We start from the raw sequence: 67,264 nt of genomic DNA on the forward strand, positions 1-67,264 counted from the left end.
TGTACTACTCCCTTCACAGAACAGCACAAACTGGACCTAACCAGAATAGAAAGAGGAGTGGGGGCCCCCGCTGCACAACTGAGCAAGAGGACAAGCACATTAGAGTGTCTAGTTTGAGAAACAGACACTTCAAAAGTCCTCAACTGGCAGATTCATTAAATAGTACCCGCAAAACACCAGTCTCAACGTTAACAGTGAAGAGGCTACTCCGGAATGTTGGCCTTCCAGACAGAGTTGCAAAGAAAAAGTCATATCTCAGACTGGCCAATAAAAAGAAAAGATTAAGATGGGCAAAAGAACACAGACACTGGACAGAGGAACTCTGAATTTTAGAGGACACAACGAGAGGGAAAATTCTGCTAACAAGGGCAACTACAAGGAGCTTGCAGAGTTAATAACACGTTAGGATGCATTACTTGCTGAACGTATGGATCTTTTTACTGTCTTTTCTGGTATGTCGAAATCAATTCAGAATGATTTTTATAGCCTCCATCGCATCATCCATTAAAAGTGAGATTAAAAGAGAAGTGGAAGCAGCACCGTTTTTCGCATGGCAAATGAAGGAAACCACAGACATCGGCTGTCCCACCCGGTTCCTGAATAAAGTTATTTGTTATGTGGATGATCAGGGCTTTATTCAGGAACATTTCTTAGGCTACTTTGATGTGTCAAGTGGACGAGATGCACAGTCTGTTTGACTTTGTGAATTCTGAGATGTCTGAGTTTAAGTTAACTTCTTATGGTCCCACCTGGCCAACATCTGGTGAAATTGCAGAGCACGAAATTCAAACGACAGTATTATAAATATTTAACTTTCATAAAATCACAAGTGTAATTGTTAATCCAGCCGCTGTCAGATTTCAAAAAGACTTTACGGCGAAAGCAAACCATGCGATTATCTGATTATCTGAGGATAATCAGCGCCCCGCATACAAACACATGAAAAACATATTTCAACCAGGCAGGTGCGACACAAAAGTCAGAAATAGCAATATAAAAAATGCCTTACCTTTGATGATCTTCTTCTGTTGGCACTCCAAAACGTCCCAGTTACATCACAAATGGTCCCTTTGTTCGATAATGTCCTTCTTTATATCCATAAAAACTCAGTTTATATGGCGCGCTTCAGTCAATAATCCACCCAGTTTCCCTCCATCAAAATGGATGATGAATCCCAAATTTTACTAATAAACTTTTCCAAACAAGTCAAACAAAGTTTCTAATTAAACCTTAGGTACCCTAATACGTAAATAAACTATAAAATGTAAGACGGAGCATCGTTATTGTCTTTACCAGAGAAAAATACCAAAGAATGCGCTCTCTTCCATGCGCTTGGAAACACTACAGCCAAAATGGGAGCCACTTAGAAAAACTACAATTTCTGGCTCATTTTTTCAAAAACCAGCCTGAAACTTTCCAAAGACTGTTGACATCTAGTGGAAGCCCTAGGAACTGCAATCTGGGAGGACTTGGCCTTATAATAAAAGTGATAGCCATTGAAAATAGGGGTAGGCTGATTTTTTAGGGGGGGGGGGGGGGGGATTTGTCCTTGGGGCTTCGCCTGCCATATCAGTTCTGTTATACTCACAGACATAATTTTAACAGTTTTAGAAACTTTAGAGTGTTTTCTATCCAAATCTACCAATTATATGCATAGCTTCTGGGCCTTAGTAACAGGCAGTTTACTTTGGGCACGCTTTTCATCTGGATGTCAAAATACTGCCCCCTACCCAAGAGAGGTTAACTTCATGGAGAAAGTTGCCCAAACCTATGAACGTGCTGTTGTAATGGCTTTTGAAGTAGCTCCAAGTGCCACTTTTGTTCATTGCTATGCACACCGGTTCAATTTAGTTCTGAGTCAGAGCGTGAAGATCATTTCCAAAGTTTTCTTTTCGACACTTGGCTGCTTCACCACTTTTTTTTGCAAGTCGACCAAGAGGGTGATGTTGCTTGAACAGGCTGGATGTGCACGCTTGCCGAAAAACACATCAACACGTTGGAATTTCACTTCTAGAATTGTCAACACTGTGTTGAAAAACTATGAGCAACTGAGGGACCCATTCACCTATCATAGAGCACCCTACCATGGACGATGATACTGTGTCATGTGCAGATGGGTTCAAGGCAAAGCTGGAATATTTTTTTTATTTTTTTTTATACTTCTAACATCTGAGGAGATATTTGCTCACACAGATGTTTTGTTTGGCATAGTGCAGCAGAAAGCCATGGATGTAGCCTACTGTAAGAGAAGCATAGAGAATCTGACAAGCAGGATGGAGGAGCACAAGTCTGATGTAGCATTTAGTGCCATAAATGAGAAGGCAGCAAGCATGACAGAGGATCCAGAGATCATGCACAGGAGGAAGTGTCGGTAGGGCACACAGGATGTAACGCACACCTACAAGGCACTGTATGACTCAATTCATTATAATATCAAGTCTCAGATAGCACAGAGGTACAAAAGCCTGGACAGCATGCGATTCTCAGAGTTGTTTGATGGTAGAAAATTCCCAGATGATGCTCTGACAAACCTATTGCAGACATATGGCCATTTTTTTTATCACGAAACACTGAAAACAGCGCTGCAAGTAGTTCACTGTGACGAGGAGATTCAAGGGAACATTGCAAAGCTGTGTGACACAATCCTGTACTATAAGAGCAGTGGACTTGAAGCGATGCCTGAGCTGTACAGGCTAGTTGCTACTATAGGGCAACATCAGCTGTGGTGGAGCTAAGCTTCTCCTGCCTCAAGAGGCTGAAGAGCTACTCTGGGAACACTATGGGACAAGAGAGTCTGAGGAACCTTGCAATCCTATCCATAGAGGAGAATTCTTAAATCACTGCAGAAAAATTCTCAATGGTGTGAGAAGGCCATTGACCAGTTTGCCAAGCAGACTATGAGAAGAATAGACTTAATCTTTCTCCATTATCATAACGTTTACATTAGTTAAACCAATTTTGTATTGCATTGATATTTATTTTTTATTTTGTTTTTTTTTAACAGTAATTCCCCCCATGGTCCCCAGAGAGAATACAGTATTCGGCATGTGTCAAAAAGTGATTGATGACGTATGTTATGTGTCACGTGGTTATGCCCATATATGTACATCCTTTCCGGATGTTCTCACACTATCGAGTGAGTGTTTATGTAACCTGATAGTGCAGCTGTTCCTTTGAAGTAAAGCATGTGTTTGAAATAAAGCTGTCATGGTGATTGATGTGTAGTGACCTTGTTGAACTGTGGAATGTGTTTGAACATTTGAAAGAGTAGGGCAATGTTGTAGTGAATTTATGGCTCTGCTGTTTCGGGATCTTGTATATGAAACAGTAATTTCCGGGGTAGGTCAGCCGGAGTATAAGTAAGATCTGTGAACACAACGAGCGCCAAAAAACCTCGAGAGCTAAACCACGGAAGACTCTAAAGAAGAAAGACATTTTATTACTGACACGCCCGTAACGACCTTAATATTGGAAGCAGGACCCCAGGTTTAAACAGAGAAAGGGATGCAGACAGCATCAATATACAATGCGCCAAAAAAGCGTTTTCTAAATTTGTATAGAACCCAAATACCGCCCGCAACTGTGCTGAGGGATCAAGTGTTAATGTCTAATGGACAACTATGCGGGTATATGTTTGATTACCCGGCCTGTAGAGTGAAAATCTATACCATAGTCGAAGGAGAAGAATATACAGACCAGACCATAGGAGTGGACTACAGGCTTGAAGACTGGCATGTGTTTCGCAAGGTGGTTCGTCCTGAACTGAAAGTTTTCACAAGGGGTATAGCTTGTTCACGGGCTACGAGGCCCATTGGGAAGGTGCCCCTGATTCCTCAAGAATAATATTTCATAGGGTGAAAATACAAAAAAAGAACGGACTTCCATGTGGGTGCGTGGAGTTCTATATCAGCAATGAGAAAATCCACAACGGTAACATCCGTGATGGTGGACTGACTTGGGATTTTAGGCTGCGTATGCTTATTCCTTTTAAATAGTTGGGATATATTGGAATTGAAAATGTTAGAGTTAGTGGATGCTCTCTTGGAGGACAAGTTGGCCCAGCCAATGCCGGCAGTGTATTGTTAAACAAAGGAGGTGCATTATACGTATGAATCCTAAGGATGTTGATTCAAAGGAACCCCCAGAAGGGTCATCCCCTGAAGAAAACTAAGTACGGGGCTGTTATGTTAACCACGCCCCGATACCAAAGGAATGGTTCAACAATATACCTAGGAAATTCATATACCATATGACGACTCCAATACGTCATGGGTACCAGACCCTAAGGACTCTATGCCTCACAGCCCTCCTTTCTACTCCCCACAGGCATGCCCCCGACACCCTCTACATGTACACATCATGAGGATGTGTTTGATGGGATGGTCAGTACTATTTTTGTGAACACCATCAAGGCCTCTGTAGCCACACTTTTAGATGTGGTGATTGGAAAGTATTTAAGAGAAAAACTCCCTGGTTGTGAGATCAATCACCCCAGCCAGTGACAACATCCTTGTTTATATGACCCACCCAAGTACTTCTTCTTCAACCACTTTGGACTGGTGTTCTTTGAACTGGTGTTCCTCAAAGAGACAATAAAATGCAAATGAATTACTTAAAAATCATACAATGTGATTATCTGGATTTTTGTTTTAGATTCCGTCTCTCACAGTTGAAGTGTACCTATGATAAAAAATTACAGACCTCTACATGCTTTGTAAGTAGGAAAACCTGCAAAATCGGCAGTGTATCAAATACTTGTTCTCCCCACTGTAGGTCTGTAACAGTTTGGGTCTAGGGTGTCACCCCCTTTGAAGAGAGGGATGACCGCGGCAGCTTTCCAATCTTTACGGATCTCGGACGATACGAAAGAGTGGTTGAACAGGCTGATAATAGGGGTTACAACAATGGCGGCGGATAGTTTTAGAAAGACAGAGTGCAGATTGTCTAGCCCAGCTGATTTGTACGGGTCCAGGTTTTGCAGCTCTTTCAGAACATCTGCTGTCTGGATTTGGGTAAAGGAGAAGCTGGGGAGGCTTGGGCAAGTAGCTGCAGGGGGGTGGGGGGGCGGAGCTGTTGGTCGGGGTTGGAGTAGCCAGGGGGAAGGCATGGCCAGCCATTGAGAAATGCTTATTAAAATGTTCGATTATCATGGATTTATCAGTGGTGACCGTGTTACCTAGCCTCAGTGCAGTGGGCAGCTGGGAGGAGGTGCTCTTGTTCTCCATGGACTTTACAGTGTCCCAAAACTTTTTAGAGTTAGAGCTACAGGATGTGAATTTCTGCTTGTAAAAGCTAGCCTTTGCTCTCCTGACTGACTGTATTGGTTCCTGACTTCTATGAACAGTTACATATCGCGGGGACTATTCGATGCTATTGCTGTCTGCCACAGGATGTTTTTGTGCTGGTCAAGGGCAGTCAGGTCTGGAGTGAACCAAGGGCTATATCTGTTCTTAGTTCTGCATTTTTTGAAATGGGCATGCTTATCTAAGATGGTGAGGAAATTACTTTTAAAGAATGACCAGGCGTCCTCGACTGACAGGATGAGGTCAATATCCTTCCAAGATACCGGGGCCAGGTCGATTAGAATGGCCTGCTCGCAGAATTTTTTTAGGGAGCGTTTGACAGTGATGAGGGGTGGTTGTTTGACCGCGGACCCATAGCCGATACAGGCAATGAGGCAGTGATCGCTGAGATCCTGATTGAAAACAGCAGAGGTGTATTTGGAGGGCAAGTTGGTCAGGATAATGTCTATGAGGGTGCCCATGTTTACGGATTTAGGGTTGTACCTGGTGGGCTCCTTGATGATTTGTGTGAGATTGAGGACATCTAGCTTAAATTTTAGGACTGCCTGAGTGTTAAGCATATCCCAGTTTAGGTCACCTAACAGAACGAACTCTGAAGCTAGATGGGGGGACGATCAATTCACAAATGGTGTCCAGGGCACAGATGGGTGCGGAGGGAGGTCGATAGCAGGCGGCAACAGTTAGAGACTTATTTCTGGAGAGGTACGTTTTTTAAATTAGAAGTTCAAACTGTTTCTGTATAGACCTGGAAAGTATGAAGGAACTTTGCAGGCTATCTCTGCAGTAGATTGCAACTCCTCCCCCTTTGGCAGTTCTATCTTGACGGAAAATGTTGTAGTTGGGTATGGAAATCTCAGAATTGTTGGTGGCCTTCCTAAGCCAGGATTCAGACATGGCAAGGACATCAGGGTTGGCGGAGTGTGCTAAAGCAGTGAGTAAAACAAACTTAGGGAGGAGGCTTCTGTTGTATGTTGATGTTGACATGCATGAAACCAAGGCTTTTTCGATCACAGAAGTCAACAAATGAGGGTGCCTGGGTTTACCTCCACATCACCCGAGGAACAGAGGAGGAGTAGGATGAGGGTACGGCTAAAGGCTATCAAAACTGGTTGCCTAGAGCGTTGGGGACAAAGAATAAAAGGAGCAGATTTCTGGGCATCGTTGTCACGTTCGTCTTCCTCCTCGTCTGAGGAGGAGCAAGGATAGAACCAAAGCGCAGCGTGGTTTGAATACATACTATCGTTTATTAAACGAAGACGAAAAACACTTGAACAAACTACAAAACAATAAACGGCATGAACAGACCTGAACTTGAGAACATATAAAACATGCACAGGAACAAACAAACGAAACAGTACCGTGTGGCGAACAAACACAGACACAGCAACAATCACCCACAAACAACCAGTGAAAACAGCCTACCTTAACATGGCTCCCAATCAGAGACAATGACAAACACCTGTCTCTGATTGAGAACCATATTAGGCCAAACGAACAAACCTAAACATAGAAACAAATAACAGACTGCCCACCCCAACTCACTCCCTGACCATACTAAATAAATACAAAACAAGGGAAATAAGGTCAGGAATGTGACAGTCGTAGAATAGATTCAGGGCATAAAGTGCAGACAGGGGTATGGTGGGGTGCGGTTACAGCGGAGGTAAGCCCAGGCACTGAGTGATGATAAGAGAGGTGTGTGACATTAGAAGATGAAGGAGGTAGACAAATCTCAACTTTTGGATTCCTACGGCTTTCCCCCGGATTTTCACATTTCCCCCATCTATTAAACAGTTTTTGAACAAAAATGGATCAAAGAACTACTACAGCATCAAACAAGTACAATATAACCTTTCTACTACATGTGGTCAACACTGTGTATTCTGCCTATGCCAAAGAGCCTGTGGAGTTTCTTTTGAAGATGTTATGTCTCTTTATAATGATGATTTAAGAAGTAATGAGAGCACCGTAGATTGTTTTGTTCGAAAATATCAAAAGGTGTTTAAGTATGTGTCCTGTAATACTCTCTAATCAAGGTGTATGTTCACATTAAATGTTTAAATGTCACAAATGTTAAATTGTATCATTAAAACATTTTTTTAAAATTGAATTGAATCAAAAGTCATTCAAAAGGCTAACCCCCCTGAGAGATCAGGATTAGGAAAAGGTCCAGAGGCATTCAGGGGTGAGGACTCATCCATAAATGAGTTATTATTGGCCCTTTCAAAAGGGGGAGGGGTTCCAAGAACATTTTTAGGAGTGCTGTAGCTCTTTGAAGTGTTTTGTTTTAAAGTTTAAATCTGTTGGCGAAGCTTATAGTTTGGTACACCTGAGTGTGGAATGTTGAGGACTGCCAGGGCTTTAAGAAACTGACGCCACCGAGGAGGTCTTCTGTCATACATGGCTCTCTCTATGCTCTTCATCCTTTAAGGGTTCCGGTAGGGAAAGCGATAAATGGTTGGTCTCTCTCTCATCTTGTTTAACGAAGTGCCAAATACCTTTGCAAGAGGTTTGTGTATTTTTGGACCTTATCATAGGGATTCAAATATTTTCTGTTCAAAATTTCCTTCATGGCCATATCCAAATAATTTCCCACTGTTTATCTGATATTTTCAGGATCTTGGAATTGCTGTTTAAGTCTATCCAACTCTTGTTGAGGCACTAAGTACATTTTATTGGCCATCACACTCTGTGTTCAACCCCCACGTTAGCAGCAATAAGGCTGGTGATGAAGGGCACGGCTATACTTAGTAAAGGTAGAAGAAAACCCCCAGACTGTCTTTTCTTTTGAAGACTAACTCTTTTATTGGAAAAGAGTTTGATCACAGTCTTTTGTCTCTTTCATTTTTTAAATTGGGTCACGGTGAGTGGAATGCGGCCTTTGAGATGATTCAAAGTAATCTCACATAGTGATAATATGAGATCTGAAGAACAAAGACCCAAGATGGCCTTGCGTTCTTTAGGGGTAGCCCCAACTAGGGATCTCAAGAGCAGTAGGTTTCTTTTTAAACACCGAGACGTATTAAACTTTTTTCGGAATGTAAACTCGGCCAATCCCACGGAAACAATCCTGCTCGGAGCCTCAGGTGTTCTGGAGTATTTGATTTTAAATCCACAATTAAATAAGGAAATGGTGCTTTGGTAGCGTCCTCATACCTTTCCATAAAGTAGGATTTCCTTCCAGGGCACATCTGCTGAGCTAGAATGTTTATTTGTAGTTTGTCTCTAGGGTTTTTGAACAAAACCAAGTAATTGGCGTTCAAACTAATGTTACTGTAACGGCTGTCGTCTTCCTCTTCCTCGGATGAGGAGAGGAGAGAAGGATCGGTGGACCAATACGCAGCAAGGTATGTTGACATAATGAATTTATTGAAAAAAACGAAGACTGACACGAACTATACTTGACTTATACAAAATAACAAACAAACAACGTAGACAGACCTGATCATGGAACTTACATAAAACACGCAGAACTCACGAACAGGCAAAACGAACGAGACAGTACCGTGTGGTGCAATAAACACAGACACAGCGACAATCACCCACAAACAAACAGTGAGAAACAACCTCCCTATGTATGTCTCTCAATCAGAGGAAAACGAAAACACCTGTCTCTGATTGAGAGCCATACAAGGTCAATTAACCCTGACACTTAACAAGGAACAAACACAGAGAATGCCCACCCAGCTCACGTCCTGACCAACAAAACAAAGCTATACAAAAGGAAAACAAGGTCAGGAACGTGACAGTTACGGTTATTATTATTTTTACCTTGGTGAAACACATTTTGTACCAAGTAAAACACGGACATGTTTTGATGATGAGTATATTGAGTAAAAGCTCGTGCTATTTCAGGATGTTCACTCTGGCAAAAAGCATATCATCCAAAACCAGCAGATTGTTTTTATAAGGAGGTAAAAGTTCATCATCAGACAGGGATGCGGGTATTCCTTCAACAAACTTGATTTTTATTTTCTTCAACAACTCATCAAACAAAGGTTGATAACATGAATAACACCACACAATATTGTCAGGTTTCTGAGATAATACATGTTCAGAATTCTCTAAAATACTTTTTACAAAACAAGTTTTACCGCTATTGGATGGGCCTGCGATTAAGGCCGGAAATGGTAGTTGCAACCTGGGATCAAAACCTTCTACAGCAGCCATTATATCTTAAGGGTTAAGACACACAGGACTTGTAACATAAGTCAGTAACCAAAGTGCAAGGTGGTCCCGTCAGGTACAAGCAATCTCTTGTCATAGACTACCAGGAATATTTTAGTAAGTGGGGCATTACATAGATGGAACCCCTTTTTATCCCTAACAATCTTTTTGTAGGAGTTAAACATTTCTAATTCACTATTCTGGTCATTTATGAACCCCTCGACTAAGTGTCTGATTGATTCCAAGTTTACACGGGAGGCATTTTCACAATTTTGAGTCCCACCTTTGGCTTTCAACACCACATGATTGTCTTTAGTACTAAAAGCATAGATTTGGGGGCCACAGGATAACCACTCTATGATATGGTCACCATCTTCGAGTTCACTCGTTAAACCACCCAGATAGTTGCTAAGAGGGGGGTTCCAATCACCAGGTTTTCTTACATAGACCACAGTGTCTGTGTCATGGTAAAGAACCCTCCTCTGCAGCTGCTCCACGAGGGTGTATAGTTCAAGTCGACCATAGGCCTTGGTAAATGCTGCAAGAAACACGTTTACATTACCCGGGGGTAGAACCCACTTCTTGTTACGTCTCCATTGCACCAGAGCAATGTTTTGACTCAAGAATGAAAAATGTGAAATTTCATATTGGTCTGAAAAAACGAATTCCATAAATTCTTCGGGATCTTTAATAATCGACATTGTTAACATATTACTTCTCTGGGATAATTTCCCCAAAGCGAATTTAAATACATTTTCAACAGATTTCTTTTGGTTTTGTTGACCTCTATTCTGTCAGGGTCAAGACGTATGCCTTCTTTTTCATGATGGTCCTGAAATGAACTGTCTTTGCTCTCTTGATCTGTGACTGGGGCAGGATACCCTGAAGCCATTTGCTTGCATCTCAAGAAGGTCTTGATGTACTCTTTAAAAAGAGTGTCTGATTTCCTGGAAAAGTTCCACACTTCAAAGATTTTGGCCACACGGTACCCCTTCTCTATAGCCTTAGAGAATTCAACAGTGGCGCATACACCGGTCAGGGCTCGGACCAGTTTATGGGTGTATGGGTCTGAATGATCACAAGGTTTTTCCTGGTTGTTGTTTTCACTGCAGGTGCGACAAAGGGGAAAGAAACGTTTTCCTTGAGGTCCCTTGTAAGGCAACAGTGGCAGAAACAAGCCCTGGGGAGGGTAAACAGTTGCTTTTATCAGACCAAAATAGTTTTGTGGGAAGTCAAAGTCATGGTGAATAATTTCAGGATGACCCATGGGATAACAAGAGGAACTCACTACATGAGGATAAAGGGATGTAAAATCTACATATCCAATTTTCTCATCAGGTTGCGCTATATACCGTAATGTCAAAGCATTGGTATGACCTCCATACAAGGCCTGGTGGGGTTCCAGGGGTTCGGGTATGTCAAAGGTGGAAAGGAAAGCTCAAACATGAGGATCAGACTTTTTGAGTTCTGTCCACTCAGGTTCCCAGATAACCATAACGCTCACCCCATCAGCAGCCTGTAAAGATTCCAATTTGTCTTGGAACTCCTGGTACATATCCCCAAAATTATTTTGGGTTAAGACACACATGGCCTGGGGCACAAAGCAAGATTTACAACCGTGGAAGAAACAACCGTTGTACTCATACACTGTCTCAACAGCGTCAAAATGTGTGTAACCATCTACATGGTAGGGTCCAATCTTTTTGACCCTTTTTTTTATGTTGAATAAAAATGTTTTTAGCCTGGGATAAGTACTCCAACCATTGAATTGGAGCCGCTCGAGTATGACTTGAATTGTCGGCGGTAGTTGTCAGGCGATGGAATAGCTACAGATACTGGAGGTAAAAAGTGTGTGCAATAGGTTTTCATGCATGCCGATGCAATAGTTGTACTACTCCAGGGGTCATGGAGTAAGAAACTTAAACTGTCAATGTATCTCTGGTTGAAGGCGGGGTCTACAAAACACCATATTTTACTACCTTGGACTATGACCCTGGGTGCAACGCCTTGTTGTATCAGGGGGTTCAAAAGAAGATAGGAATCATAGAAAGAGTAGTGAAAGAGTAGTGCACAATTGGGTCCCTCTGCCCCGACCACTTTTCACCCTTGAAAGTCATGGTAGATACAAAAATAGGCAAATTAATCCCTGATTCCTGATTACTCTCAAAGTTATAAAACATATTTCTCTTAATGTTCATCTTCAGCCGAAGGCTGAAAATAGAACTCATGTTCCACTTCTTGAATCACTTCAGTGTCTCTGCTTTTCGAAGCCCTTTACAGATTGGGCAGCGTATGATACCACATACATGAGTTTAGGGCTGTCTATTTAAAGGATGTAATTGCAATGGCATTTTGGACATTTCTTGTTAATGTCACAACTGTTTACAGATTTACATGCCTTGCCATGTTTCAATGTTGTGTTTTTCGTAACAGTAGGCAGAACGACATGTATGATGACAATCCTCACAGGGTGTTGGGTGTAAGGGCTGCATCGGACATTTTTCATCTTGACACACTGAACAGTTATAACGACAAGAGTGCCCCCCTGTTGGCTGTAGCCTGAATGACATGATGGACACATATTGTGCTCCTAAGAAAGCTCTGATGTTGGTAATACCATAAAAATAGTTGTTTTTCACATAAAAGTACAGAATATGAGGATGAGATTGAGGGTTGTTCTGGAATTTCATGAGAGCTGAATTAGCTCTAATATGGTACAAAACCACAATCTCGATGTTCAGCAAATGTTCTAATTTTACTATGTCAGAGAAAGCCACATCCTCCTGTATACCTAGACCTACAGCCTTTTGGAGCTCACTAGCCTTTTGTAAAGCTTCTAGATCAGTACATGCAAGGTTGAGTAAATGTGATAGGCCTATTGCAAAGCATAACTGATTACCAGGATTGTTAACGTTTATGAGATCGGCCTGCTTTTTAAAAATGATTTCGGATTGCATGAGACTATCAATTTTCCTTCTTTGACCCCCTCCGCCTAGGGGGTTGGCAGACTATTTGTACAACAAGTTCTAAGGTCCTATCAGCTATGATGGATAAATTAGATTGAACAAGACAGCAGGGCTATAAATTGTTCAAGATCTGCTTCGCCGTTGGGTAAAACAAGAGATACTGTGTTTTGCATACTATCGCCACATATTTCAAGCTGTTAGACATCACGAGGTTCGGCAAAATCTGTAGCCATATCTAAAAGTTCTCCTAGAGTATCCAAAATCATCACATGAAAAACTGCATAATCATGGCTCTGATTGATACATGTGAATTTAAAAAACTGACGAATCGCTGTATTGTTACATTTATTGAGGTACACAACACGGACACTTCTATCAATACCGTCCCCCCTCTGATTTATTACACCATTTTCAAATTCCTCAAAATCATCCTGTGGTTGCTCATCATCATCATGTATAGGAGTTATCGGAGGTGTGTGTGTGTTGGGGGCTGAAGACGGTGTGCTCTCATCCACTTGGTTAATTAAGGATATAAGTTCACCTGTGATAATGGGTGTTCATGTGTAATGATTATAGGAGATGAGGGCTGATGTGGGGGGGTTGGACCTCTCTCGTTAATTTGGTTAATTACGGAGATCAGTTCTGGTGGTATTCTAGAAGTATCCATGTTACATATGGCTTTTATAGTTTGTTTGGGCGGTTTTTAATCAGATCGATGCTTAACAAGCGTGGCATGGTTTTATGCCAGAAGGATAGATCTTGGCTGTACTGACGTCTTAGTAAAGCAACCATACGTGTGTGTAGCTGGACCTCTCTGGCTTTTAGAGCCCTGTAAAAGGCTGTGAGAAACCTATCTTGAAGTTCTATTTCAGGATCAGTGTCCTCATTGATGCTATCTTCAATGAGTATTGGCGCCACCTCAGAATTGATTGTATCAAGCTGTTTAGCCGCATCATACATCAACACGCCATCCTCATCATAGCTCAACCCTTCATCAGCAACATCAATCATCCTTGACATTAACAGAATTGAATGTATCAACCGGTTTAGATGTTTTACTCTGTATGTCATCAGCATCCTCTTCCTCCTCTTCCTCTTGGTGTATTGGGTCTTCTATGTTTGTATAGGCCTGGGAGGAGTCAAAGAAAAATACATACAAAATAGTGTATTAGAAATAAAATATACATTATATTAGATAACCAATAAAAGTACTAAAAGAGAAAATGTTTTTTTAAACCGTACATTTCAAATATATTAACACATCACCGAACTCCCTGTTTCTGTTTCTCACTGTTAGGCCTTGGGTTTTAGTTCAATTACCTTTGGTTGTTTGATGCCTGTTTTTCTGAAGAATTCTTGATGATGCGTTTGATGTCCTCTTGATGTATAGACTCTGCAAGATTCGTATAGGTATCGTTGGAGTCTGAAAAAAATTACATTATTTGAAATAGTTTTAACATATTCTTTCAAAAAATGTCTAACTAATAAAAACTGTTCATACCATATCCATAGAGAGCATGCTCTTGAATCCAATCGATTCAGACCAGTCGGCCTTCCCGGGCAGAGGTGATGCAGTTCTGTGTATTTGAACTGCTGTTCTGTGGAACCGTGCAGGACTAGGATATGGTGTAGGCGCAGGATTATATACTGAAGGGCTGGAGCTTCTTGGAGGTGTGTATATGTGTGCTAAATCTTTGATTCTTGGGCTGTTTTGAGTTTGGCAAAGCCGGCCGTACAGAACAGTAGAATATTGTCGTTTTCATTACCCTCAAAGTCATTCAATGGTAGAGCCCATAATGCCTCTGGTATTCTTGTCTGGGGTCTGTCAGCTGTAAACACAAGATTAGGGTTTTAAAATAGTGTACACAATTTGTTTAATGCTTAATGTATAAAGCTTATTACGCATTTTATTTTTTGACTCACACCTAAATCATCTTCAGGGCGTAGGACCGAGTAAAGATACACTGTTGGTCGGTTGTTCCTCAAAATCATCGTCTTCTATAACTATAACTTCTGATGGTTGATGACCCAAATCAATTATTGCAGGTAACAGCTGGGTAAATGTAGGGTATCCTATAGACGTTTAATTAATATAGAAATACATTTATACAAAATATATACATGTTTACTTAAAAAAATACATACAATTGACATAAAAACAACATTTAGTAATAATATGAATTACCTGAAAATTGGATGTCATCCACTTTTAAAATATCTGCAAAACCATATATATAACTACTGTTAAAACCTGTTGGGGATGGGGGCGCTGTTTAGACTATTTATGCTAATTGGGTAATTTTTGAAACGGCTTCCCACAAAATCCTTGATCGTACAATATGCATATTATTATTATTATTGGATAGAAAACAGTCTATAGTTTCTATAGGAGTTGAAATTTTGTCTCTAAGTGGAACAGAGCCCATTCTACAGCAATTTCCCTGACATGGAGTCAGATTTGAGAAATGTTGGCCACTCTTCTGAAGTCATTTAAAAGGGCACTGTCGTTGCTATGACTATACGGACACTTCTTACGTCTTCCCCTGGATGCCTTTACGTGATGACGATTCCAACGGGGTCGATTGCTCGTTCACAGGCCCTACAAATGAAAAAACCCTGAAGCTAGTCATTCTTTGGGAGCTGCGTCATGAGCCTAGAGGACACCGGCGCGCACCTGTTCCAAGCGTTAGTTTAGCCTGTTATATTTCTCCGGTCATCTTTTCACTCGTTTTAGGAGTTAAAAACATCATAAGGTAGTTAATTTAAGGCGTTTTATAGCAATTTATATCCGTTTAGTGCGATTTTGGGACATTTATTTTTGCAACGATGTGAAAAGTTGGGCACGCTTTTCAGTTCATCCCGAACGCAGTTGACATTTCCACATGGCAAGAGGACAGCTTTCCACCAAAAGACGATTTCTCCCAAGAAAGGATCCTTTGCCCAAGATACTGATGGAAGAACAGCTCAAGGTAGGACATTTTTATTATGATAAATCGTGTTTCTGTCGAAACATTTTAGTGGCTTAGGACGCCATGTTTTTTGACGTAGCTTCGCTTGGCGCAAACTGTATTGAAAAGTAAGGATAAATTAAAAAATGTAATAACGCAATTGTATTAAGAATTAAATTGTCTATCAATCCCTGTCCACCCTATATTTTTTAGTCACGTTTATGAGTATTTATGTATAAGAGTAGATCACTGTCTAAGTGGCGCAAGGACATTTTCTGACCAGCTGAGCTACATTTCACATTGTCTAACCATGATTTTGGTGGCTAAATATAAACATTTTCGATCAAACTCTATATGGATTGTGTAATATGATGTTACAGGAGTGTCATCTGAAGAATTCTGAGAAGGTTAGTGAAAAAATTAATATATTTTTGGCGATGTTGACGTTATCGCCCACTTTGGCTAGAATCAATGCTGGGCTGCTATGTGCTATGTGCTATGCTAATATAACGATTTATTGTGTTTTCGCTGTAAGACACTTAGAAAATCTGAAATATTGTCTGTATTCACAGGATCTGTGTCTTTCGATTCGTGTATGCTGTGTATTTTTACGAAATGTTTGATGATTAGTAGTTAGGTAAACACGTTGCTCATTGTAATTATTCTAGTCCATTTGTGATGGTGGGTGCAATTGTAAACTATGCCATCTACCTGAAATATGCACTTTTTTCTAACAAAACCTATCCCATACCATAAATATGTTATCAGACTGTCATCTAATGAGTTTTTTTGTTGGTTAGGGGCTATAAATATCTTAGTTTAGCCGAATTGGTGATGGCTACTGGTGTTGGTGGACAAATAAAAGATGGTGGATTATGCTAATGTGTTTTTAGGTAATAGATGTACATCTTTACATATTGTGTCTTCCCTGTAAAACATTTTAAAAATCGGAAATGTTGACTGGATTCACAAGATCTGTGTCTTTCATTAGCTGTATTGGACTTTAATGTGTGAAAGTTAAATATTTAAAAAAAATATTTTTTTTGAATTTCGCGGCACTGGTTTTTCAGTGGGGGGGGGGGGGGTGTGCCGCTAGCGCCACGCTGATCCTAGACAGGTTAAATATTTGAAGAAACCTTATTAGAGAGAGAGAGAGAGGCTATGGTTTGCAAGTTTTTCATTTTTCAGAACAATTCTAATCTTGTTTTATTTGTCACATACAGAGTTAGCAGATGTTAATGCATATGTAGCGAAATGCTTGTGCTTCTAGTTTCAACAGTGCAGTAATATCTAACATGTAATATCTAACAATTCCCGACAAATACCTACTACACACACATCTAACAACTAATCTAACAAGCCCCCACCAACCACCTAATACACACACAAATCGAAAAAAAGGGTGAATGACAATATGTACATATAAATATATGGATGAACGACGGCATCGCTGCAAAGGCATGATCCAGTAGAGGGTATAAAATGCGATATACATGTGATATGCTTAATGTAAGATATGTAACCATTATTAAAGTGACATTATTTAAAGGGGCATTGTTTAAAGTGACTAGTGATCCATTCATTACAGTGTCCAGACATGCACCGTGATTGGGTCTCAATGTATACAGCAGCCTCTCTGAGTTAGTGATTGCTGTTTAGCAGTCAGATATTTGTGATTTTATCCACAACATTTTGGGGTAAATACCTGTGTAGGCCCCTAGTCCATTCTCTTTTAACAAATAAATACATAAATAAATAAAGCATTTAACAATAACCCCTCTCATTCAATATATAAATATAATATATATATGTACCTTGTTAAAAAACATAACTTTTATAATATACAATATATACATATTAACATGCATAGTTAGATATATAAAAAAGGCATTCTTTAGATTGTAATTTCAACTCACCTTCAAAATTCTCCATATGTTTAAAGGATTGCAGGAGCCTCTTACCGTCTATGTCTTTTCAGAGCAGCCACGCTACTGTGTCCTAACTGAGACATTGTAGGAATTAACTTTTATAGGTCGGGGTGGATAGGTATCTTCTATGTTTAAGAGGACGGCGTGATTGACTGCGACAGCCACCCCATGGAGAGCACCTCACAACTGTTTTTCAAACATGTGTGAGGTGCTCTCTTGGGGTGTAAAACTTTTTGTTGATCTCCACCCAGAGAAAAAACACATGTTGTTTGGGTATCCTTATATACAGTACATATAGCCCCCTACTGCTGAATTGATGAGAAAAAAACATTGGTTCAAACACACACACGCCCATCTTTCCCAGAATCCTTTCTCTTGTGTTGAGAAACCGAGAAACCGAGAGAGAGAGAGAGAGAGAGAGATTCCATTCATTAAAGGTTAAACATTAAACAATTTTACTATGCAATATTTAAATATGGCAGAAAGTTTCTTTACCCCCCCAAAATGTATACAACATATATTATTACCACACAGTAATACACTTTAAAACCCATTAAATGTTTATATTTATAATTGTCTGTTGTAGGAAAGACTGTATTCATATAAAATAAGGCTTTTTGATTATTTTCAAGATTCTCTCTGTGTGTGTAAACCCAGCTCGTAACCTGACACCGGGACACACAGTGACATAGAGAGCCAGATATTTCAGCCTCTTGAAGGTAAATGAGATCCTCAGGGAAAAAACAACTGTTGTGTGGGTATCCTCATGTACATATAGCCCCCTACTCCTGAATTGATGAAAAAAAAAACATTGGCTGGTTGGCTGGCTGTCTGGCTGGCTGGCTGGCAGACAGACAGACAGAACATATATGGGCATAACCACGTGACACATAAAATACGTCATCAATCACTTTTTAGAACAGGACAGCCCTGTGCCACCTCTGAAGAACAGGACAGCCCTGTGCCACCTCTGAAGAACAGGACAGCCCTGTGCCACCTCTGAAGAACAGGACAGCCCTGTGCCACCTCTGAAGAACAGGACAGCCCTGTGCCACCTCTGAAGAACAGGACAGCCCTGTGCCACCTCTGAAGAACAGGACAGCCCTGTGCCACCTCTGAAGAACAGGACAGCCCTGTGCCACCTCTGAAGAACAGGACAGCCCTGTGCCACCTCTGAAGAACAGGACAGCCCTGTGCCACCTCTGAAGAACAGGACAGCCCTGTGCCACCTCTGAAGAACAGGACAGCCCTGTGCCACCTCTGAAGAACAGGACAGCCCTGTGCCACCTCTGAAGAACAGGACAGCCCTGTGCCACCTCTGAAGAACAGGACAGCCCTGTGCCACCTCTGAAGAACAGGACAGCCCTGTGCCACCTCTGAAGAACAGGACAGCCCTGTGCCACCTCTGAAGAACAGGACAGCCCTGTGCCACCTCTGAAGAACAGGACAGCCCTGTGCCACCTCTGAAGAACAGGACAGCCCTGTGCCACCTCTGAAGAACAGGACAGCCCTGTGCCACCTCTGAAGAACAGGACAGCCCTGTGCCACCTCTGAAGAACAGGACAGCCCTGTGCCACCTCTGAAGAACAGGACAGCCCTGTGCCACCTCTGAAGAACAGGACAGCCCTGTGCCACCTCTGAAGAACAGGACAGCCCTGTGCCACCTCTGAAGAACAGGACAGCCCTGTGCCACCTCTGAAGAACAGGACAGCCCTGTGCCACCTCTGAAGAACAGGACAGCCCTGTGCCACCTCTGAAGAACAGGACAGCCCTGTGCCACCTCTGAAGAACAGGACAGCCCTGTGCCACCTCTGAAGAACAGGACAGCCCTGTGCCACCTCTGAAGAACAGGACAGCCCTGTGCCACCTCTGAAGAACAGGACAGCCCTGTGCCACCTCTGAAGAACAGGACAGCCCTGTGCCACCTCTGAAGAACAGGACAGCCCTGTGCCACCTCTGAAGAACAGGACAGCCCTGTGCCACCTCTGAAGAACAGGACAGCCCTGTGCCACCTCTGAAGAACAGGACAGCCCTGTGCCACCTCTGAAGAACAGGACAGCCCTGTGCCACCTCTGAAGAACAGGACAGCCCTGTGCCACCTCTGAAGAACAGGACAGCCCTGTGCCACCTCTGAAGAACAGGACAGCCCTGTGCCACCTCTGAAGAACAGGACAGCCCTGTGCCACCTCTGAAGAACAGGACAGCCCTGTGCCACCTCTGAAGAACAGGACAGCCCTGTGCCACCTCTGAAGAACAGGACAGCCCTGTGCCACCTCTGAAGAACAGGACAGCCCTGTGCCACCTCTGAAGAACAGGACAGCCCTGTGCCACCTCTGAAGAACAGGACAGCCCTGTGCCACCTCTGAAGAACAGGACAGCCCTGTGCCACCTCTGAAGAACAGGACAGCCCTGTGCCACCTCTGAAGAACAGGACAGCCCTGTGCCACCTCTGAAGAACAGGACAGCCCTGTGCCACCTCTGAAGAACAGGACAGCCCTGTGCCACCTCTGAAGAACAGGACAGCCCTGTGCCACCTCTGAAGAACAGGACAGCCCTGTGCCACCTCTGAAGAACAGGACAGCCCTGTGCCACCTCTGAAGAACAGGACAGCCCTGTGCCACCTCTGAAGAACAGGACAGCCCTGTGCCACCTCTGAAGAACAGGACAGCCCTGTGCCCCACTGAAGAACAGGACAGCTCTGTGCCCCTCTGAAGAACAGGACAGCTCTGTGCCCCTCTGAAGAACAGGACAGCTCTGTGCCCCTCTGAAGAACAGGACAGCTCTGTGCACCTCTTGAGTACTAAACAGCTCTGTGCACCTCTGAAGAGCTCGGACCACTACAAGGTAATTCAGCGTGTGCTCGTATTGCACTACCTCAAAAGAAACTTATACAATATTGGTTATTGAGATTAAATTACTTTTCTTTTGGGGCTAGTTTCCCGGACACAGATTGAGCCTAATCCAGGACTGCATTTACGTACATTAGAATGTTGGTGATTAACAGGAGAAAAAAAACACATTGTATAGTTAGTATTGCATGCTGTTTAGTACTGGTCTTCGCCTGCTTCACACCATCCATATGGCTCTGACCACATTTTCGGTCTAGCATAAATTGGCTTTTAGGAGATTATACATTTCCTGAGGTCAGTTAACATGACCATTATAACATTTGCTTTTAATTTAATTACAAAGTCTTAAATTCTGTGAAAAACAAGGTTTAAGCCTGTGTTTACCACAGACCTTGTTTTCAGTGTTGATCTAAAAAGACAATTTCCCCATTGGATTTGTCCAACGAACCATGGCGGAGTTTGTGCCATTACTAATGCTCTCTATAGCAGCTGGGTCTGGCCTACCTAGTTAATTGAATACAACATATTTTCCAGGGAGTGGTAGTCTCACTTCCCTTCCTTCTCAAACCTCATTGTGGCTGCTTTGTGTGATGTATTGTCTCTACCCTTTTGCCCTTTGTGCTGTTGTCTGTGCCAAATAATGTTTGTACCATGTTTTGTGCTGCTACCATGTTGTGTTGCCATGTGTTGCTGCCTTGCTAGGTTGTCTTAGGTATCTCTTTATGTAGTGTTGTCTCTCTTGTTGTGATGTGTGTTTTGTCCTATATTTATATTGTTTTTATTGTTTTATTTTAATCACTGGCCTTTTGCCTTTTTGTAGGCCGTCATTGTAAATACGAATTTGTTCTTAACTAGGGTAGGGGGCAGCATTCGGAATTTTGGATGAAAAGCATGCCCAAATTAAACTGCCTGCTACTCGGGCCCAGAAGATATGATATGCACATAACTGGTAGATCTGGATAGAAAACACTCTAAAGTTTCCAAAACTGTTAAAATAGTGTCTGTGAGTATAACAGAACTGATTTGGCAGGCGAAAACCTGAGAAAAATCCATTCAGGAAGTAGTTTCTTTTTTGGTTTTGTAGTTTTCTATTCAATGCCATTACAGTATCCATTGACTTAGGACTCAAATTACAGTTCCTATGCCTTCCACTAGATGTCAACAATCTTTAGAAATAGTTTCAGGCTTGTATTCTGAAAAATTAGGAAGTAAGATATGTCGGAATGAGTGGACCCTAAAGTGTCACAGAGCTTTTTCATGCGCACGACCGAGAGAGTACCTTTCTTGTTTACCTTTTATATTGACGACGTTATTGTCCGGTTTAAATATTAGCGATTATTTAGGCTAAAAACAACCTGAGGATGGAATATAAACATCGTTTGACATGTTTCTATGAACTTTACGGATACAATTTGGATTTTTTTCTGCCTGTTTTGACTGTTTGAGCCTGTGGATTACTGAAGGAAACGCACAAACAAAACAGAGGTTTTTGGATATAAAGAGACTTTATCGAACAAAAGGAACATTTATTGAGTAAATGAATGTCTGCTGAGTGCAACCATATGAAGATCAAAGGTAAGGGATTAATTTTATCTCTATTTCTGACTTGTGTAACTCTTCTACTTGGCTGGTTACTGTTTGTAATGATTTGTCTGCTGGGCTATGTTCTCAAATAATCGTAAGGTATGCTTTCGCCGTAAAGCATTTTTAAAATCTGACACCGTGGTTGGATTCACAAGAAGTTAATCTTTAAACCTATGTAAAATGTTTTGTTTTCTGAATTATTATAATGAGCATTTCTGTATTTGAATTTGGCGCCCTGCAGTTTCACTGGCTGTTGAAGAGGTGGGACGCTAACGTCTCACGTACCCTAGAGAAGTTGTTCTTAATGGACTTTCCTAGTTAAATAAAAACACAGGACAGCCCTGTGCCCCTCTGAAGAACCATTTTATCCACTGGCACAATGAATGTTTCCTCCCCAAGTACTGTGAGTACCCCTATACATTTTCTTTCATTACTATGAAGAGTCAATCACATACACGATCACATTATTACACATCAATGTGATTTTACTCCTTGCTTGGACTAACTCATTCTTTGTTCTTTTGTCTAACTGTGTGTTTTTGTTTGTCTTCCCAGTCAAATCCTGTCCTGCCCTTAGTGGAGGAGTTGGGCTCTTCTCCAACATCATCCATCCATTATTAACTTTTTTCTGCACTGAAGCCTCTGAACACTTCAAGCCTGTCCTGCACTGAAGTCAAGCCTCCAAACACCTACTCATGCCTCATACAATCACTTCTGCCCTTCCCAACAGTGTAAGTAGCTCTCTCATTCCCATTCCCCATAATATTTCTACTATAAAATGTCTTTAATAAACATTTCCGGTTAAAATAATTTGTCTTTGATGATTTTTCAAATGCGCTTTGTTGTTCGGTTAGAGCCTATACCGTGGTTCTTCCATCCTTCCTCACTCTTTCAAGTCACCAGCCTCCACTGGTTTCTATACATGGTAAGGAAAAACTCGGGGCCTGTTATCTTTCATTATATCAGATGGGAATTCAGCCTGACCTGTCTTTATTCTGTTTCTCTGATCCACCCGGTGGTCTTTTCCACAGGAGGTCATCTTGATCTCGATGTCCAACCTGAGGAAGACAATCGCAGCCACATTTCCAGACAAGGCCAACGGTTCGTAACAGGAAGTGGCCACTGACAAACCATCACTGAAAGGAAGTCAAAATGACTAATAATTCACACCTTTTATATACTTCTGGGATCAAATGAATGGACATTCTGTGCCATCAGCATTTTTTATTCAAGGATAGAAGATCACAGCACAAGTGAAGAATCATGAGATATTCTTGGTGGTACTCCTTGTCTTTTGTATCTGGTCAGTAGGTGTGTTCCATCTATATCCACTGTTACCCTTTTGTCTTATGTTTCTACTATCCCGTGTATAGGATTCCATGCAAATGTAAACGTCATGTACATGCATCTTTTTTCAAATGTTATTTGTTCTCAAGACACACATTACAGAACATTCATGAAGAATAACAAGTCAATCTGCACAATGCTAACAAACAACGCAATACATTCTTTTGGATCGTTCAAACTCTAACAGCTGCATGCCTCGGGATGTCACAGAGGTAAAGGGTCAAAGATGACGAGACAATGTTTGTCTGTGTCATGGTTTGACAGGATAAAATGAACTCTGCATCCAGGACAGCACAGTTGTGTGAATGCCTGAACCTCACACACCCCTACATTCAACAGGCATGTTATGATTCCATTGGGTTGGCACGAGCCAACCTATAGTGCTATAAATGTAAGCTTAAAGTGTTCTGATGTTGGCATTTTTACTGTGTTAAGTGAAAGCCACACAAGGTTTGATTGGATAACGTAATGCAACAAACATGTCACCTAATTTGAGCCATACTGTCTATAAGCATACGTCTCTGAAATGAATTCCTTTAACGTCTTGGATAATACAATCTCCCCTCAGTATGAGAAAGTTCATATTATATTGTATTATAACATTTGCTTTTGAGGACTTTTTTTAAACAAACATTAAAAACATGTAAAAATATTTTTGTTGTCGTTTCTATTTACAATAAACATCAGTTGCCCTATAATTAGAAATGTGTTTTTTATTTTATAAAGCTAGCTATAAAAAAAAAGCATAAAATCAAATGTTTCCAGGAGTTATAGTTGTTTTCTGTGTACAGCAAGAGTGTGGAATTTCATTTTTCTACTGTACACAGAAAAACAGCATTAACTCCTGTAAAACTTAGATTTGACACTTTTTTGTAGCTAGCTTTGTAAAATAAAAAACACATTTCTAATTTATATTACTGGTTACAAACCAAGCTCACAGCTTCATATGTGAAAGAAATACTTAGTCATCACAGGGCTACAGTAATTCCCAAGAACAATTACTACCATTCAGAGAAGGGGGCATACCTTGTGAGAGGAACCAGTCATCTCACCATGTGGGGTGAGTGAAGGTGATATTATACTGCTTGGCCCAGTGTGCAAACACCTGTTTCTCCGTGATGAACCGATGGTGGGGCCCCTTTCGGCCCTTCTCGTTCTGCAGGTAGGTGACACACTCTTCTGGGCCCCTGGGCTTGTAGTAGTGGTAGGGCATCTTCTTGGGCTGGGGCTTTTTTCTAGGAGAAGGGGCGTTACAAATGATTGCATTGACAATGTGCTCCAAGACAATCAGCATACATAATGGGTAGCAATAACTCTATGGCTCCTTTGTAGACAAGAAAGATAGATACCCGCACACAGTCGAATGCTCCCCTCGCTGTTTTACAGTGCAACGTTTCGACCCAAAAGTCTTCGTCATGCTTCTTTCATAGAAACACAATCATAATACATAATATTACATTGTTTATATGAAAGCAATCCTGTCAATTGCAGACAATGGTTTCATAATAACCAGTATTATAGATGAACCATTTGCTCACTGAACACATTTAGGATTACACAATGTAATAGTTTGATTTAGGTGATTGATAGATTGCTGTGAGTGATTTATCGTTATGTTTCGCCTTGTTCATACTCACCCACAGTGACTGGGTGGAACCATCCCGTACACTTTAATATTGTCACACATCTCTATGGCGATCACCATGGTGAACCAGCCAGTGCTCAACCAGGACTGAGACTTCGCTCTTTGGAAGGAAACCGTAGGATAAAATGTTAGTGAGAAAAAAATAATTAAGAAAAAAAGCTTTTGTATTTCTTGATAGGGGCATTTCTATCATTAGATGCCAGGAAAATCCTCATGTTGTGATCATCATCATTAAGAAATGTAATTAGAATTCAATTCTAATTTGTATTCATGAATTGAAGCTGAATTCCATATTGAATTGAAATTTCATGAAACTGAATTAATTTTGCATTATCCCCATTGTTCTATCCTCATTCCCACCTTCATCCCTTTTACCCACCTGTCTCGCCCAGTCTCTTTCTGAAAGAGTGTATCAAACTTATGCATCTTGCTGGGCGTGATTGTGAAGCTGGACAGGTTACTGTAGGTCATGCTCACTCTCTGGATCAGACGGTACAGCGTTCCTTTAGCTTCTCTACCAATCTTGGTGGGCGGTCCCCAGAATATGACCGCGGAGTTTGCTTTATGATCCGTGTGGTTGAGAAACTCGGTGGGCCGCCTGACCACCCTGAACACGCTGGAGTGGGCCACCACTCTGAGAGTGGTTCGGTTGCCCACGTCACGCTCGAACCCTGTCGTGGGGGCGTCATTCATACGGATCACACACTGGGTGCGGTCGATTTCCGGTCCGGCCCCGCTGCCCAGTACGTGGCTGGAGCTGGTCACCAGAGCACAGTGGTGGCAGTGCAGGGTCATATTCTGGAGAGGGGAATGGAGAAATGTCAGAAAATATATACAGTATATAATTCTCTTTCATGCGGGTCGTTCCATGAAATGAGTCCCCGTTTATCCATTTGATATTTAAGTAGAAATTGTGCACCAATATTGGATTTTAAAAGCCTGCTATATTAAATGAAGTGCCCTTTAATATAGACCACATGCAACATGCAATACATCTGATTTTTATGTGAATAATGACTTGCCAAAATGTATGTCCCTCTGTGCACTCTGATTTCTCGGGAAGATTTTAACCCACGTAACCCCAAAACTCTCATTTGAATATATGTTTTTTAAAAGATTTTCAAATTAAACATTTAACATCTAATAGTCAAATCATAGTTCAAAAGCAGGTGAGCTGTTTCTACTGGTGTTTTGTGGTGTAAAATTAAGTGGGTCGAGCATAACACGTCAACCCTTTTACCCATAGACAGACAGTTGCCATGACAAAGTAAAAAACAGGTTTAGATTTTTTTTCAAATTTATAAAATAAAAAACACATACCTTACTTACAGAAGTATTCAGACCTTTTGCTATGAGACACGAAATTTGGGCTCAGGTGTATCCTGTTTCCATTGATCATCCTTGAGATGTTTCTACAACTTGGAGTCCACCTGTGGTAAATTCAGTTAATTGAACATGATTTGTAAAGACACACACCTGTCTATATAAAAAGGACCCACAGTTGACAGTGCATGTCATAGCAAAAACCAAGCCATGAGGTTCAAGGAATTGTCTGTAGCTCTGAGACAGGATTGTGTGTAGGCACAGCTCTGGGGAAGGATACCAAAAAATGTCTGGAGCATTGAAAGTCCAAGAACACGGTGGCCTCCATCATTCTTAAATGGAAGAAATTTGGAACCACCAAGACTCTTCCAAGAGCTGGCCACCCAGCCAAACTGAGCAATCAGTGGAGAAGGTCCTTGGTCAGGGAGGTGACCAAGAACTTGATGGTCACTGACAGAGCTCCAGAGTACCTTTGTGGAGATGGGAGAATCTTCCAGAAGGACAACCATCTCTGCAGCACTCCACCAATCAGGCCTTTATGGTAGACTGGCAAGATGGAAGCCACTCTTAAAAACGCACATGACAGCCCTCTTGGAGTTTGCCAAAAGGCAGCTAAAGGACTATCAGACCATGAGAAACAAGATTCTTTGGTCTGATGAAACCAAGATTGAACTCTTTGGCCTGAATGCCAAGCGTCACGTCTGGAGGAAATCTGGCACCATCCCTACGGTGAAGCATGTTGGTGGCAGCATCATGCTGTGGGGATGTTTTTCAGCGATAGGGACTGGGAGATTAGTCAGGATCAAGAGAAAGGTGAACGGCGCAAAGTACAGAGAAATCCTTGATGAAACCTTCTCCAGAGCGCTCAGGACCTCAGACTTGAGCGAAGGCTCACCTTCCAACAGGACAACAACCCTAAGCACACAGCCAAGACAACGGAGGAGTGGCTTTGGGACAAGTCTCAATGAACCCGATTGAACATCTCTGGAGAGACCTGAAAATAGCTGTGTAGTGATGCTCCCCATCCAACCTGACAGAGCTTGAGAGGATTTGCAGAGAATGGGAGAAACTCCCCAAATACAGGTGACAAGCTTGTAGCATCATACCCAAGAAGCCTTGAGGTTGTAATCGCTGCCAAAAGGTGCTTCAACAAAGTACTGTAGTCCCGTGTGGCTCAGTTGGTAGGGCATGGCGCTTGCAACGCCAGGGTTGTGGGTTCGATTCCCACGGTGGGCCAGTACAAAAAAGTATGAATGTATGTACTTGTAAGTCGCTCTGGATAAGAGCGTCTGCTAAATGACTTAAATGTAAAATGTAAATGTACTGAGTAAAGGGTCTGAACACTTAAGTAAAGTAGATGCTTCCATTTTTTGGGTACTTTGTCGATTGATGAGAAAAAAATGATGTAATACAATTTAGAATAGGGCTGTAACGTAACAAAATATTGAAAATGTTAAGGGGCCTGAATACTTCCCGAACAAAACTCAATCTATCTTTTTTTATTTTTTAAATAACTTTCCCAAGGTAAACGGACTATTTCTCAGGTCCAGATCGTAGAATATGCATATAATTTACAGATTAGGATAGAAAACTCCAAAGTTTCCAAAACTGTCAAAATATTGTCTGTGAGTATAACAAAAGGCAAAAACCTGAGAAAATCTAACCCGGAAGTGATATTCTTTTTTAAAAATCTGTGTTTCCTGGCCAGTCTTTCTTCCATTTAAAGGGGTATCAACCAGATTCCTTTTCCAATGGCTTCCTCAGGCTGTGACCAGGCTTTAGACATAGTTTCAGGCTTTTATTTTGAAAAATTTACGAGATTTTTCAAAAGTAGTCAGGTGTCCTCTGAATAGTTCCTGTGCGTGAGAGGGAAGCTCTCCATTTTCATTTTCTCTTTTATTGAATAGGTTACGGTCCGGTTGAAATATTATCGATTATGTTTGTTAAAAACAACCTGAGGATTATAAAAATTATTTGATATGTTTCTACTACCATTACGGATACTTTTGGGAATTTTTGTCGAACGGAATGAGGCTTTGGTTTTCTGAGCATAACGCGCAACCTAAATGCCGTTTTTTTGTTATAAAAGTAATATTTATCGAACAAAAAGAACATTTATTGTGTAACTGGGAGTCTCGTGAGTGCAAACATCCGAAGATTATCAAAGGTAAGCGATTAATTTTATTGCTTTTCTGACTTTCGTGACCATGCTAATTTGGGGCTAGCTGTTGTAGCATTGATTGATACACTCACAAAAGCTTGGAATTCTTTCTCTGATGAGCATATTTTCAAAATCTGACACGATAGGTGGATTAAAAACAAGCTAAGCTGTGTTTTGGTATATTTAACTTTTGATCGCATGATTATAAATATTTTTTGTAATATTTTTGAATTTGGCGCCCTGCAATTCAGCGGTTGTTTAGGGAAATGATCCCGCTAAAGGGATCTGTGCGCAGAGAGGTTAAAAGTCTTATTGAAACATGTTCTCAATACATTAATTCCCTTCAAAACAACCAGTAATTTCCATTCTCAAACGTTAACCTGTCTAGGATGAGGGTGCCGCTAGCGGCACACCCCCCCCACATTCCACTGAAAAGGCAGAGCGCGAAATTCAAAAAAAATATTTTTTTAAAATATTTAACTTTCACACATTAAAGTCCAATACAGCTAATGAAAGACACAGATCTTGTGAATCCAGCCAACATGTCCGATTTTTAAAATGTTTTACAGGGAAGACACAATATGTAAAGATGTAAATCTATTACCTAAAAACACATTAGCATAATCCACCATCTTTTATTTGTCCACCAACACCAGTAGCTATCACCAATTCGGCTAAACTAAGATATTTATAGCCCCTAACCAAGAAAAAAACTCATCAGATGACAGTCTGATAACATATTTATGGTATGGGATAGGTTTTGTTAGAAACATGTGCATATTTCAGGTAGCTGGCATAGTTTACAATTGCACCCACCGTCACAAATGGACTAGAATAATTACAATGAGCAACGTGTTTACCTAACTACTAATCATCAAACATTTCGTAAAAATACACAGCATACACTAATCGAAAGACACAGATCCTGTGAATACAGACAATATTTCAGATTTTCTAAGTGTCTTACAGCGAAAACACAATAAATCGTTATATTAGCATAGCACATGTGCAAACATTACCCCAGCATTGATTCTAGCCAAAGAGAGCGATAACGTAAACATCGCCAAAATATATTATTTTTTTCACTAACCTTCTCAGAATTCTTCAGATGACACCCCTGTAACATCACATTACAACATACATATACAGTTTGTTCGAAAATGTGCATATTTAGCCACCAAAATCATGGTTAGACAATGAGAAATGTAGCCCAGCTGGTGAGAAAATGTCCGTGCGCCATATTAGACAGTGATCTACTCGTATACATAAATACTCATAAACGTGACTAAAAAATATAGGGTGGACAGCGATTGATAGACAATTTAATTCTTAATACAATCGCAGAATTACATTTTTTAAATTATCCTTACTTTTCAATACAGTTTGCGCCAAGCGAAGCTACGTCAAAAAACATGGCGTCCTAAGCCACTAACATTTTTCGACAGAAACACGATTTATCATAATAAAAATGTCCTACTTTGAGCTGTTCTTCCATCAGTATCTTGGGCAAAGGATCCTTTCTTGGGTCTAATCGTCTTTTGGTGGAAAGCTGTCCTCTTGCCATGTGGAAATGCCAACTGCGTTCGGGATGAACTGGAAGCGTGCCCAGAGATTCACAGCGTCTCAGAAATAAATGTCCCAAAATCGCACTAAACGGATATAAATTGCTATAAAACGCTTTAAATTAACTACCTTATGATGTTTTTAACTCCTATAACGAGTCTTAACATGACCGGAGAAAGATTACTCCCAACACTAATGCTTGGAACAGGTGCGGGTCGGTGTCCTCCACGCGCATGACGCAGCTGCAAAAGAGTGACTAGCTACAGGGTTTTTTAATTTATAGTGCCTGTGATTGCGCAATCGACCCCATTCAAATCGTCATCACGTAAAGGCATCCAGGGGAAGACGTAAGCAGTGTCCGTATACTCATAGGAATAACATTGGCTTTAAAACTGACTCCAGAACAGTGGCCAAAATTTCTGAAATCTGACTCCATGTCAGGGAAATTGCTGTAGAATGGGTTCTGTTCCACTTAGAGACAAAATTTCAACTCCTATAGAAACTATAGACTGTTTTCTATCCAATAATAATAATAATATGCATATTGTACGATCAAGAATTTTGTAGGAAGCCGTTTCAAAAATTACACGATTACCATAAATAGTGACAACAGCGCCCCCAGCTTTAACAGGTTAATGAAACCTCCCTGCAACCTAAAAATGTACATTCCCAGAACAGCTGAAATTGACCTTGCGTTCTCAGAACGTGTAAAAAACTTTTTGTTTTACCGGTCAGGAAGCGTATGGCTTTGTTCCCAGAACCAACCGGAAACCAAAAACGTTCCCACAACTTCCAAGGAACCAAATGTGCTAGCTGGGAAGCTTCCATTCCCTTGTCACAAAGGGATTTACAGCTGATTTTAAGTCAACCCTGCTACTTTATTTGGCACATTATAGGCACTTACTAGTCTTTTTTTTTATTGTATCTCTTGAGATGGGAAAACATTTTAATTATTAAGTTGAACATGTGTGTTGAGTTGAACGTTTTTCCCCCCCCACCAAGTTACACTACACAAAAGGGACACATTTAATGAAAGACCCATGCACAAATATGAACATACACTGCACATGTACTGTAAACAAGCACACCACAATTATACACAGCTATATGAACACAGTTGTATGGACTGTGCAACAATTGTACTTCATTTAGGACTTGATGTTCCTGCATTTTTTGTTTTTGGGCTGTGCATGATTGTGTCTATGAATCATGCAGTACGTAGCTACATTTAACCAGTGTTAATTTTTTTCCCACCGATACAACTTGATGCCGCAAGTGTGAGCGGGAACATGGTTCAAATTACACCTAGACTTTTGGAGGTGGCCTAAAAATAGTTGACCCTTTGGGGGAAGCAAATAGTAAAGTTTAGGCTTGTGGGTGGGTGTACTTTTATATGTTATACTGATTGTTACAAGGGTGCCCTGCACATTAATATGATTATTACCACCATATTATTATGGTGGGTAAGTTGAGCTAAAGGGATATATTGAGCCACTCGTTAATAGGAAACCATACATAAAATTAATAATTTGACCAAATATTTAGGAAGAGGTCATCATTCCATAGAGTCTGTGAAGGATAAAATCACATGGAAAAAGTGAAAGTTAGGTCCAAAGAATTTGTTAGAGGTTTTATGATGCTTGAATAAAAACTAAAGTAGATCATTTTAAGATTGTTCTGTACATCTGTTGGGGTCTCTATAAGCTTCAATATGAGGTCCTAAACCTAGCATGAAAGTGCATCCTTGCAGTGGTGTAAAGTACTTAAGTAGAAATACTTTAGTCATTTTTGGGGATATTGATATTTTACTACTTTTTACATCACTACATTCCTAAAGAAAATAATGTACTTTTTACTCCTTACACTTTCCTAGACACCCAAAAGTACTCGTTACATTTTGAATGCTTAGCAGGACAGGAAAATGGTCAAAAATCACACACTTATCAAGAGAACGTTCATGGTCATCCTTACTTACTTCCTCTGATCTGGCGGACTCAATAAACACAAATACTTGATTTGTAAATTATGTCTGAGCATTGGAGTGTGCCTCTGGCTATCAATAAATACATAAAACATCTTAGTATAAGCAATTTTAAATGATTTATACTTTTACACTTATCCTTAAGATATTTTAGCAATTACATTTACTTTTGATACTTAAGTATATTTAAAAACAAATACTTTTAGACTTTTACTCTAGTAGTATTTTACTGGGTGACTTTCAATTGAGTCATTTTCTATTAAGGTATCTTTACTTTTACTCAAGTATGCCTTGTAACTGTGGGCTAATATAGTAAATGTTTGCCATAGGGTAAGTTGAGCCAATGGCCTTAGGGTAAGTTGAGCCAATGGCCATAGGGTAAGTTAAGCAAATTGAAGTGTTTTCTACCCAGGCGTAATGCAAGGCATTATCACGGAGATATGAGGTAACAACAGTGCCTATGTTAAGAACTTCTTCAGGCTGCAGGGTGAATATTGAAAAAACTGGAAAATATGTGCACATTTTCAAACGGCCTCTTAAGAAATTTTTGATTTTACAATATGCATATATTTACTACTGTTGGATAGATAACAGTCTATAGTTTCTAAAAAGGTTTGAATTATTTCTCTAAGTCGAACAGAACTATTTTTACAGCCATTTTCCCAGCCGAATTGAGATTTCCAAAATGCGATGTGTCTCTTTAAGACCTTGTCTATAAAAGGTCATGACACTTAGGACCGTAGAAACACGTCATACGCCTTCATCTGGGTGTAATGCGGAAGTGAGAGTTGAAAGCAGTCGAATATCTCTTCCATGGACTGAATAACACACCTTCTTGTGAGACCTGCGCAGTTAAAAAAAAAATCCGGGCGGGAGGCAGAATTTGGACTCGGCTCCTGGAAGAAGCTCGATAAAGGTGAATATGATCTCTTGCTACGATATTATTTGATACATGTCACAAAATCATCCTAAAGTATGTTTTTTCAATATACTTTAATTATATTATTGCAATTTATTCTGGACTTTAGACGTGATGTTTTGGAAGAATTTTTTGAAGACAGAAAGATTAGCGCCGCACAGCCGTGGTGCTTGCTAACCAAAGAGGGAAATATTTCGTTCTGGAACCCAACTAAAGACTGTACTGGACATTGGACCCCGTTACAACATTCTGATGGAATATCAACAAAGATAAGGACCCAATTTGGGATGCTTTTTCATATATCTGTCGAACTGTGCTATGCTAACTGTGCTAACTGTGCTACGCTAGCGCTTGACTAGAATCAATGCTGCCGTATGCTAGCTTATGTTGTTAGCTAATATAACGATATATTGTGTTTTCGCTGTAAAACACTTCAAAAATCGGAAATATTGGCTCTATTCACACAATATCTGTCTTTCATTAGCTATCCACCATATGTTTTTCTGAAATGTTTTATGAGGTGTAATTAGTAGTTGACGTTGGTGTCTGTATTTTCTCTGGCTACTCCCGTCTGATTTCAGACTGTAGCTATGCTGTAGCAATGATGGTAGCATCAATGTAAAACTGATTTATAGCTAAAATATGCACATTTTATGAACAAAACATAGATTTATTGTGTAACATGTTATAGGACTGTCATCTGAGGTAGTTTTTTCTGGGTTCTTTAGGTTGGTTTTAGGTTATTTCGGTTGGCTTGTGCATGCTACTTGAATCATAATTCATACATCATAATCATAATCATACGTGTCTGTCCACTTTTGTATTTGGTGGTGAGCTAACATAAATATATGTGGTGTTTTCTCTGTAAAACAATTTAAAAAATCGGACATGTTGGCTGGATTGACAAGATGTTTATCTTTCAAATGCTGTATTGGACTTGTTAATGTGTGAAAGTTAAATATTTTTAAAAAATAGATTTTGAATTTCGCGCCCTGCAGCTGTTGTCATTTTCGTTCCGACATCGGGTTTGCAGCCCAAACAGGTTACAACTTCTCTGGGATAGGTGGGACGGTAGCGTCCCACTTGACCAAAATCCAGAAAAAATGTAGCGCGCCAAATTCAAATATATTACTATAAAAATCAATCTTTCATGAAATCACACATGAAAGACACCAAATTAAAATTACACATGTTGTGAATCCAGCCAACATGTCTGATTTCAAAAAGGATATACGGGGAAAGCACACCAAAAAATTATGTTAGCTCAGTACATAGCCACAGAAAAACACAGCCATTTTCCCAGCAAAAGATAGTAGTATCAAAAAGCAGAAATAGAGATAAAACGAATCACTAACCTTTGATGATCTTCATCAGATGACACTCATAGGACATCATGTTACACAATACATTTATGTTTTGTTCGATAATGTGCATATTTATATCCACGGATCTCGGTTTACATTGGCGCCATGTTCAGAAATGCCTCTAAAATATCCAGAGTAATTGCAGAGAGCCACGTCAAATAACAGAAATACTCATCATAAACTTTGATGAAAGATACATGTTTTACACAGAATTAAAGATACACTTGTTCTTAATGCAACCGCTGTGTCAGATTTTTTTTAAACTTTACGTAAAAAGCACACCATGCAATAATCTGAGACAGCGCTCAGATTTTACAACATTTCTCCGCCATGTTGGAGTCAACAGAAATACGAAATTACATCATAAATATTCCCTTACCTTTGATTATGTTCACCAGAATGCACTGCCAGGAATCCTAGTTACACAATAAATCGTTGTTTTGTTCGAAAATGTCCATTACTTATGTCCAATTAGCTAATTTTGCTAGCATGTGTAGTACACGTGTCCAAACGTTCGCGCAGATGCAGGCAAATGTCGGACGAAAACTTCAAAGAGTTATATTACAAGTCGAATAAACTGGTCAAACTTAGTAGAGAATCAATCTTCAGGATGTTGTTATCATATATATCCAATAATGTTCCAACCTGAGCATTTCTTCATGTCTGTATAAGTAATGGAATGCAAGGCAAAATCATGAGGAAAGCGCGTGAGCAAGAACTGGCAATCTGCCAGACCAGTGACTGAAACACCTCCCATCCGGCCCCACATCACACTAGAGGCTTCATGCAGCGTTCTGCAGACTGTTGACATCTAGTGGAAGGCGTAGGAAGTGCAAACAGATCCATATAATACAGGGAATTGAATAGGCGATGACTTTAACATTGACCATTCTCAGAATTCTCACTTCCTGTTTGGATTTTTTTCTCAGGTTTTTGCCTGCCATATGAGTTCTGTTATATTCACAGACATCATTCAAACAGTTTTAGAAACTTCAGAGTGTTTTCTATCCAATAGTAATAATAATATGCATATATTAGCATCTGGGACAGAGTAGGAGGCAGTTCACTATGGGCACGCAATTCATCCAAAAGTGAAAATGCTGCCCCCTATATCAAAGAAGTAAAAAAAAAAAAAAAAAGTTAGTATGTGTAAGTAAGTGTTTGTTATGTGGTAAGCCAGTGTTAAAATATGCTTAAAACTATTAAAAAGACAAAAAAGTGGTTGGGATTGTGTTAAATAGTGTCTGGGAAATAAAGATATACATAGTTTAAAAAGGTAGTGGTAATACTTAATTCAGTACTGACATTTCGGCTTAACTTACCCTGTGCCACAGCTCAACTTACCTCATACCTGTAATGTTTATATTAATTCTTGAGGGATACACAACATCCTGAAATACGTAGATATCTTTGTTAGAAACAATACCATGTTTCCCTAGACGGCTCATTTACCCCACTCTCCACTACCTGTTTGTAGTGTACTGTCTGTTCTGATTAAATACTTGTTCTGCCCTATGAGCACAAGATGTTGAAAAAATATATATTTTTGGTTGAGCTCCCATGTGTTTTATATTAGAGTGGCCTTCTTGACCAGGTCTCCAGGATTAAATAGAGGTTCCATAGAATTTCTCTGTAATTCCAACCCTGAGTGTGAGTTACCTTGTTTCCATAGACAGCAACATAGCCCTCCTTCCCTGCCCATTTCTTGAGGTTGGTGACCTTGACGGCGTGATGAGGCGTGGACGCCCTGAAGGGACTGTATAAGGGGCTGATGTCGTTGCCACTGTTGGAGCTATATAGGATGAGGAGGGTCATCAGGAGGAAGATGGCTCCGAAGATCACCATCTTCTGGCTCTGCTGCCCTTGCTGGAAAAGATGAGGGGGTACATGTAAATTATACACATCAATAGTTATTGCTGTGTTGTATGTTATTCTTTAGTGACAGACTGTTACAGCAAGGTAACAAATCGATTAACTGGCCAGCGTGTACACTGTATTTGGTTCTGGGTGCCGAGATCAATGTTAGTGCTTTGTTGTCGATCTGACTGTTCAAATAAGGCTGTTCAAATCCCATTTGCAGGGCAAACTGGTGACTTACAGTGCATTCAACTCCTTGACTTTTTCCACATTTTGTTATGTTTACATCCTTATTCAAAAGTTGATTAAATTGTTATAAAAAACTATAATATATTTTAACTGAAATATTACATTTACATAAGTATTCAGACCCTTTACTCAGTACTTTGTTGAAGCACCTTCGCCAACAATTACAGCCTTGAGTCTTCTTGGGTATGACACTACAAGCTTGGCACACCTGTATTTGAGGAGTTTGTCCCATTCTTCTGTCCAGGCTCTGGCTGGGCCATTCAAGGGTATTCAGAGACTTGTCCGAAGCCAGTCCTGCATTGTCTTGGATGTGTGCTTAGGGTTGTTGTCCTGTTGGAATGTGAAGCGTCACCCCAGTCTGAGGTCCTGACCACTCTGGAGCAGGTTTTCAAAAAGGAATTCTCTGTACTTTGCTCCGTTCATCTTTCCCTTGATACTGATACTAGTCTCCCAGTCCCTGCTGCTGAAAAACATTCCCACAGCATGATGCTGCCACCACCATGCATCACCGTGGGGATGGTGCCAGGTTTTCTACAGATGTGACGCTTGGCATTCAGGTCAAAGAGTTTGATTTTGGTTTCATCAGACTAGAGAATCTTGTTTCTCATGGTTGGAGAGTCCTTTAGGTGCCTTTTTGCAAACTCCAAGAGGGCTGTCATGTGCCTTTTACTGAACAGTGGCTTCCGTTTGGCCAGTCTACCATAAAGGCCTGATTGGTGCAGTGCTGCAGAGACGGTTATCCTTCTGGAAGGTTCTCCCATCTCCACATAGGTACTCTGTAGCACTGTCAGAGTGATCATTGGGTTCTTGGTCACCTCCCTGACCAGGGCCCTTCTCCCCTGATTGCTCAGTTTGGCTGGGCGCCCAGCTCTTGGAAGAGTCTTGGTGATTCCAAACTTCTTCCATTTAAGAATAATGGACGCTACGGTGTTCTTGGGGACGTTCAATGTTGCAGACCCTTCTTGGTACCCTTCCCCAGATCTGTGCCTCGGCGCAATCCTGTCTCGGAGCTCTACCAACAATTCCTTTCACCCCATGGCTTGGTTTTCACTCTGACATGCATGGTCGACTGACAGGTGTGTGCCTTTCCAAATCATGTCCAATCAATTAAATTTACCACAGGTGGACTCCAATCAAGTTATCGGAACATCTCAAGGATGATCAACTGAAACAGGATTCACCGGAGCTCGATTTCAAGTCTCATAGCAAAGTGTCTGAATTCTTATGGAAATGTAATATGTTTTATACATTTGTAGAAATGTATAAAAAACAGTTTTTGCTTTGTCATTAAGGGGTATTGTGTGTAGGTTGATGAGGAACATGTTTTATTTAATCAATTTTAGAATAAGGCTGTAATGTAACAAAATGTGGAAAAAGGGGTCTGAATACTTTCCAAATGCACTATATTTCAAGTTCAGGTTTATTAGGCATCTTTGTACCATATGTGACATACATAATGTTATGCTATAAAATTGTACAAAACATAGGCCTATTACGGACAGTGCATCAGTAATTATACTTGATAGAAAATTCTACAAAAACAGTTAATTGAATCTAGAAATAAGCTTTTCAGGTGCCTTGTAATTATCTTTATGAACAGTAACTGAGGGTGTATCAATACTCAGAATTAACTTACCTTGTCAACTAGCCTCAGCCCCATGCTTCTAGATCAGGCTGAGCTACATCACATGTTATGTGCTTTTCTGGTCACCACCCCTGTCAAGAGGCAGATGATCCATAGTGAATACACACTCTAAATCTTTCATAGGCTGCTATGTGCGTGTGCTTACATTGTCAATACCATGTCACTAATCCTGTTGTAGGTCACAATTGTCATGGGAAATAATATGAAAGCAATATATTGTGCTGCAGAATAATCTATTGTGCTTATTGCATTGCAAAAACACAAGGAAAATAAAAAACACATTGTGGTTGTCAAATTCTTGAGAAGTGTGCAATTCCGACTGATATCATCAGCCTAGGCCCTATCTGTTTTACAGAACAGGTGCAGTGGTTAATCAAAAACCCCTGGTTTAAATAGAAAGGGATATTTGTTGCGCCCACTTCATTTTAGCGCACTGAAATCTGTTTGGACAAAACTGCTAATCCGAGCCTATTGAAACATATTAAACACTACAATCCAATAGAATAGAATAGAATAAAGCTATTACTATGGGAGACATGACAATGTTCCGTCAAAGACCTAAACCAGTTGCCTCACCGCTCACGCAGCCAGCCATCAGAGACGATTCGTGTTGACACCATACATAGCTTTATTTTAAACCATAATAGCGGAAAATGGCGGTCATTCAACAATAACAGTGGATTAATGACAAAATGTAATGGAAACGAGGGTTGCTTACCAACTCAGAGTTTTATCCATATGAGATCCGTCCGTGCACCATTGACGTTTGATATGTCAGCGCTTGCCCCATCTTCCTGCACAATTGTAGGAGGGGACTGGCTCCCCAGCTAGCACATATTGTTCATTGAAAGTTGTTGGAACGTACGTTTTTGGTTTCCTATTGGTTCTGGGAAAGAAGTCATACGTGTTTTGACTGGTAAACAGAACGTTTTTAAACATCCTGAGAACAGAAGTGAAAATTCCGCCTGTTCTTGGAACTTAATTTTTAGGTGCAGGGAGGTTCTGAGAACGTTTTACTATGGTTCCCTGAAAGTTTTCCTTCTGAGGTTTTAGTAACGTCTGAGAAAGGAAATTATAGGTTATTGGAGGTAATTAAATAACGTTATGAGATCTTTCTCTAAATGTTGTGAATGTTTTGAACTAAATTTAAAGGATATATGGAGGTTTCTTAATAACTTCCTTAAAACTTTCACAGAATGTTTCAGTAAGACTTTTAATAATACTGATAACTTAGTTTAGGTTAACTGCTTTGAACTTCAAGCACAAATTAATTTGGGTAGGCATTAATCATGCAAACACATTGTTTATTGTGGCATGGCATCAGTGAGATTTCAACCAATGCTCTTCTTTTCTCTATCCATGGAATTAGTCCACTGCGCCGCCAGCATGGAACTAGCATGACATGGTTTTTAAAAAACTCATACAAAGGTGTTAATTTAAGTCTATTCAAACAGACCCTATTTCAAAGGAAACAAGCACTCATTAAGATCAGGTGTGGCCAATTAGTGAGCCCGACCAACACACCAAAACACACTTAAGAGAGAGTTTTGTTGACGCTGAGAATATAATTTAAAAAGTATTCACAACCATTAACTTTTTTTCACATTTTGTTGTGTTACAGCCTGAATTTAAAATGGATTAAATTGAGATTTTGTGTCACTGGCCTACAGAGAGACTAAATAGAACCATGACAAAACCTGACGAAAATGTTATGCTGAAAGACTGAAATTCCCACAGAAGAACATTGTTTGCTAATGTTCTCTTACCTATTTGAGAACATTCTCAATGTCAAACCAGTTGGACAACATTCCTAGAAGTAATGAAATACCAATAAAATAACGTTCCTTATTAAATGTGCCGAGAATGGTCCGAAGCTAGCAAGTATCCTGCACCATTTCTAGAAAGTTGTGGGAAGGTTGTATGCAAAATAACCATAGGACAACCATGCTCTTAACAAGCTCTGAAACATATGGTTCACAGAATGTTATGTGCTAGCTGGGTTGCGTCATCAACATTCATCACTGCAGTGGAAATGCCAGGGATTTCTTGTCTATAGCTGGTGGGTTTTAATTATTGCATATAATTTACAGCACTGTCAGCTCATACAATAAATACAGTATATTATGTATGGTATAAGAATGTGATAATCATGGTGACTGAGCAATTCCTGGGTTGTACGTTTGGCAAACAATTAGATATGAATGAATAATGGGCCATTTTGTATTTATGTAACAATTTATTGATTATTAAGATGTTTAGAAATAATTTATGAAGACACAGAAGCTAGTATTTGAGGATAAATTGCAAACAACATTGAGCACCATCAACACTATGTGGTCTCTCATTAAACCATATCAATATGTGTTAAGATCACCCGCACAGCTGATCTCAATTTCTACCACTATATGCCACCATATACCACTCCCTAAAGAGATAATCTACTGTGGCAATTTAGGTTACTCTACACATTTTATCGATGTAAAGCTTGTGTTGGTATATTTACTTTTCATTGGCAATTCATTTAATCCATGAATAAAACTTGCCTTAATACAGTATGGTCATATCTTATCAAAAGAGTAAAATAGTATTCCTAAACTGTCTACATCTAACATTGGTAATTTAATTAAGCCACTAATGAGTTATTGAGTTAATATAATCAGTTTTCATTCAATTATAGTCTAATCAATTTATGTCAAATGACAAATTATATTCTAATGTGGCCCAAACATAGATGTCTATAATATACTGCATTCGTGTGCTTTACTGTACAGTAAACTCGAGTGGAGTATAGTTCAATACAGCAAAGTAGAGTACCGTTCAGTGCAGTACTCTACTTTCCTGTATTGTACCCGAGTTCCTTACATTTCACTGGGTCTGTAGTTTTACATTCAATAGTTTCCATTAATTACCAGCCTCGCTATTTTCAATGTTCCTGCTGGATCGATTTTTCACTGGGGCCTGGAGTAGAGAACCTAGACACAGCTGTCTGGTATCTACCTCATTTGACACAGTAACAACAGGAGATCAACTAATCTGCTGGGTTATTGTTGCTGGTTTTTGGTTGCAAAGTTTGTTTTCACACGCAGTGGCATGTATTCTCCCGTTCGTAGCGTTTTAAGAAATCCAGCGCTAACCTGTGTTATGTTCTGCCTGTTGGTTGCAATTGACCCTGAGAGTGTACAGAATATATTCATTTTTAAATTTAACCAGGCAAGTCAGTTAAAAACAAATTAAAGTACTTAGTTGAATGTTTTTCTTCCTTTTGTTTAGTCTGGTGTTGTTTATTGTTGATTGCTGATTGTTTGTTAGTTTCTACAATTGTAAAGCTATGTATGTTTCGTGTATAATTATTAAAGTAGAGGAGTTAGTTAAGGCAAGCAACATTTCAACACATTCTTTTCACATATCCTGTGTAGAAGTTTATTTATAAACTGGGTGGTTCCAGCCCTGAATGCAGAATGTCTGAAAACCTTGGTATATCAGACCCTATAACACAGGTATGACAAAACATTTATTTTTACTGCTGTAATTACCAGTGTATAATAGCAATAAGGCACCTCTGGGGTTTGTGATATATGGCCAATATACGACGGCAAAGGGCTGTATCTAGGCACTTCAAGTTGTGTCATGCAAAAGAACAGCCCTTAGCCGTGGTATATTGGTCATATACCAAACCTCCTCGGGCCTTATTGCTTAAATATACATTTTCACCTCTGCTAAATGGAAACTGTTGTCCACTTTTCTGTCCCATTTCCTTAATATGTTCTAATTCGCGGTGGAAATCAACACCCATGCCCCCACACTACAACCCTCCAACCCTCCTGTTGCTGCCAAAGAACTGTCTGATACAGTTGCACCCCAGGAGACCAGCTACACCCCAATCCCCAACCAGGTTGAACCCCCAATAAACCCCACCACCCAGGAGACCAGCTACACCCCCATCCTCAACCAGGTTGAACCCCCGATAATCCCCACCACCCAGGAGACCAGCTACATCCCCATCCTCAACCAGGTTGAACCCCCAATATCCCACACCGCCCAGGAGACCAGCGACACCCCCATCCTCAACCAGGTTGAACTCCCAATATCCCACACCGCCCAGGAGACCAGCGACACCCCCATCCTCAACCAGGTTGAACCCCCAATAATCCCCACCGCCCAGGAGAGGTAAATTTGCAGTACATTGAAATTCCTGTGACTGTATTTACAGGCTAATCCTAGTGCAACACCAATTGTAGTTAACTTGCAGTGCATCGACCGTGTAGGTAAAGTGGCAATATGTAACTTTTTGGGTGGCCCGACCAAATTCACATAGAAATGTTAGTTACAGATCATCATTCTACTTGAAAGCAAGTCTAAGAAGCAGTAGATTTGTTCTACAGTGTGCGTTATTTCTATGCTCCCCATTCTTATGTTTTGTTATTGAGTCTTTTACAACAGCTTCAAACAGTTCTTCATTTTACCTGTGCCTTTTCCAATATAGTAAAGCTACAACATTCTGTTTGGAACAAATTAATGCAAATCTGAGATTTGAAGGTCACTTGTTTCCTTGTCTTTCTACTGCAAGGATGTTAGTTCAATGGATAAAGGTACTGGATCATTTCTTTCCAAATACCACCCTATTCCCTTGAAAGTGCACTACGTTTGACCAGAGGCCTAGGCACATAGTACAATGTTGATATATTAGTTATGAGCAGTGGATTGGGCTGATCAACTTTAGTACTTAGTGAATGTCTGATGAGTAAAGAGAAAAGAATCATCAAAAGTGATGAGAATGGAGCATTTTGGCCGACTGACCTTGACCTTCACAATTCATATCCAAGTTTATTATAGGCTAGGCACAGCTAGGCTATATATTATAATACATAAGCCTATGTGTATATCAACACAGCTTACATAATGCATATATTACTTTCCCTGCATTTTTTCTGTTGGATATAGGCCCGAGTCATATTGACAAGCAGCACGTTTACCGCATAGAGGCATACCGTCTATCTGCTTGGTATCGAGGCTAAATGTCCACGGAGAATATTTGATTAAGATGAAAGTGAAATCATTCCACAACAGCTTTTCTTTAAATAGACAGTGAGAATACATTTTCATCATTGTTGCTTATCAGGAAAGTTATGTGCCGAGGACCATGGCAATAGAGGTGCGGTTATAAGGGCATGCGGGTAATGACTGTTGAATGTCTATTTTTTTACTTCTAGAAGCGTCAATATCGATGTAACAACGTTTATATAAGCATTTCTATACATACACTTGTTTTCTGCCATGAACCTTTATACACCCCTAGGAAACCTTTGTAAGAGGTCAGGTCTGGTCATGGAATCCCCAAAAATATGTTTTTGTTTTTTGTAGCTCAGTTTTATGGCTTGGCACAAATAATCCTTTGCATGAATCCGACATAATTATGCAATCCCATACCCCTGGTGGCCATGGGGTGCTCAGTAGCACCACCAACAGTTGACTTTCTCCCAAACTTTGATGATTTTTTAATCAAGAATAGATTAACATATACAGACATGATTTGACATGAAGGTTCAGTAAGGGGACCTCAAAAGAATCACACGTGTCAAGCTTAAATAGTTATGGCGAAAAACACATTTCAAAAAGTGCACTACTTCAGACATTGAATTGGCATGTGCTGATGCAGTACAGTGTTATGTACGTCCTAATGAATGTATATATCATTATACACATCAATTAAAATGATATTGGCTAAGATAATGATAAAGAACAAACTGGTTAGGAAGAAAACTACAACATGTCGCAACATTTGTAGTTCACAACTTTTCCGGTTTCTGTAACATAAAAATGTATCTGTTTCATCAATTATTTAATAAAATCCAACAATGTATACGACATTCAAATGAAAGTAACATTGCGCAAGAATAATTTATGAATATTTTAAAAATGTCATCTGAAAATTCAGAAACATTAGTTTATTACGTCACGGGCATTGCGATGCACATAACCAAAACAAACTGACCGAAAGACCAAACCGAAGACATAGCCAAACGCTGTGACAACACAGATATATGAACGTGCCTGTTCACAATTCTCCCACTATGTCAAACCTGCCTGCATAAGTGCAATTTGTTTCTTAAAATTTTAATAATACTAACATGCTCCGCTGTTGCTAATAGTCGCATTAAAAGTATGTCACTTGCCTGCAACTGGCCTGGTCAGGATGGGACAACACTACAGAATGTTCACAAGCCACATGCGAAAACCCACAGACACTCGGCTCACCCGTGGAATGAGTGACTCATGCTAGTGTGTTTACATTTACTTTGTTTACAAACATCGGAGTAGAAAAGGCTTATATTTTGGGTTCTGATGGGGTACGGCAGTTGAACTATGTTTAAGACATTTATAAATTATATTCTTCAAGAATCCAAAAGTGGATGTAGCAACTGCATATTTGCTATTTAAAGAGGTGTATCGGACCTGGTCATGTAACCGGGCAAAAGCAGTTACAGACGAGCGCTCTTCTCAGATATGTGCTACATGATCACATTGTCAACAAGGAAGAAACATACGTTTATTTTCCATAAAATGTTCAAACTATTTTTCCTTAGGAAGGCAGATAAAGCACATGTGCAAAACAAATGGAATAATTTTTCACCTAGTGCAAACTGCGTCCACCCAAACGAACACCTTCAGTCTGTGATAGATTCCTCGTCATCAGAGCTGCAGTGAATGCTGTCCTCTTCCAGGAGGTCATCTATGAAGTTATTTTCAAGGAGGGAGGTGTCTTGACCCATAGCTTTGCTGTATATCAGTTGGACAGAGTCCTGGTCTCTTCTGAGGCTTCTGACTCTCCTCTGAAGCATGGAGAAGAGAACTCTGCTCCCAGCTTCCGACTGATTCAATTGCCAGCCTAACACCAAAAATCGGAATGTGTAGTGTAAATAAACTCAGCAAAAAAAAGAAACGTCCCTTTTTCAGGACCCTGTCTTTCAAAGATAACTCGTAAAAATACACTTCAGATCTTCATTGTAAAGGGTTTAAAAACCGTTTCCCATGCTTGTTCAATGTACCATAAACAATTGATGAACATGCACTTGTGGAACGGTCGTTAAGACACTAACAGCTTATAGACGGTAGGCAATGAAGGTCACAGTTATCAAAACTTAGGACACTAAAGAGGCCTTTCTACTGGCTCTGAAAAACACCAAAAGAAAGATGCCCAGGTTCCCTGCTCATCTGCGTGAACGTGCCTTAGGCATGCTGCAAGGAGGCATGAGGACTGCAGATGTGGCCAGGGCAATAAATTGCAATGTCCGTACTGTGAGACGTCTACGACAGCGCTACAGGGAGACAGGACAGACAGCTGATTGTCCTTGCAGTGGCAGACCACGCGTAACAACACCTGCACAGGATCGGTACAGCCGAATATCACACCTGCGGGACAGGTACAGGACGGCAACAACAACTGCCAGAGTTACACCAGGAACGCACAATCCCTCCATCAGTGCTCAGACTGTCCGCAATAGGCTGAGAGAGGCTGGACTGAGGGCTTTGTAGGTCTGTTGTAAGGCAGGTCCTCACCAGACAACACCGGCAACAATGTTGACTATGGGCACAAACCCATCGTCGCAAGACCAGACAGGACTGTCAAAAAGTGCTCTTCACTGACGAGTCACGGTTTTGTCTCACCAGGGGTGATGGTCATATTTGCGTTTATCGTCGAAGGAATGAGCGTTACACCAAGGACTGTACTCTGGGGCGGGATCGATTTGGAGGTGGAGGGTCCGTCATGGTCTGGGGCATTGTGTCACAGCATCATCGGACTGAGCTTGTTGTCATTGCAGGCAATCTCAACGCTGTGCGTTACAGGGAAGACATCCTCCTCCCTCACGTGGTACCATTCCTGCAGGCTCATCCTGACATGACCTTCCAGCATGACAACGCCACCAGCCATACTGCACATTCTGTGCATGATTTCCTGCAAGACAGGAATGTCAGTGTTCTGCCATGACCAGCGAAAAGCCCGGATCTCACTTGAATCGGATGATGAGGGCTAGGGCCATTCCCCCCAGAAAGATCCGGGAACTTGCAGGTGCCTTGGTGGAAGAGTGGGGTAACATCTCGCAGCAAGAACTGGCAAATCTGGTGCAGTCCATGAGGAGGAGATCCACTGCAGTACTTAATGCAGCTGGTGGCCACACCAGATACTGACTGACTTTTGATTTTGACCGCCCCCCCCCCCCCCCTTTGTTCAGGGACACATTATTCCATTTCTGTTAGAACTTGTTCAGTTTGTCTCAGTTGCTTAATCTTGTTATGTTCTTACAAATATTTACACATGTTAAGTTTACTGAAAATAAACACAGTTGACAATGAGAGGACGTTTCTTTTTTTGCTGAGTTTACAATGAAGTATTCCTTAAATACAATAGCAATTGCAGGGTGCCAACATAAATTGTACATATTAATGAACGTTCCCCTACTTTGCCTGCTTAGGTCAAGTGCCACATGTGAAGCAAGGTCTTGCACATTCTCCGATTCCCTCTGTGTTTGCACAACTGAACAAACACAGATAGCAAAACAGAAACATAGTTATTGTGACACACAAACATACTACTTACTTTGTCAATGCAGATCCCAAGGCCATGCATGAAGGTCTGCGGAAAGGATCTCATCTGCAGATGGTATTGCTGAATCTGGTGAGGGAGAAAGGAAACTGCACACTGCTCTTGATAGAATCACTGATCTTTAATAAGCTTACGTATCGGCCTCACGGCCAGTAGCTCTGACGGAGGCCGATACGTAAGTTCATTAAAGATCAGTGATACTATCAAGAGCAGTGTGCATTTTCCTTTTTCCCTCATCTTGTCCAACTGTTACCATAACCTGGAAAAAAGAGTGCTCAGATGTGCGAGTGCCTTTTGAATTTTGAATTGCTGAATTTGGTACAAGGATGTTGTACTCCTCTATGGCAGCTGTTAATTTGGCCTTTTCTTCCAATATCTTTCTGTGCAGAGGGTGTCGTTTCTTGCATCCATCTGTCATCAAAATGAGAATGGAATTTTGTTAAATTGAATGGCTTTTAAATGAAAGAGAACTTAAGTGTGTGCAATTCAATATTCATTAAAAATAACAAACCTGTCTGACGGTAAGAAGTTCTGTTCCCTTTGTTTGATGCTAAGAAACAGGACTTCAATTGTTCTCTGTACTACCTGGGGACCATCCATGTTCTCAGCTGTTTCCTCTGAAATACAATAAATCTATAAATGAACACTATATCTCCAACGGTGAGAAGTTGCACTCACTTCCCGGAGGAACATGTGAAGGTTTCTGTAACAAATTATTTGTTATGTAGGGGGTGAGTGAGCCCCAACCTGGAGGACCAGGGAATGTTTTGTCTGCCTCCTACCCTTCCACCTGTCCGGCTTGATTGCACCTGCCGGTGGAATACACCCTCTAAGGGTTAGCTAACAGGGTTATTGGAGTACGCAAGCCTCTCCACTACGTCAAGGTGACAGTCCAGGAGAGTTACATTTAGGATTTTTATTTATTTGTATTAATTTACCTGTATTAGCCGATTGCTGAACTGCTGTTGTCCAGTTGTACACAGTCTCATCACCGACACCCAAATCACTCTTAAACTTTGAGTCTGGGTCTCCTCCTGGATTTTTTCTGAGAATGACAAAAACAAAAAACAGAATTAATTATTTTAAAATAAATTAAATGCAAAGATATAATAGTTCTAAAATAAATGTATTGATCCACACAATGCACCTTCAAGTATCTTTGGGAAAATGTTGTCAAGGCTGGGGGTAACTGGTGAAAAGAGTCAGGTGCAGGAGAGTTGAGATGCGTGGACAAGGTATTTAATACAAGATAACACCAGTATAAACACAATACTACGGTGCGGGAAAAATAATGGTACCACGAAATAAACGGCCGTAAATAACAAAACCCGGCAACAAATAACCAGCCGTCAGTGACAGCCTGAACAATAGAACACACACGCACACAAACATGGGGGAAACCAAAGGGTTAAATAATGAACATGTAATGGGGGAATTGAAACCAGGTGTGTAGAAAACAAAGACAAAACAAATGGAAAATGAAAAGTGGATCGGTGACGGCTAGAAGGCCGGTGACGTCGACTGTCGAACGCCGCTCGAACAAGGAGAGGGACCGACTACGGTGGAAGTCGTGACAAATGCTCTGTGCAGGTTCTTCTTCCTTCTGTTCCACCCCATGGCCTGGATGGTTAGCATGTCTGGTCTTGCTAGAAAAGCCAAATAGAATTTCTTATTCCAGATAGGTACTAACATAGCTGAATAGAACAACTTTAAACAAATTGTTTACCTCCTTTGGACATTTGCTTGGAACAGATTGCAGCCCTCGACAAGAAGCTGTTCCCTTGTTCCACTGTCTCCCCCAGAGTTGTGCCAGCTCCTTTCTGATTCCATCCTCCCCACTTAATCTTAATTTACATTTAAAAAAATATTGACTTAATATTGCTATAACGTGATTAACAAACATCTAAATGGGAAGCCTTGTAAAGAACTGAAGCTGGAAATTCTCTTTAAACAGTTTAATAAAGAAAAAAATTACCTCGCATTTCAAACGATGTGCCTTTGCATGCATGACGGAAAGAAGTGGCTTCATGTCTAGAAGAGTGCGAGCTCTGGACAATGAAGGGCAACTTTGGTCGGGTATGGCCAAAATTTGCAGATAACATCCGTACACAAGAATTGTATGTTCCTGCTGCCAGACAATTCCTTCTGCAAGAACAGTTGGTACGCAAAGATCTCTCCACGCATCATGTTGAGGCTCCTCAGAAGTGTTCTGTGGTGGCAGACGGCAACTTCGAGTCCCTCTTCATCAAGTTCACCATTTTTTTTCCTTGATGACTCTTTAGCTGCTGTCCACTGGGATGATCCACATACCCCTTTTCCATAACTGTAGACAAGTAGAAGAGTATAGGTTGAAAAAAAATTGTGGAGGGGGTGTTAACGGGACAGTGGTTAGGTTTCTAAAATCTAGCTGAGGGCACTGAGCTACACCGTTGTTGTGTCTTTGCTATCGTTAAATTGAAGACTTATAGTTTTTAATCATATATTCCTGTAATTAGGGCTTACGCTATCACTTGAGTAATAACGTAACTAATTAACTATGAATTCGAGGGCACCAGGGAAAGTTATTAGATTACAAAGTTATACTTTCCCAATATAACCTTTCAAATATTTTCATATCTGATCAATAGTCTTCTAATTAATGATTTATTTACTCTACCTCGTCAGTCTCATTCCAAACGTCGTAAATCGTTGATTATCTGCACGAACCCAGTCTTCACTATGAGTCATCCATACATCAATTGTCTTAAATCATTTATTTATTACTAACTAATTAATTCACAGAAATGCATAAACAAACAAACAAACTTAAAATAGTTACATGAAATGATGGGAGCAATATACCCTAGTGGGCTGAACCGGCATGGCGGCTGTTAGACAAAGGGAAAGTTGCGTTCGACTAATAATTCACTACAGAGTCCATAACTATAACAATTGACATGCTAATCCTTACACATGAACGCTCACTCATTCGGGAACAATTGCAATCAATATATATATAGTTACGTTCAGTGTGTGTGTCGTCTTGATCGTTGGAGAGAAGTTCGTTTTTGTTGGAGATTCGTCGGTCTCTGTCTTGGCTATTGTGGATTGTTCAGAGGGACATTCGTTATAGAATGATTGTTTCGGCGGTTGTCTTTCTTCGCGTTCAATGATACCGAATTCCTAGCTGCAGACTAGAAGTCAATATCAAAGACTTGTTATGATTCGTATAAGAGTTTTAACCACGTGGGATGGTTAAAAGATTCAGCAGTCTGGTCTCAAACCTTGGCCCTCTCGTTATCGAGGTAAGCTGGTCTGCAACCTTTGTCCTCTCGTGATTGAGAGAAACATGGTCATAATGGTAATTTCTTAGGAGTTGGGTTTTATTCAGATAGCAGAGAGGGGTGGTCCCATGGTCTCTGACCCATACTGGGCTCAGGGCGGTCCTTGGATTTAGTTCAAATCAAAAAGGTATTTGTATTTTTCTTAATTAAACAGTCCAAAATCATATTACACAATTATACAAACAGTATCATACTCACTCATTCATTTTATACAACAAACAGATGTAAACCTCATATCTGAGGTTATTATATAAACAGCGGTATGGTAATGTGGTCCCACAGTCTCTCCTGAGATTCCCACATGGGGACAAATGGACATGTTAATAGCTAGGATCTTCACCAATCTTTCCTACTTTGGCAGGAACATGAAATATGTTCGTACCTCAAGTTCTGTGAGGTGGAAGAGAATTCCTTTGTCCTGAAAGTTTACCCTCTGTCTTAATACTGTTTGTGGTGGGGAGATTCTCAGGAATTTACGACATCTCTCTGTGATCACCGCATGGGTTGTGGTGGAAAGGGAGAGGCAGGGAGAGGGGGATGGGGTTTGCTATACCCACGCAGGCAACGTCATGACATACCCCCCCCTGGTGGTTTGGATCTTGTTTGTCCTGCAAGTTACAAATCAACATAAAATCATGAACACGTGGTGTCCTGCTTGTAGATCATCGTTGCAGTCCCCTCTGGTGGTTGAACTTGGTAGGCTTCTCTGAAAGCGGAGCAGTCCACCACAAGGATGGCAGTTGATGTCCGGTTGGTGATCGCCGTTGAGGTCCCTTCTAGTGATGTACCTTGGTAGGTTCCCTGGAAGCTGCAAAGTACCCCAGGGAGGGCCAGGGGATGTCCTGGTTGGTGATCGCCGTTGCGGTCCCCCCCTTGGTGGTTTACCTTGGTAGGCTCTCTGACAGCGGGCATGCCGCCACAAGGATGGGCCGTGGGTGTCAGGATTTGGGGTCGCCGTTCCGGACCCGTCGTCTGGTTGTCGTCCAGACTGGAAGATCTGAGCAGTAACTTAGGCAGATGTTAACAACGCACACACACTCATGAAATATATATATAATTACATTCATTCCCCAATGAGCGGCGTTGTGGCACTAAGTGAATGTTGTATGGGGAAGTTGTTTATGGCTCTATCACTTCCTAAATGTCAAAGGAACTGAACCGAAAAGGAATGAAAGCATAAACAAAAAAAAGATACAAAATATAGTTCTCACACAAAAATCATCTAATTGGACTGTATTCTATATACGTCCAATGTTCTGGCAAAATGACTATCATGGCATTGTCTCTAACGCCATATCTAGGGTTTTCCTACTTGGTGTGTTGCTTAGGCATTATCCTAAGTTGATAACTATATGATAACTTTACAGCTGTAAGGCACTAGTTTTGGGCAGTCTACAGGGATGACCTATGGACTTCTGGGATGAAAACTGGTGAGTGCTGTAGAGACAAAGGCCTAGAAGTAAATGTTCAACTTTACTAAGGCTGGTATTTTGCTTGGACCCTTAAGTGATCCTAGCATAAATCCTAATTGGATGTTCCGTCGTGCATGTGCGTTTATGCTTAAACAAGCGCGCATGTCAAGGGAAGAAAACCAAGTATCCTGGCAGATTACAACTTGTTCAGAATGAGTCTGACGTAGTCAGGTAATTTTCAGGTCGATGCCTGGAGGTCAGTCAGAATTGGTGTCGAGGGAGTCTGTAGTAGTTTTTACTAAGTCACTGTGTCTTCCACTATTGTAGTGGTGATAGGTATGAAGTCTATTTCATAGCTACGTTATCCACGGAGGAGCTAACCTCGCGACGGAAGTACTATAAGTCTTGGACCCGTCGTACGTGGTGTGATCATGGTTAATGATTCTAATAATTTTCCTCCTGAATGAAGGAGTCTATTTATTAGTGGCATGTGTGTTAACCATTGGAAGAGTGCACTGGAGATTCCATTCCCTGTGTTGCACTCTGAGTGACTCCTATGTCGCTATTGTCAAGGGTAATTTGATTGGTTAGGTCTCTAACCTCCTTACTGATTGTAGCTAGACTGACTGTTGCTGGTATTGGTACTGGTGCTCAAAGGGACCAGTTATCCTACCGATTTATTCTGAAATATTATACTACCGGCACACATGATTGGAGCATTTTACTAGTTGTATTGTAGTTGAACCTACACATGGCAAGGAATGATTATTGTTGGCATTTGTTTTGGAGGTGGACAAGTCCACTGGACTTCCTTTACGACCAGTGTGGTACACCTCAGTACTATTTTAGATGTGCTCTAAGATAATCCCTGTCTAGGGGCCTGTCTGCTCCTCAATATTCTCATAGGGGAGTTTACAACTAGATTTGATTTATGCTCTGGCGGCCTCGTACGGTGTTGTCCGTAGTCTTGACCCCCCCACCGGCCTCGATGAGGCTCATCATGGGTCTGGGCTACTATTCCCCCCCTTTGTGTCTCGGGACCCCCCCACCCGCGGGTGGTGTTGGTGTCCGAGGCGCAAATGAAAAGATCGGACCCGATGTACGAGTTGTCAGCGGCCGCGTTGTTATGAGAATGGCTGTAACCTTTCAACCAAATCTCCTGGTGTTTGTGCTTCAAAAAGCTCAGTGGCTGTCGAGGCATGTCAGTCACCACCACTTCCGCGTGTGGTAATCTCTTCAGTACCTGCGAACTGAGACAAGGATATCGGTCTGTGATATCGCCAAGTGTTTCACCAGTGGGAATCATCGGGTCAGTTGCTGGACTGACGCCTATAGTGTCATTGTAAGGGGTGACAGTCCCCAACAAAGCGGAAGGTGTATCATCGGAAGCAGAGTATACTCTGCGCATCGATGTTTTTCTTGCTGAGACGGCCGCAGTGCTTGCGGAAATGTCTGAAGGGCAAGAGGAGTTCATCTCAACTACCGTATTGCACGACTGCACGGAGGAGGGAAGTTGCTTATTAACAGAGACAGCTGGCTCGAAGTCACGAAAAGAATGGTCCATCAGGTTGGCTGATGGAATGTGTCGAGATATTGTAATATCTCCTTGGATCGGATTCTGCCCCAAGAGGTTTTTAAACGTCTTTTTCCCAAGGGGTGCTTTTGACAGATATCCCTCGTGACTGACTGCGTTGCAGCTAGCGTTAGGGGAAGACAGTGTGGTCAGTGGAGAAGGCAGGGTGGCCTGTGACCATAGCTGGTTGGTTTTCCAATCCATCAATGGGAGTAACCGATCCATCAAGTCTGCTCCAAGTAGCAGGGGTACGGTTTCGAGGCTGGTGACATACACAGGGTGAATGAGCGATACGTCCTTGAAGTGTAGTTTCAGCATGACTCTCAATGTGAGAGCCGAGGTAGTCTGAGTGACTCCTCGAAGTGTAGTGTCGCATCGTTCCACTTTTAACCAACGTTTAGTTGGCTTCAAAGCCTTTTTGAGATCATCAAACAATGTTTGAGAGATGAGTGATATTGTCGCACCCGAATCAATTAGCGCATGACAAGTTAAGCAGTCCTCCAGGACTGTTTCCAGGTACGGGCGTTTAGATTCGTGGTTAGTGGACATATTCCCCACAAAGTGGAGTGATTGTTCGCAACGACGTGATGTGCCATTTCTGTTCAAGGTGGAAGCAGATTGATTTTTACGATTTTGAGTGGGCTTGGCTTTAACGAAGCGTTTGACCTTTTTCTTCGCAACCTGTGTATCAGAGTCTATAGACAAAGCCCGGGGGCTTGTTTCTTGATCAAGCGGGCCCTGGATAGGGTCTTGAATGCGAGCGGGAGAAATTTGAACTTTAACGTCCTTGCTAAGGGTGTTAATTCCTGCGGACCTGGTGTCCGGTAATTCCCCGTCTAGTCCTTGTGACTTATCTTTTACCCTTTTCTCAAATTGTTCTCGCTTTAGTTCTTCCCGTAGTGGAACTTCTGGGGAACATTGATCTACGTTTTGATTGTCCTTCAACCCTTTGTTACCCTTGTGCTCTGACACTTTGTGTGGGTTGGGTGCAGGAACGTAGCGAACAGGTCGATTGTAGCGGTAGTCATGTTGATTGCGACGTACTTTACAGTTATTTCGACCGCAGAGGTTATTGGAATCATGGTTTCGTGGTAGAAACTGTTGTTGTGCGTCATCTCTCAACGCTCCAATACCTGATAATGCACCCTCTAGCTGGAGTGAGAACTCCTGGTCAAACTTCAAAACCGAGTGGTCAGGGCTCTTAGCGTTGTGAACTTTTGATGCCTCAAAAGCTGTGCTTGCAAGCTCTCTGAGTTGTAAGATAGGCAAGCCAACGTGGGCGGCAGGGCCCAAGTAGGTAATGAAGGTAGGATACATGTTCGACAGGAACACTTGTTTAAAAGGTAACAGGTCTTCCATGCCTGTTTCAGTGAGTAGGCCAAAGTAAGCTGAACGAAGCCTATGATAGTAAGCTTGTGGGTGTTCGTTCCGAGCTTGTTTGACGGTGTTAGCCAGTGAGCTATTGTGTTTGCGAGTCGCAGAACCACTGAATTCTACTTTCAAAGCTGTGGCAAGTTTAGCGTAGTCATTTAGCACGTGTTGCTGTTGTAGACGAATGAACCTTGTCACGTGTCTATTTGACGTTCGCTTCAACAGGTAAACCCTGTCAGAAGCTGTAGCGTTCGGGTAGCCATCCAACGCGTCCTCTATGTCAGTTAGGAACATCTCAGTATCGTTTGGCTGACCTGGAACGGGGTCAAAGGTGGGGAAATACTTGACGAGTTTGTCAAGGTATTCCACGCCAAGCGGGCGGAGAGGGTTGGCTTCATCCTGTGGAGAGATTGGGGCCGAAAGGTCAAGAGAAGAAGCCAAGCCTTGTTGTTGTTGGCCAAGAGGTGCAATATTACTCAGTGCCGAATGGCCAAGAGGAGAAGACTGAGGGACACATGAGGGAGGCAAGGTCTGAAACCTATCGTCTTTACTCCTGTGAGTACAGGGCTCCGGTTGCTTGGATTGGTAGTCGCGCTGTAGAGCGTGACCATTCTGGACTTCATCCAGATGGTACCTAAGGGTGGTATTCTGCTCCATTGCAGAGTCCATTTGAGCGCTTAGAGTACTGATTTTGGACACGTGAGTGTCACACTTGCTCCTTTCGGTCTCAAACTTATCTGTCATGGTTTGCAAATAGAGGTCTCGAGTACGGAGCGAGAGATTCAGTGATGAGATTTCCGCTGCTTGCTTAGAAATCAATATTTCCATCTTCATCACCTGAGTTCTCTCATCATTCATTTGGTCAGTGACTTCAATGAGTTCTGCTGACTTGTCATCCAACTTTGTCATTATGTTCATTAACTGATCGTCTTTGGTCTGCAGCGTTTTGAGTAGAACCGTGTTATTTTGAGTAACGTTCAACATAACTGCATGCATGTTATCAAGTTGAGCGCTCCTGTTTGTAGATAACTCTTCAGATTTATCTAGTTTGGCGTGGGCATCATCGTATTTAGTTTTGTATAAATCGAGTTGTTCCAGTAGCCTTTGATTTTGTTCCTGTAGAAAACGATTTTGTTGAAGAGCTTGTGCTTGTTCATCGTCATACGTTTTTGCAATTTTATTTAATTGTTCAGTTTTCAAGCGCAGCTCCATAGCTAGCAGAATTTTTCCATTTTCTGCATTTGTCATTAGTTTCCTGGTTCTCTCCACCTGTCCCTCCATGTCTACCATCACCTGCTCGTGCTTCAGCTGTGCACTGCGGTATTGGACAGATGCCAATCTCGGGTGGCAAGACATCAGGGCTAGACTGGAGAGAACCTTTACGAGGCCTGCGCCTGATGGTTGATTTTGGAAAGCGCTGTCTGCTTTTCCACTAAGGGCATAATTAGTGTTGGTATCGCTGCTGAGGTCAGAGATCAATACATTTGCGGGTGGAGGTTCACTAATTAGCGGGCGGGTAGGGATTACCCCTCCTGATTGCTTGCACATTATTAGAACATTTTGAAAGGAAAAATGTTTTTCCTAATTTTCCTAAATTTGGTTTTGGAATATATTGGAAGCTGCAAAGACAAGTTTTAATCTATTTATAGACGTTAATGAGCTATCAGTACTGGACAGTACTGTGGAAGTTGGACGTGAATGAATTTGCAAAAGCAAATTGAATTAATTCATCAATGCCAATGATTAATCCTACTTTTGTAGGCTATCTGGGTATTAAACTTTAATTAACATGAGATGTGGCTTCATCTAGGTTCATATGATAAGTTTAAAAGTGTCTCATTTGATTGGAAGAACATTAAATTATGTTCAACAATTTAATTTATTAAATTGAATTAGACGATAATCCATACAATCTCTGTTGATTGGATATCATAAGTGTGAACAGTAGACCAAATGTTTGGAACATTCAACACTGTGGCACTTCTCCCTAAGGCCGAAACCACATGGGATTCCCGCTGGGGCGGGGCTTCTGTCAGTAGTGGATTACTGACTGGGTTTTGAAAAACCCAAATTTTACTGATTGATCAATTTAATGATAAATCAAACCTGTATAGGCAATTTGTGAATTAAACTTTAATTAACCTGAGAAGTGCTTAATCTAGGTTAATATGAGAAGTTTAAGATGTCTCATTTAATTGGAAGAACCTAGAAAGGTATGTCCGACAATTTAAATAAATAAATTGAATGAGACCCAAACAATTGATATTGCTGGATTATTTAAACGTGATCCACGTTTGGATATTCGCCACTCCTTTTAAGGGATGTACTTGCGGTTCTTTACCACCAGGATGAGGAAATCAAACGGAAGTACAAAGGGCGGGACTTCTATCGCGCGAGGCGGAGGAATTTAAACGGACACAGAACGTGAAAAAAAAAATCCCTCTATGTTAGCATGCATCTCGTGGATTTCCCACCTCGTGCTAGCTTACATTGTTCAGAAATATCACGTTCTAAGCAGAAAATAGGGTCCCTCTCGCCATGGAGAGGGTAGGTTTACTAGTGACGTCTCACCTTAAACCATTCGGCCTACTTTGCTAGCGCTATGTTGACCGGAGCGACACGGTACATAATAGGGTTTGCCTGTAGTCAGTCCATACTGGTTTAGTGTGGTAGGCAGACAATTTACTTCGGCTCGGTCACCGAACGAATATCTTCTAATTTCTAACCTTATTGGCTCTAGAAGTTAATATTGACCGACAGACATAGTACCGTTTGGCCTAACGGACTAAGTCTGGAATTTACCACTCACTGCTCTGACGCTAAAACACCGCTACCGGAGGCGCAATGTAGCCTCTTTAAATAGGAATACACACACGCAACCAATTTTTATAGAAAGCAGTCTGTTTGTACAATTTCTGTTTGCACAATTGATATTTGGAATTACACAGCAGAGTCTAATTCTATCTTAGATTCCTCCCAGGGGGCGTCATATATGTTGTGTCTTTGCTATCGTTAAATTGAAGACTTATAGTTTTTAATCATATATTCCTGTAATTAGGGCTTACGCTATCACTTGAGTAATAACGTAACTAATTAACTATGAATTCGAGGGCACCAGGGAAAGTTATTAGATTACAAAGTTATACTTTCCCAATATAACCTTTCAAATATTTTCATATCTGATCAATAGTCTTCTAATTAATGATTTATTTACTCTACCTCGTCAGTCTCATTCCAAACGTCGTAAATCGTTGATTATCTGCACGAACCCAGTCTTCACTATGAGTCATCCATACATCAATTGTCTTAAATCATTTATTTATTACTAACTAATTAATTCACAGAAATGCATAAACAAACAAACAAACTTAAAATAGTTACATGAAATGATGGGAGCAATATACCCTAGTGGGCTGAACCGGCATGGCGGCTGTTAGACAAAGGGAAAGTTGCGTTCGACTAATAATTCACTACAGAGTCCATAACTATAACAATTGACATGCTAATCCTTACACATGAACGCTCACTCATTCGGGAACAATTGCAATCAATATATATATAGTTACGTTCAGTGTGTGTGTCGTCTTGATCGTTGGAGAGAAGTTCGTTTTTGTTGGAGATTCGTCGGTCTCTGTCTTGGCTATTGTGGATTGTTCAGAGGGACATTCGTTATAGAATGATTGTTTCGGCGGTTGTCTTTCTTCGCGTTCAATGATACCGAATTCCTAGCTGCAGACTAGAAGTCAATATCAAAGACTTGTTATGATTCGTATAAGAGTTTTAACCACGTGGGATGGTTAAAAGATTCAGCAGTCTGGTCTCAAACCTTGGCCCTCTCGTTATCGAGGTAAGCTGGTCTGCAACCTTTGTCCTCTCGTGATTGAGAGAAACATGGTCATAATGGTAATTTCTTAGGAGTTGGGTTTTATTCAGATAGCAGAGAGGGGTGGTCCCATGGTCTCTGACCCATACTGGGCTCAGGGCGGTCCTTGGATTTAGTTCAAATCAAAAAGGTATTTGTATTTTTCTTAATTAAACAGTCCAAAATCATATTACACAATTATACAAACAGTATCATACTCACTCATTCATTTTATACAACAAACAGATGTAAACCTCATATCTGAGGTTATTATATAAACAGCGGTATGGTAATGTGGTCCCACAGTCTCTCCTGAGATTCCCACATGGGGACAAGTGGACATGTTAATAGCTAGGATCTTCACCAATCTTTCCTACTTTGGCAGGAACATGAAATATGTTCGTACCTCAAGTTCTGTGAGGTGGAAGAGAATTCCTTTGTCCTGAAAGTTTACCCTCTGTCTTAATACTGTTTGTGGTGGGGAGATTCTCAGGAATTTACGACATCTCTCTGTGATCACCGCATGGGTTGTGGTGGAAAGGGAGAGGCAGGGAGAGGGGGATGGGGTTTGCTATACCCACGCAGGCAACGTCATGACACCGTGTTCGCTACAATGGAGATCAGAAGTTGGAGATTGACTACCAAAAAGAAGCACTTGTAAAGTGTGTTGCATTTCTGAACAGATGGAGTTGTGTAATGACCCTGGACCCTGAAATTATGTTTTTATTGGAATAGTGTATAACGAGTCTGCCTTTGAGTCAGATGGCCCGAGGTCAGTCCTATTTAACAGATTAGAAGATACAGGAAATGTACATGTTTAGTCTTTGTATGGACATAGTTCACAAAGTCAGACACATCCTCATCCTTGTAGATAAATACGCCATCAAATAATCTGTCATCTGTCCTTGAAGGATACATGAAATATATATATATATATGACATATGAAATAGCAATCAACCTCAGTAACTGATTGTGGGACACTTGACAATGTTGATAATTAATTTCATTACAAACTCAAAACATTTAACCTAAAAATGAGCTCAACTGCATATGAAAACTTTCACGCTGGACAAAGGCAAACCTTGATTGGATTGTTTAAATGATATAGAGTATGGTGTTATTTCATCAATTATGAATAGTTTAACTTTTTTGAATCGATACAGCTTCTTGTTCCCGTCCACTGACACTGCAAGCATGCTGGGTGAACAGGCTGGGCAGACAAAGTACTGTATATCACAGACCTGATCAACTTCAGAGCGGCAGTACGTCCACTCAAAGCAGCTTTTTTGAAAAGTGTCCCCACCAGATCATTCCGTTCTTGTAAGGAAAAAATACATATGGGAAAGATATGAAATAACTTACAGCAATACTATAAACAAAACGTACTATAATTCACTATGGCTGACTGGATTTGAGTTAAAGCAGGGCCATTGCATTGTGTTGCCAGCAAAGCAGGTGAAAGCCAACGCAAAAGTAGGATGAGTACTTATGTTGTAAAGAGCAGGAAATATTGGATGCAAGAGGGGCACAGATAAGGGGCATGGCAGGACAGTGGTGCAGGAGGCTAACACATACTGTAGCAAGAGACCTGAAGTTTTAACATAGTTGTAGTACTGGAAATACATTTTGTTACAATGCTTAGTATAACATAACTTTAGCATTTTGTTAACCTGAAGTCATACATTGGTAAGGCTGAGTATAGTTTATTGTTACCCTGCCAAAGAAGTCAGTTCGCTGCTCCAAAATCCACCAGACCTGGGGCTGACACTTTCAGCTCCTCAAAAGAGCTGAACAGATCTACCTGGTATATGGTGTCACAGTTGACAGTGGCAGGCCAGTACCCATTCTTTATCAGATCTGCCAAGTTTGCCGTCCAGGTGCTAAGACAAGTTGTGCAGGTCAGCAGAGGCACTATGACATTGTAGGGACCTTGAGGAAAAAAATGTACAGTCTGAATTAATGTTGTTTTACATTGCATTGCTACATCACTGTTTGGTTACTGTAGATATTGCACATACCATTTATTCCTACGAGGATTATGTTTCTCAGGGCCAACATGGATGATGCTTGTCAGGCAACCACATATCACCTCTGACGCGTCCAATGGTAAGAACACAATCTAGGGACAATATTTTATACAACAATGAAAAAGAATACCTTTTAACTTTGATATAATATATTCAGCCCCCCAAAAATATATTAAAAAAACACACCCTGTTCATGAAGTGCATATTTTCCATTACTGTGGAGAGATATGGCTGTGGTTGGAGGAAAGGGCGTGTAGAATCCCTTGATCATGGACTCTCTGTTGTGCAAGGGGAACTTTGCATATGTAGAGACATCGAAGTCTTCGCAGTAAAGCTGTTTCGGGCACAGTCTTTACATCGCAGAATAGCCCTTTTCACATTGCATGGCTGACAGATCTTCTGAGAAGCATGCTCTGGAGCCAGCAGAGAATCTACAATCTCAAGCCTGAACTCCCTCCACCTATCCTGTGAGAGTTCCTTCCTCATACTCCAACTGCGTGATGCACCAGGCACAGCAGGATTTACACACTCAGGGTCTTCTAAGTCAGCTAGGAGGATCTTAATTTCTCTATAAAGTATTGCTTTTTGAAAACACAAAGAGGGGAATTTTTTTAAATTAAGAATATTGTATAATTAATCTATTAAAACGCACATAGGGCTGTAAATATGTGACAGCAAATATATCTCTGCGCAGTCTATGATGTGACAAGCCAAAAACCTCAGCTTTGATTCTACAGTAAAATCAATTACAGGGCAGACCAAACTATTGAGTATTAAAACCTTTTCTCAATACGGGGTGCTGTTTGCACTTTGTAAAAATTTCGTTCCCAAATTAAACTGCCTCGTACTCAATTCTTGCTCGTACAATATGCATATTATTATTACTATTGGATAGAAAACACTCTCTAGTTTCTAAAACCGTTTGAATTATATCTGTGAGTAAAACAGAACTCGAGTTGGAGCAATTTTCCTATGAGGAAGTGAGAAATCTGAAATCATGCAGGCTGTTCTGGGAACAGTTTATTAATTTGCATGTCTTCTATTGGTTGAGATGCACTGCATACGCCTTCCCCTGGATGTCAGCAAATAGTGAGAATTGGAATGGAGTTGCTAGGCAGATCTGAGGCCATATAAATGGGCTCGGAACGTGGGGTACTCTCTTTCCTTCATTCGCCATGACGCAAGACAGACCTCAGGATGGCGTTCTAGAAAGCTCCCGTTATAGCCCTTAGATATATCCGGGTCTGATTTTATTCGATATAGGTGTTAAAGACATCATAATGTTGTTATTTTAAACCGAGTTATATCAGTTTATATCAGTATATTGCGATTTTCGGATACACGTCTGGGCCACATGGCTAATGTTTACTGCTAATTCCAAAGTTGAAGGCGACAATCTACAACTGAGCAACGATTCTTTTGGACAAAGGACAACTTGCCCAAGATTCTGATGGGAGCTCATCAAAAAGTAAGAACTATTTATGATGTTAATTCGTTGTTCTGTTGAAAAATGTAAAACTCATATTCCGCCATTAATTTCGGTGCGGTCTCGCTTTAACGCATGCTGTATGTCGTAGTAATGTTAATTTTAAAAATCTAACACAGCGGTTGCATTAAGAACTAATGTATCTTTCATTTGCTGTCCAACCTGTATTTTTTAGTCAAGTTTATGATTAGTTACTGATTAGATTAGGTGCCTCTCCCAAGATTTCTCCCGACATATTGTTGGCAGCTTGGCTACTATTCTCATTGTATAACCACGATTTGTGCCGCTAAATATGCACATTTTCGAACAAACTCTATATGTATTGTGTAATATGATGTTATAGGACTGTCATCTGAAGAAGTTTGAGAAGGTTAGTGAAAAAATGTATATATTTTGCTGGTTTATTCGTTATCGCTATTGTTGGCATGAATCAATGCTGTTGTGTGGTTGGCTATTGTAGTAAGCTAATATAATGCTATATTGTGTTTTCGCTGTAAAACACTTAAAAAATCTGAAATATTGGCTGGATTCACAAGATCTTTGTCTTTCATTTGCTGTACGCTGTGTATTTTTCATAAATGTTTTATGATGAGTATTTAGGAAATTCACGTTGGTCTCTGTAGTTATTCTAGTTGCTTTGGTGAGAGTTGTGATGGGGGCTGCAATGGTAAACTATGATTTATACCTGAAATATGCACATTTTTCTAACAAAACATATGCTATACAATAAATATGTTATCAGACTGTCATCTGATGAAGTTGTTTCTTGGTTAGTGGCTTTTTTATCTTTATTTGGTCGAAATTGTGATAGCTACCTATGCAGGAAAAAAATGGTGGGAAAAAAAAGTTGTGTCTTTTGCTATCGTGGTTAGCTAATAGATTTACATATTGTGTCTTCCCTGTAAAACATTTTTAAAATCATAAATGATGGCTGGATTCACAAGATGTGTATCTTTCATCTGGTGTCTTGGACTTGCGATTTAATGATATTTAGATGCTAGTATTTACTTGTGACGCTATGCTAGGCTATGCTAGTCAGCTTTTTTACTGATGGGGGTGCTCCCGGATCCGGGATTGTGTGCAAGTAGAAGTTAAAGTCTAAAATGGAATATCAAACGACAGAACTTGCTCCCATTGTCAAATAGAATTTCTGAACGTTCTTAAAACAGCAAAAACACAATGAGTGTACAAAACATTCTCTTTTCCTGACAGACTGACCAGGTGAAAGCTATGATCCCTTATTGATGTCACCTGTTAAATCCACTTCAGTGTAGATAAAGGGGAGGAGACAGGTTAATGGAGGATGTTTAAACCTTGAGACAATTGAAACATGGATTGTGCATGTGTACCATTCAGAGAGTGAATGGGCAAGACAAAATATTTAAGTTCCTTTGAACGGGCTATGGTAGTAGGTGCCAGGTCAATCGGTTTGTGTCAAGAACTGCAAGTAAGAATAGAAGATAGTGATGTAGTCATTGTGTGCAAGGAATATGGGTTCAAATAAACTTGACAACTTTACCCACTAAGTGATATGTATCCAAATACTTGACCACTTCAAATGGGGGGGACTAGACAAAGTGCTTTTATTTCTAAACGGTAAATCAGATCATTCTGAAAATACACTGATATAAAAAGGTCACATTCTGTACTGTAACCTCATATCAAACATTTGATCTCAAACCAGAAATTCTGGAGAGAGACACATTTAAAAATGTTGCATCACTGTCAAAATAAAGATGTAGTGCAGTATAATTCAGTAACATCAAGATGGCCCCAATTTTGACAGTGAAACAATTTAAACATACCTATTTCTTCATCAATGCCGAAAACTGGAGTGGATTGTCAGCGTGTGTAAAAGAGGCAAAAGTTTGGACACACCTACTCATTCAAGGGTTTTTCTTTATTTTTACTGTTTTCTACATTGTAGAATGGTAGTGAAGACATCAAAACGATGAAATAGCACACATGGAATCATGTAGTAACCAAAAAAGTGTTAAATAAATTAAAATATATTTTATTTTTGAGATTCTTCAAAGTAGCCACCCTTTGCACACTCTTGGCATTCTCTCAACCAGCTTCACCTGGAATGCTTTTCCAACAGTCTTGAAAGAGTTCCCACATATGCTGAGCACTTGTTGGCTGCTTTTTCTTCACTCTGCGGTCCAACTCATCCCAAACCATCTCAATTGGGTTGAGATCGGGTGATTGTGCAGGCCAGGTCATCTGATGCAGCACTCAATCACTCTCCTTGGTCAAGTAGCCCGTACACAGCCTGGAGGTGTGTTGGGTCATTGTCCTGTTGAAAAACAAATGATAGAGACCTGGCCATGTGGTGCCATACAACAACCCTTTCCCTCAATGTGATCAAGACAAAGGAGATAATTGTGGACTACAGGAAAAGGAGGACCGAGCACACCCCCATTCTCTTCGACAAGGCTGTAGTGGAGCAGGTTGAAAGCTTCAAGTTCCTTGGTGTCTACATCACCAACAAACTAACATTGTCCAAGCACACCAAGAAAGTCGTGAAGAGGGTACAACAAAACCTATTCCCTCTCTGGCGACTGAAAAGATTTGACATGGGTCCTCAGATCCTCAAAAGGTTCTACAGCTGCACCATTGAGCATCCTGACTGGTTGCATCACTGCCTGGTATGGCAACTGCTCGGCCTCCGACATGCTAGGCACTACAGAGGGTAGTGCGTACATCACTGGAGCCAAGCTTCCTGCCATCCAGGACCTCTATACCAGGTGGTGTCAGAGGAAGGCCCTAAAATACTCCAGCCACGCTAGTAATAGACTGTTCTCTCTGCTACCGCATGGCAAGGGGTACCGGAGCGCCAAGTCTAGGTCCAAGAACCTTCTAAACAGCTTCTACCCCAAGCCATAAGACTCCTGAACACCCCCCCAACCCATATTTTACACTGTTGCTACTCTGTTATTTTCTATGCATAGTCACTTTAATAACTCATGTACATATTACATATTACCTACATGTACATATTACTTCAATTACCTCGACTAACCGGTGCTCCCGCACATTCACTCTAACGGTACCCCCTGTATATAGCCTCGCTATTGTTATTTTACTGCTGCTCTTTAACTATTTGTTACTTTTATTTCTTATTTTTTAAGGTATTTAAAAAAGGGTTTTAACTGTATTGTTGGTTAAGGGCTTGTAAGTAAGCATTTCACTGTAAGGTCTACACCGGTTGTATTCAGCGCATGTGACAAATAAAATTAGATTTAGTTTTTGCTCGTAAGCAGGAGGATAGAATTATTGCCAGATTTGCCAAATGGAGGGTGAAGGAAAGCTTTGTATGCGTCTCTGTGTGTGGAGTAAATCTGGTCTATAGTTTATTTTTCTTCTCTAGTTTCACATGTGGTAGAAATTAGTAAAAATGGATTTAAGTTTGCCTGCATTAAAGTCCCCGTTCACTAGGAGCGCCGTGTCTGGATGAGCATTTTCTTGTTTGCTTATGGCCTATACAGCTGGTTGAATGCGGTCTTAGTGCCAGCGTTGGTTTGTGGTGGTAAATGGACAGCTACGAATAATATAGATGAGAACTCTCTTGGTAGATCGTGTGGTCTACAGCTTTTCATAAGGTACTCTACCTCAGGCGAGCAATACCTAGAGACTTCTATAATAATAGACATTGCGCACCAGCTGTTATTGACAAATCGACACACCCCGCCCCTCGTTTTACCAGACGTAGTTTCTCTGTTCTGCCGATGCATGGAAAATCCCGCCAGCTCTATATTATCAGTCGTTGTTCAGCCACGACTCGGTGAAACATAAGATATTATAGTTTTTAATGTCGCGTTGGTAGGATTGTCTTGTTTTCCAATGATTGCACGTTGGCCAATAGAACGAATGGTAGTGGAGGTTTACTCACTCGCCTATTAATTCTCAGAAGGCAGCCCGACCTCCACCCCCTTTTTCTCCGTCTTTTCTTCACGTAAATTATGGGGATTTGGGCCCGTTCTTGAGAAAGCTGTATATCCTTCTTTGGACTCGTTAAAGAAAAACCTTCCTACAGTTCGACGTGAGTAATCGCTGTTCTGATGTCCAGAAGTTATTTTTGGTCATAAGAGATGGTAACAGCAACATTATGTACAAAATCAGTTTAAAAAAAAAGTTACAAACAACGCTAAAAAACTAACAAAATAGCACAGTTGGTTAGGAGCCGTAAAACGGCCCCTCCGGCGCCATTCTGGTATAACATAAGGATAACTCAGAGTAGGCAATTATTTTCTTCTGAAATAGACTACATGTTCTTCATATCATGCTTCTTTAGAACTGTCTAAAATAAATTATGGATTTATTTTGAAGGTGTAGGCTATATTACATGGATTTATTAGACTTTTTAAAATTGCTTGTAGGCTATGTGTGGAAGCCAGGAGATGCTACATGTATTTATGTTAATTAACAGTCAATTACCGTGAGACCGACAGTTATTTGCTTGACAATCACCAGCTGAAGATATCTATTTCGTTTTATTTTCTCATCGTTCCCCCTTCTCCATCCCTCAGAACTAAGCTGCAAGAATGCTATGGTGATCAGGACTTCCTAGCCAAGCTCCATTGTGTGAGACAAGCTTTCCAGGTCTGAAATGCTTACTGAAGATGATTTATTGGTATTTCTAAACTGGGTGGTTCGAGCCCTGACTGCTGATTGGCTGAAAGCCGTGGTATATCAGACCGTATACAACGGGTATGACCTAAAAATATGTTTTACTGTGCAAATTACGTTGGTAACCAGTTTATAATAGTATTAAGGCCCCTCTAGGGTTTGTGGCTGCGTCGTGCCAAAGAACAGCCCTTAGCCGTGGTATATTTGCCATATACCACACCCCCCTGTGCCTTATTGCTTAAATAGACAATGTTACTGTGGATTTGATGTGACCAAGAAGGGTCTTTGCTGAAGTCCGCAGTGCTCAGTTGTTGTTTTCGACAGGTTCTGTTGCTGGATGAAACTCACCGGACGTTCTTCATGGAGACCGGCAAGCAGATGATCACAGGACTCATGACCAAGGCAAACAAGGTGACAATACTCACCTATATCCGTGGGCTATATCCGTGGGCACCAAAATCATGGGCATTAATATGGAGTTGGTCCCCCCTTTTCTGCTATTTTCCACTCTTCTGGGAAGGCTTTCCACTAGATGTTGGAACATTGCTGCTGGGTCTTGCTTCCATTCAGCCACAAGAATTAGTGAGTCCGAGCACTGATGTTGGGCGTTTAGGCCTGGTTCGCAGTCGGCCTTCCAATTCATTCCAAAGGTGTTTGATGGGGTTGAGGTCAGGGCTCTGTGCAGACCAGTCAAGTTCTTCTGCACCAATCTCGACAAACAATTTCTGTATGGACCTTGCTTTGTGTACGGGGGCATTGTCATACTGAAATAAAAGGGCCTTCCCCCAAACTGTTGCCACAAAGTTGGAAGCACAGAATGTCTGAAATAGCCGAAGCCACTAATTTGAAGGGGTGTCCACATACGGTTGTGTATATATATATCCTTACATCAAAAACCCTGTATTTTCACTATCTCTCTGAACATGTTTGTTAATTTTTAACACAGTATCTCAAGTTGTAACTTCATTGTTTTGTTCCTCTTTGTTCCCTGTAGAGTCCCAAAGCCTTCCTGGAAGCATATGAGGACATGCTTCTCTACACCCAGAGACTCTACACCCTCTATCTTGGCTGGTCAGCAAGATAGAGCTAGAGGGATGAGGGGTGAGACATTCCCCCCCCCCAAAAAAAAATTCTCAAACATAAATGAAAGTGTGTAGAGATTCTAGTAATTATTTCATA

At 40.9% G+C, this 67,264-nt stretch overlaps 1 protein-coding gene and 3 long non-coding RNA genes across 10 annotated transcripts in view; 2 read left to right on the forward strand and 2 right to left on the reverse strand.

The window, feature by feature from the left end:
* Positions 1-9,250: 9,250 nt before the first annotated feature.
* Positions 9,251-14,995, reverse strand: LOC129863602 (uncharacterized). The gene is made up of 4 exons (XR_008760984.1): positions 14,362-14,995; positions 13,938-14,265; positions 13,757-13,859; positions 9,251-13,565 (listed from the first exon to the last, which is right to left on the reverse strand). It is a non-coding gene; the product is annotated as an uncharacterized LOC129863602 (long non-coding RNA).
* A 6,159-nt stretch (positions 14,996-21,154) lies between these two features.
* LOC129863605 (uncharacterized) lies at positions 21,155-22,489 on the forward strand. Its single transcript, XR_008760985.1, has 3 exons — positions 21,155-21,736; positions 21,987-22,148; positions 22,301-22,489. It is a non-coding gene; the product is annotated as an uncharacterized LOC129863605 (long non-coding RNA).
* Positions 22,490-22,934: 445 nt separating this feature from the next.
* Positions 22,935-38,646, reverse strand: LOC129863603 (alpha-N-acetylgalactosaminide alpha-2,6-sialyltransferase 6-like). 6 transcript variants are annotated; one of them, XM_055935699.1, is made up of 7 exons: positions 38,518-38,646; positions 37,791-37,870; positions 35,708-35,914; positions 25,117-25,535; positions 24,730-24,837; positions 24,442-24,513; positions 22,935-24,327 (listed from the first exon to the last, which is right to left on the reverse strand). In XM_055935699.1, exons 2-7 carry the CDS (start codon positions 37,812-37,814, stop codon positions 24,141-24,143), a joined length of 1,017 nt encoding a protein of 338 aa, XP_055791674.1. In that variant the 5' UTR covers positions 37,815-37,870; positions 38,518-38,646; the 3' UTR covers positions 22,935-24,140. The 6 variants fall into 6 exon arrangements, with proteins under 6 accessions (XP_055791674.1, XP_055791675.1, XP_055791676.1 ...); XM_055935700.1 differs by having other exon boundaries at positions 24,442-24,510; positions 38,518-38,643; XM_055935701.1 differs by lacking the exon at positions 24,442-24,513.
* Positions 38,647-65,961: 27,315 nt separating this feature from the next.
* LOC129863210 (uncharacterized) overlaps positions 65,962-67,264 on the forward strand; it is a 2,971-nt gene continuing 1,668 nt past the window's right edge. Inside the window, exons 1-3 of one of the 2 annotated variants that reach the window (XR_008760942.1) lie at positions 65,962-66,058; positions 66,410-66,496; positions 67,080-67,186. This is a non-coding gene — a long non-coding RNA (uncharacterized LOC129863210). Of the gene's footprint in view, positions 66,059-66,086; positions 66,167-66,409; positions 66,497-67,079; positions 67,187-67,264 lie in introns of those variants that run through there. The other variant, XR_008760943.1, reaches the window with a different exon arrangement.

The sequence above is a fragment of the Salvelinus fontinalis genome, chromosome 10 (assembly GCF_029448725.1).
Source record: "Salvelinus fontinalis isolate EN_2023a chromosome 10, ASM2944872v1, whole genome shotgun sequence".
NCBI lineage: Eukaryota > Metazoa > Chordata > Actinopteri > Salmoniformes > Salmonidae > Salvelinus > Salvelinus fontinalis.

What these genes read in the sequence shown, in the direction of transcription:
- LOC129863603 (XM_055935699.1), bottom strand. Translation starts at nt 37,814, where the DNA reads ATGGGGCTGAGGCTAGTTGACAAG. An exon ending in GGCTGAGGCTAGTTGACAAG is followed by an intron (nt 35,915 to 37,790) that starts GTAAGTTAATTC and finishes CATCTTTTCCAG; the next exon opens with CAAGGGCAGCAGAGCCAGAA. An exon ending in TTGCTGTCTATGGAAACAAG is followed by an intron (nt 25,536 to 35,707) that starts GTAACTCACACT and finishes TCCCCTCTCCAG; the next exon opens with AATATGACCCTGCACTGCCA.